Source organism: Ipomoea triloba, chromosome 14, assembly GCF_003576645.1.
Source record: "Ipomoea triloba cultivar NCNSP0323 chromosome 14, ASM357664v1".
Lineage (NCBI taxonomy): Eukaryota > Viridiplantae > Streptophyta > Magnoliopsida > Solanales > Convolvulaceae > Ipomoea > Ipomoea triloba.
In genome coordinates, this window is record NC_044929.1 from 3,740,300 (window position 1) to 3,812,388 (window position 72,089).

The 72,089-nt window shown below is 32.3% G+C and overlaps 4 protein-coding genes across 7 annotated transcripts in view; 2 read left to right on the forward strand and 2 right to left on the reverse strand.

Annotated features, from left to right (window-relative positions):
- Positions 1-10,072: 10,072 nt before the first annotated feature.
- LOC116004522 (serine/threonine-protein phosphatase PP2A catalytic subunit-like) lies at positions 10,073-15,038 on the forward strand. Of its 4 annotated transcripts, none has more exons than XM_031244604.1 (7): positions 10,073-10,281; positions 10,379-10,701; positions 11,934-12,048; positions 13,731-13,839; positions 13,936-14,013; positions 14,415-14,606; positions 14,719-15,038. In XM_031244604.1, exons 2-7 carry the CDS (start codon positions 10,449-10,451, stop codon positions 14,890-14,892), a joined length of 921 nt encoding a protein of 306 aa, XP_031100464.1. In that variant the 5' UTR covers positions 10,073-10,281; positions 10,379-10,448; the 3' UTR covers positions 14,893-15,038. The 4 variants fall into 4 exon arrangements, with proteins under 4 accessions (XP_031100464.1, XP_031100467.1, XP_031100465.1 ...); XM_031244607.1 differs by lacking the exon at positions 10,073-10,281 and adding an exon at positions 11,184-11,394 and having other exon boundaries at positions 10,562-11,078; XM_031244606.1 differs by lacking the exon at positions 10,073-10,281 and adding an exon at positions 10,791-11,394 and having other exon boundaries at positions 10,576-10,701.
- Positions 15,039-15,877: 839 nt separating this feature from the next.
- LOC116004277 lies at positions 15,878-17,880 on the reverse strand. The gene is made up of 3 exons (XM_031244252.1): positions 17,568-17,880; positions 16,677-16,946; positions 15,878-16,162 (listed from the first exon to the last, which is right to left on the reverse strand). The coding sequence occupies exons 1-3, from the start codon at positions 17,760-17,762 to the stop codon at positions 16,046-16,048; spliced, it is 582 nt and encodes a 193-aa protein (XP_031100112.1). The 5' UTR covers positions 17,763-17,880; the 3' UTR covers positions 15,878-16,045.
- A 1,830-nt stretch (positions 17,881-19,710) lies between these two features.
- Positions 19,711-23,544, reverse strand: LOC116004686 (TORTIFOLIA1-like protein 4). Its single transcript, XM_031244837.1, has 4 exons — positions 22,575-23,544; positions 22,113-22,221; positions 21,038-21,654; positions 19,711-20,529 (listed from the first exon to the last, which is right to left on the reverse strand). Exons 1-4 carry the CDS (start codon positions 23,364-23,366, stop codon positions 20,029-20,031), a joined length of 2,019 nt encoding a protein of 672 aa, XP_031100697.1. The 5' UTR covers positions 23,367-23,544; the 3' UTR covers positions 19,711-20,028.
- A 47,984-nt stretch (positions 23,545-71,528) lies between these two features.
- Positions 71,529-72,089, forward strand: part of LOC116004372 (paired amphipathic helix protein Sin3-like 3) — a 10,491-nt gene continuing 9,930 nt past the window's right edge. The window contains exons 1-2 of the mRNA XM_031244398.1: positions 71,529-71,723; positions 71,992-72,089. The exon at positions 71,992-72,089 is cut by the window's right edge and continues 28 nt beyond it. Of these exons, the coding sequence (XP_031100258.1) occupies positions 72,047-72,089 (43 nt within the window). The 5' untranslated portion in view covers positions 71,529-71,723; positions 71,992-72,046. The remainder of the gene's footprint in view (positions 71,724-71,991) is intronic.

The window sequence follows — 72,089 nt, forward strand, 5'->3', positions numbered from 1 at the left end:
TATTAACTCAATAGTCTCTCTCTCTCTCTCACACACACACACACTCTCTCTCTCAAAATTTATAAATGCTTAATATATGTTTATAGTTGAATGAAGAGGTTGCATTGATGAAGCCTAAACAAGACATAATGCCCCAAGAAGTTGCTGTTTCATCTGCAAACAAAGGTGGATCATCATCAAATGCAAGTACCAATGACAAGCCTTCTATCATAGAGCTGGCTACGGCTTCCTCACCCTCTGGACAGGTGAGACTGGTTGTGGATTGTACCAGAGCTATTGAAGAAATACCCAACTACCAAGTGCCTAACCTAGACACAGTGGTGAATTCGCTGATGATGGAGGAGGGTAAATGTCTGAAACAACTCAGAGATGCAAACCCTAATTTTTCTGTGAAAAATTTGATGGAACATTTTTGCCAGTGCTTCTTGAAGATGAATGCTAAGTCTATTTCGCCTACTTGCTCTAGTTCTGAAGGTTCAAATTAATGAAGAGTGAGTAGGGAGGTGCATTGGGGAAACGGTTCGTATATGGCTATTGTGGATTTTTAGTTGGTTTAAACCAAAATTTTATTTATGAAAACTTTGTCGTCAATTAATACTTTGGTTTAATTTAATGTTTAAGTTTTCTTTCAATAATTCATATTAGACATAACATCTTTTATGATGTATTGCTATAAAACAACTTGCGTTATATTCGCCTTTGTTTCTCCAGCACCTACATACTTGCTCACTTTTTCAGTTTTTCTATACTACGAATTAACTTTTATTTCAAATAATAATTTGTTTCTGGACAATTCACGTGTACTCAATTCAATTAGACATCATTTTAAATAATAATATTTTATATATAATTTCATTTTACCTTGTTATAATAATAATAATATTATTATATTAAACTAAGTAATAATTAAATCAAGTAATTATTAGCATCTAGTCTATAATTATTATAAATGTATTGTTTATTTTTATGTCCCATCAAACGTTGAAGCATCTTTTCAACTTATTTTGTATAATTTGTCCCTCATTACATTTTTGTAGTGAAATAAGAACAGACAAAATAAACTACTATCGTTAATGAATACAACAAGCTAATTAAGAACTTTTAATTAGTATATAGCATAAAATTCCACCAATAATATATTGTAAAAACCAAAATTTAATAAGATTGAATTGAAAGAAAAACTTAGAGACGCCGATTGTTCAAACAAAATTCTAATTATATTTAGAATGAATCATATTTTTGCATTACCATAATTCAAGTTTAATTTGGTTCAATTTTCATAAAAATTACGTTATATTAATTTGAATTTGTTTGATTTTGAGTCAAATTTTGATAAGAACTCGCATCATATTTGGATTACACCTTAATGGTATTATGATGCGAGATATTTTCAATGAGTTGGCAAGAAGATAGGTCTACACTAGTGTGCGATTTGACACAAAGATTTGTACCCAATTTTAAGATGTCACTTAGTCACCAACATCTATTGAATTAGAGTGTGCTCCAATCTCATATTGCACTATTAAATAGATACAAGTCTATATACATTAAAAAGAAATTGTGATTTATAAATTAAAACATTAGTAGTAATAATACAGTATCATATTATAGTGGCAAAAATTTTTCACCAAAATCCTTCACCATCTGGTATGGGAATATATGATATGTATTTAATTAATAAATCATATTCCTTTTTAACACAAGATGAGGTAGGCCAATTCATTAATCTATACTATCTATACTATATATAAAAGTAAAATCCTCCTATTTCATTTTTCCGCCCAAACTTTTGTAGTCAATTAATTAAATATTTTATTGGTCAACTAATTAATAAAACTTATTTGGTAAAAACTATAAAATGAAAATTAATTAATATCTATTAATTGGTAATATTGTTTCTATATTCACGTATCAATACTATTAATAAGAAGAAAAATCTCTCCTTTAACTTTCCGCACAAACTAATATTATTAATTAATTGGTGAAAAATTAATTAAGTTTAATTGGTAAAAAAATTTATTTACCAAATTCTGAGAATAATTAAACCATTATAATTGTGAGAATAATGAAAACAAATTATGTGTAATTTTATAAGAAAAAATAATTTATTAATTAATATTTACACCAATAATAATAATAATTCGAATACTTATCTATACTTCTATAGCTATACTATTAATAAAAATAAAATTATCCTTTGTGAAATTCATGTCCAAACAATAGTAAAGATAATATGATGAAAAAGAAAACTGATTTTACTAATTGATTGAAAATATAAAAAGATCCTAATGGAAAAGGAAACGGAAATTAGGCAAATTGAAAAAGGAAAAGGATATTACTAATTGATTGAAAATTATTTAAAAACTTTAAAAGAAAAATTAATTACACTTTCCTTTTGAAAACTTTAAATTATTTAAACTTTAAAAAAAAATAATTAAACATGGGTTGTTAGATTTTTTATAATAATTACAATAATTCATTCAAATATGGACGAAGAAGAAAAAACTAACAGGGCGTTTGGTTGGAGGGAAGGAATTAGGTGGGAAAGGAATTGCAATTCCATGGTAAAAGAATAATGTGGGAATAAAGTGGGAGTTTAAATTCCAGTGTTTGGTTGGAGGGAATAAAATTACTAGGAATTTCAATTCCAATATTTGGTATACATGGGAATTCAAATGGAATAAGTAGTATAAAGTCGAAAATGCCCATTGTTATTGTTATTATTATTATTATTATTATTAAATGACAAGTGCACAAAAAATATGACATATTAAATTCAAATATCACTCATCTACCGTATCTCTTGAACTAGATATATTGTAATTAATTTTCATGCAAATAGTTCATCAAATGTTAATCTTCATAAGTTCAACATACAGCAAAATTAATACAGGAACCAAGATGTACATAATGTGCTTTTCAAAGTTTAGGCAACTCAAAATTTGCTTTCAAAATTTTTGCATATAAAGATTTACACAACTCACGCCCTTTCAAAATTTTTGCATATAAAGATTTACACAACTCACGCCATTCCATCACTATTTTGAACAATTCTGCATATATATTTTGAACATCCATCACTATTTTGAACAATTCTGCATATATATTTTGAACAGATTGACGCACAAACAGAAAATTTTGCTTTTCAAAATTTAGATAAATACGTTATATACACATATCAAATTTAAATATTTAAGAGTGATGAGAAAACAAGATAATACATAATATTAACTAAAAGAGAAGGTCAAACATCAATTTTAGGTTAAAAAAAGAGAAGGGTAATTTTGTCTCAGGAGTATCTTTTTTTATTCCTAAAATCCATGGAATTGAAATCCCAAGGGGGGCATGGGATTCTAATTCCATGAAAATGAGGGAATTGCAATTCCGCGGAATTGCAATTCCCTCCAACCAAACGAAAGAATTTAGTTGCCTTCAGAATTAGGTGGGAATTAAGTGGAATTGAATTTAAATTCCCTCCAACCAAACACCATGTTATGCGATATGGTGAAAATGAATATACTTAAGTTATAAAAGTATGATTGTACATATATTAGTGTAATTGACTAATAATAATTATTATTGTAATTAAGCTAAACATTGGTCGTTGAATATATTTTTTTATTTTTTGAAGGCCATTGAATTTATTTTTATAGTAATTATAATTAAATTATTTCTCATTTTTTCCATATTTATTTTAGTAATAATATAATTATATAAGTCATATTACATATCGATCTTTTTAAGACAATTGTAGACAAACAAGTCATATATTATTCAATTAATTGAGTAATACTTTTGCACTAATCTTATAATCAAATAAATGTAAATGATCAATATTAGAAATTTTTATAATTTCATATTTATTTTTATTATCTAAATATATAATAAAAAATTTATTCATGCATCACAAGGGTAATTGAATAATTATTTGCTATAGTTCAAGCAAAAAAAATATAATTAATCCAACCAATTTCATTAATTGCGCTATATAATAATCGATGTTATAATTATATAATTGTATATCGATCCAAATATTCTTTAAATATTATTTTAAAAAATTCATTCCGTGCAACGCGTGAGCGAAAATACTAGTATCCAATGAATAAAAATAGTTTTTTGCCATATTAGCTGTCAAAGAATTGTGGTGAAAACATTGGTCATTGTAGCATCATTTCCCAATAATATGTGTGCAAAATTGCTACATTTGGAAATTAAATTCTGCTTAATTTCTAACCAAAATGGGTTGTCGTCACATAATCAAAACCTAATTTCTCGTTCTTATCTTACTTTTTTACTTACCATCCTCGCCCCCCTCTCCCCCTCGTTCTTATCTTATTTTTTACTCACCATCCCCAACCCCCCCCCCCTCCCCCCTCTCCCCTCTCTCCCCTTCTTTCCTCACTATAAATGGGGTTCATCTTTTCCAATTGAGGATCAAAATATTAATTTTATCATCTACTAAGAATGACATCTAGTCGTCACAAAAATAACTCTCGCAAAAGACACAAAAGTATCCCTTGTGAGCCTTCCCCATCTCCTCAAAATTATCTTGTAAGTCATTTTAATTTTACGTACTTTCTATTTCATTTTCTTGATCAGTAAGTAATTCAACCTAATTTAATCTATTTTACTTTGTTTAATCCGCTTTGCCTTTTGTGCATTGTAAGATGAGGCAAGCTTATGAGTCAAAATTAAAGAATCTGCAGCAATGGTTCATGTTTCTTGTGATGGTCAACCTATCGATGATGCTGTGACTAATGAGGTATTTGTACACAATAAGATACTTTTTTGTAGTCATGTCACTAGATTTGTATATGCAAAATTAGATCTGATAAATTTATAACATTTCTTTTTTAAAAAATGGTTTGAGGATACAAGAAATTTATTAGATTGGACAAATTTATAAACATTTTAAATAAATAAATAAAATTAGAGGCTTTGTTTGTTATGATTCCTAACAAGTCCCCTGGCCCACAGATGGTATGAATCCTGGTTTTTATCAGGATTTTTGAGATGTGGTTGGGGGAATATTACTAGTTTTTATGCAATGTTTGAATTCTTGTTTCTTTTCTGTTGAATGATACTAATGTGATTCTACCTAATCCCGAAAAGATAATTAAGTCCCTGAAATTACTGTATCTTACCCATTGTTCTTTATGATGTGATCTATAAAATTATTTGATGATACAGGAAATTAGATTAGAAAAATTATTAACACGTTGAAATCAAAACATCATTAATGGATATGAGAAATTACATTTATTATTTTAATTACATTTTAAAAAAAACAAACACTAAATCTTCTATAAAAAAAATTAATTTGAATGAGACTTAGTAGAAAGATTATGAAAATATAAAAATTCTTTAAATAGAATAAAATTATTTGATGATACAGGAAATCAGATTAGAAAAATTAATAACACGTTGAAATCAAAACATCATTTTTGGATATGAGAAATTACATTTATTAATTTTAATTACATTTAAAAAAAACACACTAAATACTCTATAAAAAAAATTAATTTAAATGAGACTTAATTTGTAGAAAGATTATGAAAATATAAAAATTATTTAAATAGAAAAAAAATATAGACAATCTATTCTAGAATTCGATCTGAAGCAACTTTGTTTAAGGACGGTGAATATGACCCCTATTCAAATAATTTTCCTCATTAAATAGTTTATGAGTTAATACCAAATTTAGTTCTCGATGTTTTTTCTCGATTTAGTACTAAATGATATTTTATACTTAATTGGGTCCTGAACTTTTATAAGTTCACCTAATTGAGTCCTCGATTACGATAGCTTGATATATAATTTCCTCTCTATTAATATCCAATTTAGTTATCGATTATAGTGGTTTTATGATTTTATCCAATTTAGTAATACTATAGTAGTTTTTCTCGATTTACATTTATTCTAACAAACAACAGAGGCATGTAGAGAACTCAATTATGTTAAACCATCAAAGCCCATGACCTAATTAAACCCAAAAAGTCATTTACGACTAAATCGAGAAAAAACAACTATAGTCGATAATTAGATTTTGTATTAACTCAATAGTTACACACACACAAACACACTCACACACAATTTCAAAATTTATAAATGCTTAATATATGGTTATACTTGAATGAAGAGGTTGCATTGATGAAGCCTAAACTAGACATAATGCCCCAATATATTCCACCAATAATATATTGTAAAAACTAAAATTTAATAAGATTGAATTGAAAGAAAAACTTAGAGACACCGTTTGTTCAAACAAAATTCTAATTATATTTTATTTTTTTGAAAATAAATTCTAATTATATTTAGAATGAATCATATTTTTGCATTACCATAATTCAAGTTTAATTTGGTTCAATTTTCATACAAATTACGTTGTATTAATTTGAATTTGCTTGATTTTCAAATTTTGATAAGACCTCGTATCCGATTTGGATTACACCTTAGTGGCATTATGATGCGAGATATTTTTAATGAGTTGGCAGGAAGATAGGTGTTGTACACTAGTGTGCGATTTGGAACAAAGATTTGTGCCCAATTTTAAGATGTCATTGAGTCACCAACATCTATTGAATTAGAGTGTGCTCCATTACCTAATTTTTCGTTCTTATCTTACTTTTTTACTCACCATCCTTACCCCGCTCCCCCCTCGTTCTTATCTTACTTTTTTACTCACCATCCCCCCCTCCCCACCCCTCTCCCACTCTCCCCCTCACTAAAAAAGGCCAAATGAGGTTCATCTTTTTCAATTTAGGATCAAAATATTAATTTTATCTTCTAAGAATGGTATCTAGTCGTCGTAAAAATAACTCTCACAAAAGACGCAAAAATATCCCTTGTGGGCCTTCCCCATCTCCTCTAAATTATTTTGTAAGTCGTTTTAATTTTACTTTTACTTTCTATTTCATTTTCTTAATCAGTAACTAATTCAACCTAATTTAATCTATTTTACTTTGTTTAATCCGCTTTTATCTTTTGTGCATTGTAAGATGAGGGAAGTTTACGAGTCAAAAGAATCTGCAGCAATGGTTCATGTTTCTTGTGATGGTCAACCTATCGATGATACTGCAACTAATGAGGTATTTGTACAAAATAAGATACTTTTTTGTAGTCATGTCACTAGATTTGTATATGCAAAATTAGATCTGATAAATTTATAACATTTCTTTTTCAAAAAATGGTTTGAGGATACAAGAAATTCATTAGATCGAAAACATTTATAAACATTTTAAATAAATAAATAAAATTAGAGGCTTTGTTTGTTATGACTCCTAACAAGTCCCTGGCCCACAGATGGTATGAATCCTGATTTTTATCAGGCTTTTTGGGATGTGGTTGGGGGAATATTACTAGTTTTTCTGCGATGTTTGAATTCTTGTTTCTTTTCTGTTGAATGATACTAATGTGATTCTAATCCCAAAAAAATAAGTCTCTGAAATTGTGTTGATCTTAGACCCAGTGTTGTGATCTGATCTATAAAATTATTTGATCATACAGAAAATTAGATTAGAAAAATTAATAACACGTTGAAATCAAAACATCATTTTTGGATTTGAGAAATTACATTTATTATTTTTAATTACATTTTTTTAAAAACGAATAAACACTAAATTTTGTAATAAAAAAATAATGGAAAAAGTGTCAAATAGACCACTAAACTTGTCGCTTTTGTGCAATTGGGCCATTGAATTTAAAAAGTGTGCAATTCAACCATCAAACAAGCAAAATTTGTGCAATTGGACCATTTTTACAAAAAATTTTAATTCAATTTGAGTTAAAAACATTTCAATATTGACTCCCAACTAGTACGGTAGAAGAAAATGCCACTCTTAATACATATATGTTAGTAATATAATTGGATTTTACCATAAAATTTTTATAAAAATGGTCCAATTGCACAAATTTTGCTTGTTTGATGGTTGAATTGCACACTTTTTAAGTTTAATGGTCCAATTGCACAAAAGTGATAAGTTCAATGGCCTATTTGACACTTTTTCCAAAAATAATTTAAATGAGACTTAGTAGAAAGATTATGAAAATATAAAAATTCTTTAAATAGAAAAAAATAATAAAATATAGGCAATCTATTCTAGAATTCGATCTGAAGCAACTTTGTTTAAGGAGGGTGAATATGACCCCTAACATTTCAAAGAATTTTCCATATATTAATTAGTTTATGCATTAATACCAAATTTAGTTCTATATGTTTTTTTCTCGATTTAGTACTAAATGATATTTTATACTTAATTGGGTCCTAAACTTTTATGAATTTACCTAGTCGAGTCCTCGGTTAAGATAGCTTGATATATAATTTCCTCTCTATTAATACCCAATTTAATCATCGATTATAGTTGTTTTATAATTTTATCTAATTCAATAATTCACTTTAGCAGTTTTTCTCTATTTAGTCATTTATTCTAACAATCAACAGAGGCATGTAGAGAACTCAATTATGTTAAACCATCAAAACCCATAACCCAAATAAACCCAAAAACTCATTTAAGACTAAATCGAGAAAAAACAACTATAATCAATAACTAGATTTTGTATTAACTCAATAGTCTCTCTCTCTCTCTCTCACACACACACATTCAAAATTTATAAATGCTTAATATATGTTTATTAGTTGAATGAAGAGGTTGCATCGATGAAGCCTAAACAAGACATAATTCCCCAAGAAGTTGTTTCTTCATCTGCAAACAAAGGTGGATCATCATCAAATGCAAGTACCAATGACAAGCCTTCTATCATAGAGCTGGCTATGGCTTCCTCACCCTCTGGACAGGTGAGACTGGTTGTGGACTGTACCAGAGCTATTGAAGAAATACCCAACTACCAAGTGCCTAGCCTAGACACAGTGGTGAATTCGCTGATGATGGAGGAGGGTAAATGTCTGAAACAGCTCAAAGATGCGAACCCTAATTTTTCTGTGAAAGATTTGATGGAACATATTTGCCAGTGCTTCTTGGAGATGAATGCTAAGTCTACTTCGCCTACTTGCTCTAGTTCTGAAGGTTCAAATTAATGAAGAGTGAGTAGGGAGGTGCATTGGGGAAACGGTTCGTATATGGCTATTGTGGATTTTTGGTTGGTTTAAACCAAAATTTTAGTTATGAAAACTTTGTCGTCAATTAAGACTTTGGTTTAATGTTTAAGTTTTCTTTCAATAATTCATATTAGACATAACATCTTTTATGATGTATTGCTATAAAACAACTTTGCGGTATATTCGCCTCTGTTTCTCCAGCACTTACATACTTGCTCACTTTTACAGTTTTTCTATACTCCCAATTAACTTTTATTTCAAATAATAATTTGTTTTTGGAAAATTTACTTGTACTCAAGTTAATTAGATATATTATGTACTTGTCACAGACCTTGTGGTCTAGTGACACTCAATTGCATCCCTACATGGGAGGGGTTGAATTCAAGTCTCAGCCAGGAGCTAATATTGGCTCTTGAAAATGTCTCAAATTAATTCCATTTTTTATCATTAGGTGACGGTCTATTTTTAGTCATTTTTTATCAAAACATCCACATTTGGTCTTAGTACTATTGTGACATGACCATTTTTAGTCATTCATCAATAAAATCGTTAAATACAAAGACATTTCAAGCATTTTTATACAAAGTTAGTTGGCTCCGTTATAGTCAAAGATCTTGTGGTCTAGTGGCACCCGGTGTCCCGATTAACACTCCCACATGGATGATGGTAGTGGATTCGAGCCTCAGTGGAGATAACTTTTGGCTAAAAAAGGTTGGTTCTGTTATATTTTTATGTTTATTTTTTTGAAAAAATTCGTAATTAAAACTGTTTTATTGATGAATGACCAAATGGTCATACTACAATAATACATAGACAAATTTAAAAGTGGACTGACACCTATCAATTGGAATTACCTCAATTTCTTTTATAAAAAATTATTTATCATTTTTGTTCTATTTCAATTTTTTTAATCAAAATTTTAATTTCTTGATTTTCATGTTCTCACCCACCCCCCAGCAGTCGCACACATGCACAAAGTCAGTCAGGCGCACACGGCAGACGGCACATCGCTCTCTCTCTCTCTCTCTCTTTTCTATTTTTGAAATATATAATGACGTAGGAATGCGTTTAGAAAAGGTTTGCTGCATTTTCTAGAGAGAGAAAGAAATTGAGAATGGAAAATCTCAAGAATATGGAATGATTGGGTGAGCGAAACCCTAAAGTTCCGCAACTTTCTGATTCAGATTAGGTTTTTATTGTATTTTCTGCTGAAATTTCAGTCTCTGGTACGTGAGAGCTCATTGATTTGTTTGTTTATTCAAATTATTATCTGCTCCAGCTGATCGTTTTGAATTGTTATTCGATTGCGGTGAAAATTTTCAGATCGGCGGTGGAGGGAGAGGTGTTGACGGGAATTACTGGAAAAAGAAATAGTATATAAAAATAATAAGAAATGCCTTCGCACGCGGATCTAGATCGGCAGATCGAGCAGTTGATGGAGTGCAAGCCGCTGACGGAGGCGGAGGTGAAGACGCTGTGTGATCAGGCCAGGGCGATTCTGGTGGAGGAGTGGAATGTCCAGCCGGTGAAATGTCCGGTCACCGTCTGCGGAGATATTCATGGGCAGTTCTACGATCTGATCGAGCTTTTTAGGATAGGCGGCAAATCTCCTGATACCAACTACCTTTTCATGGGAGATTACGTTGGTGAGTTTCGGATATCCTATCTCGGATTTTCAAGATTTTGACGGTTGTATTTAGTAGGGTACTAAATGTTGGAGCTGTGTACATAATAGGTAAGAGAACTGTGTGCAGTGGTTTGGATTTGCTGAGTTCATATGAGAAATGATCCCTTGGATTGATGTGAATATATTCATCTTTGTAATGTAAAGTTGATAGTGTGAAAGAAGATGACAACTTAGAAAATAAGAACTTCTGAAAGTTTCAGAAGTGTAATTTTCCAGAATTGGAATGTGATAACTTTTTTTATTCCATGTACATCTATGCTGTGAGTGGGAGCTCCTATGAGGATGCAAGCATGTTATGGCTAAAAGTTGAGGATGCTTTAGACGGACTACCACTGAGTATCCTGCTATTATTCTACATTTCCACTTCTGGACACGATTATAAGTAAAACTCTATGTCTGCAGTCTGCCTAACATGTCAATCTCCGTTTTTGTGCTTCGAAGGATAACATACAGTGTTTGGATGATGGCCTGGTACTGTGACTTATGGCAGGATGTTTACACCGTGGATGAGTTGAATGATGTATCTTCATAAACAAGGCACTAATTTTACTCTGAGCAGGCAATGTTTGACCAAGAAACATGATTGTTAAATATTTTGCTATGATTCCATCATTTGGTTGTGTACTGCTGACCTTGATGTGTATGTCTCAAGGTCAATATGAAATAGATACAGTTTTACTAAATATTTTCTAGAATCTGGCTCCATGCAAATTGGTTGTGGACTTGTTATTTGTTAAAACATCCTTGTGATACTTGGACAATGTTTTTCATGGCACAGAGTCTGGTCAAAGAATCATTGAGATGCTTAACAAAAAGGTGTTAACAACTTTTTTTTTTTATTATTAGATTTAGGATGTATCCATGTATTTCACTTAAGCTCATTGATATGTTTAGTCTACTCTACTCTAGGTGCTTACTCAAGAAGGAGCCCTTGGGAATGCGTATTCTTTTCCTTGTGTCTGAAATATCCATGAACAAAAGCTCAAATCATCTCATACTGATATTAGTGCAGAACCTACCCTTATCTTTTGAAAGTTTGTGTACTCTATAAAATCTTGGACAAGTTTGGCTGTTTGGGTAATTATAAACATTGTGTCTATGATTGGTTAACTGTGTTTACTTTTGAGTTCTTTGTTTGAACGTTGTTATATATCTAGCGTCCTATTAGTAATATTTGTTTGGTAACTGCAGACCGTGGATACTATTCAGTGGAGACTGTTACACTTTTAGTTGCTCTGAAAGTACGCTACAGAGATAGGATTACTATTCTTAGGGGAAATCATGAAAGCCGGCAAATCACCCAAGTGTAAGTCTTTTATTGGCTCAAAAGTGCTTAAAGCTATTTTATACGGAGTAATAAATAACAGAACGTTAGTCCTGAGTGAAAGACATGTTCTAGATATAGTGAGATGATTGGAAACATTAATTGGATTGGTTGTTGTGTATATGCACGTGGACCTATTTCTACTCTTATTTATTGTTTTCCTTTCAATACATGTTCACATCAAAATAGCAATGAAATAATTTTGGAAGCAGTTTTGTACAATGCTAAAACACGTTTCTATTATTTGTTTTTCTTATCTTGAGGTTTTAGGGTCTTGATTACTGGTGTCTTATTTTGGCATTTCCATAATTAAGAATCTACTTTCGTATTCCAGTTTTTACATGGTTAATAATGTCATTATGTCATAGATTGATTGCATCCTTTATGGAAGTGGATTTCATAACCATGATCTTGGATAGACAGATTGTGAATGAGTTTGAGTTACTGTCCCCACCAAATCAATTTGAACATTTATAGATACTCCACCCTATTCTACCAAATTATTTCCAGAATATCTCATTTTTCTTCTCTTTCCTTAAACAGAAGATGTGAAACCACTCAATTTAAACATATGTTGCTTCATTCTTACTCAAGTTGTACTGTGCTAATAGGGAATAGGTATAATTATGTAGCATTAGCACCATATCCTCAAGTTTATTTGTTTCTTCCAGATGGTGTGTATTCTTTAATCCACTTTTGGTTTTTGTGGGGTTACACTAGTGTTAATAATTTTGTCAAATTAATGGATTTATACACCATTAATGAGGAAAAAATTGGAAGTCACAGATTAAGTAAGATGTCTAGAGGCCATACTGATATATTTGTAATAGTAGAAAGCAAGGCAAAAAGGAAATGAATGGTTATTTATATTATTGTGCATTAAAGTACCTTTAGGTAATTAGGTAAAAACATTACACGTAACAACTAGGGAGCTCTAAATTTACCATTTTTCTGGTCTTGTCTCCTTAGTATGAGTTGTAAAAGAATTTATTCCACTTTTTGCCCTTTGGCTATAGTTGCATTTCTATCTATGGTTTTTTTACTTTGATTTTATCCATTTGTAGTGTTTGACTTTTTCAAACATTCAATTTCTAGTCCAAAATGCTCTTACGTGCAGTAGGATGAAGTCTGGTGAAATTTTCTCAGAGTGAAGACATTTCAAATTTTGGACTAAAGTGGAATAGTATTTAAAGTCTGACCAAAAGTGGAATGTTTTATGAAGTCAAACACTATGTGGGAATGCTAATATATATAGTTGAAGGAAAAAAGTGAATAAATTCAGTTGTAAATATATGATGCAATAGATGCTTCAACCTTTGATAGACCATTGGGCTAATACCTTTGATCGTTAGGTAATGAGCTAGTGCCATGAAGGCCTATTTTCAGCTTGGTGAAAAGTAGTAAGGTTGCATTGGTCTTCCCTTAACTAGGCGGTGTGATGCGAGAGCATTTCACATTGATTCTGACCCTTTGCTTCAAAACATCTAGATTTACATGTTCAAAACTCTATTGATGTAACCAGTTCTAGATTCCTACATCTTGATTACTTTCAGGGAGTTGTCTTCCCCCGTATTGTTAAATTTCTGTTTCTTATTTGTGGAATACTGCAGTTATTCTTTTTGGGTTCAGTTGAAAAATTATTCATGTATCTCATTTCTTGCCAGTTATGGTTTCTATGATGAATGCTTGAGGAAGTACGGAAATGCAAACGTATGGAAGTTTTTCACTGATCTCTTTGATTATCTACCTCTGACAGCACTTATTGAGAGTCAGGTTTGGACTGTTACTGTACAATGTACATTGTACAAACATTTCATCCATATAATCTCATGACAGCACTGTGCTCACTCAACTTTTGTGAAATTGTAGATATTCTGTTTGCATGGAGGACTTTCACCATCTCTGGATACCCTTGATAATATCCGAGCTCTGGATCGTATACAAGAGGTACAACTTGTAGGCATAAAGCTTGTGCTGTATATGTTTTTTAACTGTTATAGCAAATGGCTTCTCCCTCTCAACAGTCAACTTCAATGATTGTGCCTATTTTTGCTCAACCAAAGCTGTACAGTAGTATCAGCAAGGGTTTGTCTGGGGTTCAACTCTATATATGCTTTATGATTATGTGTTAAATGAAAATTGTTCATAGGAGTTGTGTGGTTCACTTCTCTGCTCTTGAAATATATGAAGCCTCTGCATTAGAAGATCCATTCAGCCAGGGCTATTGATTAGTATTCATCTATAAAGGCCTATTTACTAGTAGTTGTTCCTATGCTTTATTGGTTTTAGGTATGTTTTTTTAAGTTGGTGTTTTCTGTAATTCACTCAGTTCATTTTGAGGGTTATAGGTCCCCCATGAAGGTCCAATGTGTGATCTGTTATGGTCAGACCCGGATGATCGGTGTGGCTGGGGAATATCTCCCAGAGGAGCTGGCTACACCTTCGGACAAGATATAGCTTCTCAGTTCAACCACACCAATGGGCTCACACTCATTTCAAGAGCTCATCAGCTTGTTATGGAGGGTTATAACTGGTGTCAGGTTCGTGTACCTGACCTAATCACCAGCCTCCCGTCTTTTATTCCCCGTTTGCAGAACATCATAACTTGGAGGATATCTTTCCTTTCAGCTAATTTTTTATACTTGGGTGCAGGATAAGAATGTGGTGACGGTATTTAGCGCTCCAAACTATTGTTACCGGTGTGGCAACATGGCTGCCATTCTAGAAGTCGGGGAAAACATGGAACAAAATTTCCTTCAGTTTGATCCTGCTCCTCGGCAGATTGAGCCGGACACTACAAGGAAGACTCCAGATTATTTTTTGTGATTATCATCTTTGTTAGTCCTTGCCGTGTCATTGTTTGTAGTTTTCAGTGTTAATGCCAACTTGTAGAGCTAGCTATTTACAAGTTTTCCTTGAGTTCTGTTAATTCTCATACCCATATAAACTCCTTGTTGTTGTTGTTTTGCTTTTTGTTTGTTTTTATTTTTTATTTTTTAGTTTTTGCTTTGGCGGGGGATAGGGGTTGGATATTCAAGCACCATTATAAGTGAAGATTGAATGAGGGGCGAAATATATGCACGAATAACGAGTTGCACCGATTTTGCTTTTCCACTTTTTTTTTTAATTGTTTATTTACATTTTTGGGGGTTTTATTGAGCTTCCAAAGAGTATTGTTTTTACAATTTCAGCATGGTTTTATTACGTGACCTCATCCAAAAAAATTGTTTGAAATCTGTAAAATAATGCAACAATTATATCCTAAATTCATTTGATAAATACACCAATATAATCACAATATTTAATTATAAAAATTATAATTAAATAAAATTAATTACTTCTATCCTATTTTGCTTGTTTGGTTTTTACTATTTATTAATCAAATTAACTATTTCTTCATTTTTTTTATTTTTTAGTACTGTAATTTTAATTATTTTTAAATTTAATTTTTTACGTTCAATAATATTTTAATATAATTTTTAAATATATAAATTTTATATACTAATAATAAACTTAATATTATGAAAAGCTGAATTAAAATAATTTCAATTAAGCTTTGTAAATCGAATCAGAAACAGACAAAAGAATTAAAATAATTTCAATCAAGCTTTGTAAATCGAATCAGAACCAGACAAATAAATCGGACGGGGGGAGTATTTTATTACGGAGTATTAGAATTTTTTGAGCTAATTGATAATTTATTTTTTTTAACGTAATCTGCTGAATATACACTACTTTTTTGGGACCAGGTAACACTGTAACAGTACTTGTAGCAGACTAGCAGTTGAAAGAATTAAATATTCGCAGCCTCTTTAAAAGTGCAATTCAATCAAATTTGATACATTCAGAAAAAAGGCTTCTATTTGTGGTTCATTAGTATCAAAATTACAGCATCACTAAGACAAAACCTTCTTTACAAGTTCCAATCATTCCATGAGCTAAAGAATTCCTAACCTTAAAAATGCAGACTACGTTTGATTCAAAATCGAGAACTGTTAGGAACCCTTACAGGCGCACCACCAGGTACTGCATTGGCTCGCTTTCTTTTGACATATATAGCTGAACCACTAATCATTAGCAAGCCCATCATTATTCCCTGAGACACAATTTGAAGCACGATCAGAACGAAGAAGATATATCCACGGACCAGAGGTAGTTGTTGCTAGAATGATATGCGATGAACAGAAATTGATTGATTGCATATAATCTAGTCTTATAGCCATGAACCAGGTGCAAGTGGGAATTTACGAAAGTAAATCGTAGCATATGGTGTGCAATAAAAGATTTCAAGTTCAGAATCTTGTCCTGAGAGTATTAGCTAGCAGCCTATCATTTTAAAGAACAAAGCCTGTGAAGTGTGACAACTAGTGAACCTTCGGCTCTGATTAGCTTCAAAGTGTTGAGCATATATAATACATAGACATAAATGTGCAATCTAACTATCAGCTTAGGTTAGCTTAGGTTTTTAGTTGAGATAGAAGTATAGAACACATGCTTCAATTTAGTATCACAGCCAAAGGTCATGGGTTCAAATCTCTGCGTCAAAATTTTAGTACATCCCCCTGTAAATAATTACTCTTTTAAGAGATGTAGCAAATGTATGTACATACCTCAAAACCAAGTACTGACAGCCTCTCTTCACTAACTGGTGTAATACAGCTCCTGTAAGTTATGTAAGCCTGTAAACCATTCTCTGAAGTGGACGAATCTTCCAACAAACTTCTTTGCCTTATTGGATAACTGGGATAACTGTGAGCTTCTAATGTAGATCGAGTCTTTTGCATTTTCTTGCTCTCTGCTTCCTTAGAACTATCTTTAATTTCTTCACATTTGAAAGGAATGCGATAACCGGTTTCGCTACAGCGATATTTTTCATCACTCTACAGGAAACAAAAGGCGAGTGTTAATACACACTGTCAAAAGTCACAAATTTCCTGGTCCCCAAACCTCATCAAGAAAAACAGCATTTAATTAATGTATTGCACTGAGGTTTGGTTCAGCTTGATTTTATATATATATATATATATATATATATATATATATATATATATATTGGATTACTGCCTGAAATTATTATAGTAGCTTGCTTTTGTTTATAAACATCACATACTTGAGCAAGACATGGCTGACCTTATTATAAAAAATTATTCCAAAAGACATTAAAATTGCTTTCAATCTTATACCAGGAAACAACTATTCCTTTAAAGAAACCAACAAATACATGAAATTTCATAAGCATAAGCTTCGGCAAACTCCAGTTTCCAAACGCATAAACTTTTCCAGTATCCAGTTCAAACCAGGAATCAATGCATACCAGTCAGATGATCACTAAACAATTAAGCAAACTACTCAGATCAATTAACAGAAACTAACAACATACTCGAAATTGAAACCGTTGCACTTAAAAATCAATTATCCACCAGTATATGAAATTCAATGATCAAATTGAAAATACAACTTGAAAATACAAATTGAAATATGCCAGAGAGAGAGAGAGAGACCTTTTCGGAGTAGGCACAGGGAACGCAGGGACCAGAAGGAGAGCAGTCGAAGGTGACGTTTCCTCCATTAGGAGTCTCCTTGAAGCTCATCATCATTCGGCGCACATCTCCAGAGCTTTCTACAAGAGAGGGAGATGAAAATACGGAGATAACAATAAAAAAGAGAAGAATCGCCGACGAGCCGTAAAACTTCATGTGATTTGCTTTTCGCCGACGAACGTCTACCGCGACTGTCACTTCTGTCTGCCGGTAGCGGGGATGGTGAATGGATCCTTCCTCAGATCTCCGGGAACTTCGTCTAAATGTATGAATGTATCCCCCACTATTTTTGTTTATTCCAACTTGCCTCAAGGGTTTTTTATAATTCCACTTTTCACCCCGTGCTTACAATTTTATTTTTTTTTTTAAATTTTTGGGATAAGGGAATAGACCCTCACACTATACCTCATTGTGCAGTTAGACCCTTTAACTTCAAAAAGTTCCAATTAGATCCTCATACTGTTATTTTGGAGCAAATAAATCCTCAAACTTATTTATGACATATAATAACAAGTCAAAAAATCAACCACTGGCGCGGGTCGTATACGCCGGCACCTGCGGGAAATGACTCTTCGCATTATGGAATTAATATGATTAATTCCAAATCATTATTTATTTCTTGATTAATGGACTGTTAGTGGGTGTTAATATTTTGCTAGTGGGTGGAGCCGTGGAGGTCACAAACGGAATTAAATGCTATGATTTAATGCTATTATCCCTACCCTTTCCTCTGCTATATATTTCCAGGTTGAGCAATTGATTTAAACACAACAAGCTACAGCTCACAACACACAACGAAATACACTTATTTTCTCCCTCAAAACTCTGCACATCCTTCGTTCTAGCCACCTGCAATTCATCCCACATTCTTGTTCACCAGGTTTCAAGTTTGTGTGCTCAAACACAGGAACCGTAGTACATCTTATCCTGGGAAACCTAGACTGCAATGCTCCAGCACCCGGGGAGGTGGTAAATAAGGTTTTAAAGATAGAGACAACTCGACTCGTGCTTCCAACCAACCCGAGTTCGTCCAGTTTCGTCCCCGTGATGTTTCCAGGTTTATGTAACCTTTTGTAAGGTTTATTTTCCTTGTCATATTCTGTATTTTTTCATTTTCTTTGTGATTTTTGAGAATATATTCGAACATAATATACTCAAATCAAGCAGAGGAAAAGTCGGGTATGATTGGTAAGGTTGGAGGCTATTTATAATGCCCTGTCCGAATATCTGAACTTATGATATTCGTGTAATAGATTTGTCCATATGGCGTTTTGGGTTTCACACACACACACACATGAGAACAATGTCATTTTGTAAAAAGTGATGACAGATCTCAGTTGTCTATCATGGTTCATAAATGGTTGAATGTTTAAAAAAAAATATATGTGGTTAATTTTATAATTATTGAAAACTTTTACGAGCGATGTTCATTTTATAATTATTGCAAACTTGAAAGTTTTGTAATTGTAAGATCTTAACTTTTGTTTTCTCAAGATGGGGGATGTAGATGTGTCCACACTTTTTACAGGGAGATGTGTTCTCACTTGAACTCAATGGGCTTCCTATTCCTAATGTAACAAAGACTCAATATGAGGTAGTATTGAAGTTTAATCCTTTATAGAAGGGCTCTAGGTCCAAACTTGTATAAATAGGCCTCCAGGCACGGGGTAAGAAGAAGCACGAAACAATATAATTTCTATTACTAAAGAATTAAGCTATAGTTGAATTACAACTATAGCCTACCAAACAGGCCATTAGACATCAGTGTGTTTTCCTCAATTAAATTTTTAGGAAAGTACGAAGTACGAAATGTATAGGAAATATGTTTATTAGAAATAACTGTGTTAAGAAAATTAGTATACATGTTTAGTGTTATTCGAAAAATATAATTAAATATTATTTTAAGCATTTGGTTGATTTTAAGTTTTAACTTTCCTAGTGAGAGCTTCAGGCAGGGAAAAGAAGAATGTAACAACCCATAGTTTGGATTTTTTTATTTTGATCAACCACATTTCCTGTGGACCAAAACTTTTTTAGCTCAAAGTCTACACTAAAATAACTTTCTTGACTACCATGTGATATCTTCAAAATTTTGCCTACGAGAGACCAAAAAGTAGCATTTATTATTCAACTGTTTAAGAATCCAAGGGGATAAATCTTCAGTAGTATTTGAATGGCATCTTCACATGATCACCGAGTAAAGGGAAAAAGAATTGGCAGAATCATGAAAGAACTTCATACATATGTTTTCTGCATTAAGACTTAAAAGGAGAAGGCTACTGGCTCAAGAAATAAACAGGAAACAAATGGGAGTAATCTAAAGTAAACTAACTATGCATCGATTGCGAATCTGTTCGTGATGAAATGTAGGAACATGTACAACAACAACATAGATAAGGCTGACCATAATTTTAATCCATGCTTAGGTCTCCTGCTTTATGCAATTTGTAAGTGACGCTGCTGCGTTTAGCCTACCAGCAAGGCAACCTCGGGCGCTCTCAGCATCTCGGATGACCCTCTCCCATTTCCTCGTTGAAGATGACTCCAATGTTTCCCTGGGCTCCCGGAGCTGATCCCCGGTGCCATGCATGCTCGGATGGCGATTTCTGGAGCTGTTTTCAATTAGTGTTTGTGCAATGTCATCTTCATCTGGCATCATGTGCATGGTGTTCTCTGACTGGCTTCTACTAGAGAGCGAGAAACTTGTGGTGTTGTAGCTTTGTCCTTCTTGTTTTCTCCAGAACTTGGGACTAAAAAACTCAGCTCGGGGTAGCATACAACATGTATTTCCTGTATAATCGGTGGTTGGAATCCTTCTCCCAGAAAACCCCAAACACTGCTGCATTTCATCCAATACCTTCTCCAGTCCATTCACGCGTTTCTCTAATGAGTTCATCCCGTTCTGGGAACTGCCGATGAATCTCTGAAATAAAAGAAATCGAAGCATCTTCTCAGCATATGGTTCCCAGTAAATCAGCATCAGCAATCACTAAATAGAGGATATAGTGGGAAAAACAGCAAACACTAATGCTTTTTATTTAGTTGTTTTTGGGAGGTTTAATATTTTTCTTTTTGGTGGGCATGGAAGGTGCAAGAATGCAAGATGGAAGTGAGAAGCAATCTTTGCACACGAGAATATTGCGAAACCATTTAGAATGGACAATCAGAAAATATAAGAGCAAGTACGGGTTATATAAACATAAAGATACAGATACGAAACTTTCGTTATTGGGTTAGCCATACATAGCAGAAAAAGAAATGCTAAGAAGAACATGGAAATTCATAAAAGCATTAAAAGTTTCTTTAACAAGTTTGAGGTAAGTTTCGGCTTTATGCTTGTTCTTTTAAGAAGTCTCACATTATAATTCAATGGTGTGTGTGTGTGTGTTGGGGGGTGGGGGATGGGGGATAAAGCGGAGAGATAGACAAACCTCAAGCAGGTCCATTAAGCTGGATTGTTGATTCTCAATCTGTCGAAGCTGTTTATATATCAAAAACATATCCTCATACTCTTCCTTACTTTCAGTGGCATCGTCCACGGCATTTGCAGCAGGTACGTTCAAACTGCAAGTTTCCGTTTCATAAACAGGGACAATACGGGCTCCAAATCTTGAATTACCAAACTTGAATTGCTTTTCACCAGAAGCCATATTTGGAAGGGCTGGATTGGCTTCAAAACTTGAATTCTTGCAACTTTTACTCTCTGTTGAATCAGAAACATTGAGATCTCGACTCTCACCATCATCACATGCCAACAACTCTAACGAAGAAGTCTGCTTTTCTGGGACTTCTGTTTTCAATTCAGAGGATCTTCGAGTATCCACTTTACAGGACTTCGTGACACTCGGTTCGGAGGATCTTCCATTTGACTTCACACGACCAATCTTCTTCGTAGGACTATTCTTTTGTGTGGTGATAGTAGACGAGTATGAGCTAGTGGATGCGAGAGACTTGCTCCTGGAGAAAGAACGCTTCTGCTGTGGAGTCTCGGAGCCAATTTCACTAGGGCTTTTCGATGGAGTTGGGGAAGATCCACCACTGCAATAATCTGGACGCACACAAGCCATAAGAACATAAGAACTTGTCCTCCTTTCTTCATTCAAATACATTCTATAATAAGAACCCAAAGTTCAAACTAGAATTATAAAGAATATGCCAGAATTATTTTCTTCCTAGGATGCTCGTTCATCTATGATCGTTATAGACTATATTAGTAACAGTTGAAAATGACCAATAATTAGCACTAGAGAGTGAACCACACTAAAAGATCACTCAACAGTATCAAGAAAGCAACAAAATGGTCAGCAAAAATAGTCATGTAGGACAATACATTCAACATATCCAACTGTCTTGCACCAAGAGTCACCTTTCTCCTAGCAAACTACCTTACTTTAATAGAAAAATAAATTACTTTATCTAAACATCATATTCCAACTGGCCTGTACCATCTTCCACAAATTCAATATCAACACACATTGGAAAAGATATGTCTGCATTTCCTTTTACCTTTTGGCGACGACTTCGCTTGTAGCTGAGGCGAAACTTCATCTGAAGTTCCCGGAACCTCCTTCCACCAATCCAATGCTCGGTTCATTGTCTCCCTCACCGCCTTCACCTGTACCATTCACACATATCTTATTCACCCATGTTTTTAATTTTTTTATTTTTCAGCTTAGGCTAAACTAATCCCAAGCCCCCGAGAGTTGCTGGAGGAGGTAAATCGCGAGTCTAACCTAACATTCACCTATGTTTTTAATTTTCGATACATTAGGTTTTCCAGCTTCCGCTAGACTAGACTAATCCTATGCCCCAGGAGTCGATCGAAGAGGTAAATCGCGAGTGCCTCAAACATTCACCCATGTTTATGTCATTAATGTTCTATGGATTGATTGATTGATCAAAACCTAGTCTAGGAAGAATTTGAACAATTTAAATTATTATGAAGTGATAATAATTGGGAATGAATACCTTGTCGAATCTTCTGGTATCTAAAGAGGCTATGCAAGAGGATTTGAATTCAGCGAGTAAATCTCTCTCCGCAACCGCCAATCTCCCCAGGGTCTCGGCCGCCGCCTTCCTCGCCGCCCAATCTTCGCTGCTTAGGAATTCAACGAGTGTGGAGACTAAGCCGTTGAGCACGGTTCTATTGGCGGCACCGCCAACACTCACGATGCTACCGGTTAGAGAGAGCAGCGATGGCTTCGCTTTGAAGCAATCATTCTTCACCAGTTTGTAAAGCTTCGGAAGCAGCTTCCTCAGCTCGGCCGGGTCAGGGTCCGGCGTGGCCTCAATCGCGGCGGCGAGGCAAAGCGAGGCGCCGATCTGGGAGTTGTGGTCCTGCTCGTGGAAAATGGAGTCGACGAAGGGCTTGACGATGGAGGAGAACGGAGGCTTAGTGATCTGCGCGGCAATGGACGAAACGGCCTCGACGCAGGCGGCGCGGACGGCGGAGTCGGGGTCGCGGAGGCGGCGGAGGACGGCGGAGAGCATCTTGGAGAGGTGCGGAGACAGCGCGTCGCCGTGAGCGGCGGAAAGGACGCCAATGAGGCGGACGGAGTGGCGGCGAACAGGGGACTTGTCGGAGGAATCGGTGGATGACAGGCAGGTGAGGAAAGGGGCAAATCCGTCATTCTGCAGGCCCCGCGCAATGGCCTCGAGCTCGGCCGTGGCCGCCGCGAGTGTGTCCCGGTCCGACAGCCGGTTCAGGCACGTGATCACCCGGTTCTTGAAATCAACACTCAATTGTCTAGACAGCGCCATTTTTTATGTTCAAAGTCGTCAATACGCTTGGTGGCTTGCGTATGATACTACCTAGACGGCGGTGGTGGAGGGAGGTGTAGCCGCCGGAGATGGTGGCGGAGGTGGCATCGAACTGTGTCCCTTGTGGAAGGAGAGAGAGAGAGAGAGAGAAGGAACGTGGCAAGGTCTTGAATGAGTGTGAGTGGGGGCATTAAATTTAGGAGTTGTAGGAAGGTGAATTTTAAGTCATTAACAAACAAATATTTAATATCTTTTTTTTATTATTATTATTTATATATCACGTTTTCAACTTATACTAGACTAATTTTAGATCTTAGAATCACGACTCAAGAGTGAGTCATTTCCATTTTTGATCCTACTGTTATTGGGGCATTGCCAATTTTAGTCCACTTCATTAATTTTTACCACATTGCGGCCAGTCTTATTTAGTCCTTGCCACTTTTAATCCACCGTTAAAATTTTCGTCAAGTAACCGTCCAAAACAAGGGTATTTTGATCTTTTCACGCTTTGATCATCTTCTTTACCCTTTGTAGTGGTTTTTCTTACATATTTTCATCCAATGAAGAGGTCTGGTGAAAGCCATGACTTTGTAATGTGGCTCACATGACTTTCGCCGGACCTCTTCAATGGATCAAAAATGTGTAAGGAAAACCACTGCAAATGGTCAAGGAGATGACCAAAGCATGAAAAAATAAAAAATGCCCCTATTTTGGACGGCAATTTGACGAAAATTTTAACGGTGGACTAAAAGTGGCAAGGACTAAATAAGATTGGTCGCAATGTGACAAAAATTAATGAAGTGGACTAAAATTGGCAATGCCCCAATAACAGTAGGACCAAAAATGAAAATGACTCTTCAAGAGTGCTAGAGGAGATAAATCGTGAGTGATATGAGATAAATCGCGAGTTGTTCGATCAACTCTACCCTACTGATGAAGCAAGATTTTCAGGGTGACACTTGAACTATTGAGCTAAATCCTACCAGAAATAAATATTTAATATCTTGTAGATGCAGTATTAGTATATGGTCAATGAATTCTTTTATTATGGAAAATGATGCTTCCATTCTTTTATTTGTTTATTTATTTTTAGTAAAATCATGTTATACTCCACCACTACAATTATTAATTAATACTCACTATCAAGTTACGATTAGATACAAAATTCTATATTTTTTATACAGAAATTAAAAGATAGAAGTTTTTTTTGGGTAATTCCACTTCATATGCGATCCTATTCTAGAGTCTTATAGAGGAAGTAAATCACAGGATGTGTAACACAAATCGAATTGAATTCGTGACTTCACAAGGGCACCGCCATCAGCAGGCTCGCCCTTTGTCACTGCGCCATATGCCTCGGGTACAGTGATCGTGGTAAAAGAAAATAGCATTAGTCTTGTTCTTAGCAGAGTATCTATTGACCTTTTTGATTTGAGATGATCGATTATGAACAATCTAGACTGGGGGACATGTTAACTTCTTGATTTGAGCTGATTTACCTCCTTGTAAATTTTTACTAGTTAAAGTCACAAAAGCGGGATATACACAATACACACCTAGTGGCTATGAGTTTTCATTGTCACTCAAAAAAAACATTATTCTTATTATTACATAATAATGTGACAAGATAAAATTAGTTGTAATAATCTTACATCTTTACGTTTTATGGGGTAATAAGTTTTAGATTTCTTTTATTGTATTTATCCAATAAATATTAATTGATGATGAAATATTACATTGTATAAAATCCGTTGATTTTAGCTTGGTGAGCATCCTTATCAATGGAGTTTTTTCACAGTTTTTTAGGAGTTTTTGTAAGTGTGATTAGGAAAGAGAAAATGGGTAGATGAAAAAAACAAAAAACAAAACTGATTTAACAAAAATAGAATGATAACTGTTGTCAAGCACGCCCGACGCGCCCGTATGGTCGCTGCTGTGCGCGAGCTCTCTCCTTTTCTTCGGTTTCAAGGCATCCAATTACTGTTCTAGTATTTTGTTTTTGCAGAACAACCTTTTTCATTCTCTCTCTTCCTCTCTCCAGCCAACATGGCATTTGCACTGACATTATCACCAAAATAATTGTTGATGTAGATGCTCTGAACATTAATGTTATTGTTCATTACTTCATTATATTGAATTAAATATAGAGTATTTAGTTACTCAAAAAAATATAGAGTATTTAGTAATGTACTTACTAAAAGGGAAATTACCTTAAATAGATCAGACATGACACAATTTAATGTTTCATGTCTAATTTTTCAATGCTGTCTATAATTTTGATAATTGTATTTCTAGTGGAAATTATTGCAAAGTTGACTAGATTTTAGAATTCATCTCTTGATTGTTTTTTTTTTTTTTTTGTTATATATATATTTACTTTTTTACTTGTACATTTAAAAATTAGTTATGTTGTGCCATTATTTTAAGTACTCATAAAAGGTTATAGTTCACGTCCTAGCAATTTGGGGTAGTAAGTAACTGGATGGCTTGTGTAACTACAAAGAATATTATAACTGGCGCATTTTAAATAGTGTAGATGAAATATGGTTGATTTTAAAAGAAACAATAAAAATAGAATAAACATAACAATTGATTGATTAAAGCTAAAATAATTAAACACTTTGGTAAAAGTTCATATACGTGCATAAGAATGAATATATTGGTTTTGCATTGTTTTAGGTTACAAGAAATTTTATTTTCCCTTCTTATAATATACTCTGTAACATGTAATAGTGGTTAAGAATTGTATATTTTAGTATTAAAGTTTGCATAGTAAAGTCGGTGATAATTACAAAAGGACAACCGTATTTTTTAAAAATATTTTATCTGATCTATTCAAATTTTCCAGATGTAAGGCTGAACCCGATCTAACACACATAGACACATAATCATGGAATGATCTTATCCATTCATCTGGAATGATTTGAGGGATAAGGTTGAAAATATAGGAAAAATACAGTGACATTTTCATAAATATTGTGAACTTGTGTTGTGCATTGAAAAAAACTTAAAAAGTATATCTGCGAATATTTGAGAGTGTACTATAAGGTGCACTGATATGTTAACTTGAGTGCATTATTAGTAGGTATTTAGTGCACTACCAACTATCAGTCAATGTACACTAGAGTTTTGTCATATGCACATTCAAAGTTTATAATAATTACAAAAGTGTTATCACATTCTTCCTAGATTACTTTTAGCCTTGTTCGATCACCAGAGATGGATGATTGAGATTAGTCCACATATTTTTATAGGAAGATTTGTTCTCACTTAAACATGTTCCCTTGTGTGTATGTGAGTGTATAGTCATTAGACTAAGGAGAGCACTCTTACCACCTGGGCTGTCCTTACGGACTGCAATGTTAAATGTTGACTCTTGTAAAAGGTGTGTTATGTTAAAGAGTACTAAGCTAAACTTTTCCTCAGTATGAGTTAGACTTTGCCGATCCAACCTTGATATTTGATAATGTCATTATGTCAAATTATTATTTTAATTTAATTATTGTATGAATACTTTATTAATTTTTATTGAGCTAGGTTAATTAATTAAAGATAGGTGTTGGAAATAAAATAACTTATTTTAAGTGAAAATATAACGTGAAAGTGAATAATATAGTGTGATTTTAATAAGAGTTAATACCACAAATGGTCCTCTGACTATTGGGCTAGTACTCCTTTTAGTCCTCGACTTTTAATTCGACCACAAATGGTCCTCTGACTTTTATTTTTTTACCACAAATAGTCCTTTATTAAAATTTTTGTTAAGTAGGTGTTAAATTTAAGGGTATTATCGTCAAATTGATATATAATGGTGTTAAAATAAAAATGTTTAGAATTTATCACCAACAAGCATAATTGAAACAATTAACAAATATAAATACTCCTAAATAAAAAGCCAATACACCTTATTCTCGTAATTATGCATACAAAATGAAGATTTAATATTAGAGCTATCTGTTTTTAATTTAACCAACAGATTAAAATTGAAGAAATTTTTTTCAAAATCCTTGCTCCAATCATTTTCATGTTTGTTCATACATGGCCGATTAATAGTTTTCACTCTTTATTAATCGATCAAACATTTTGTTTGGGACACAACTGAAGGCTGCCACCTTTGAATTAATTAATATAATTAATCAAGTACAAATTACAAACATTAATCATGAATTTTTATTTAATTTATTCATTTATGTGATTTGTCACGTCCATTTTTTGAAAAAAAAAAATTTTGTCACGTCCATTTTGTTTTTATATTTATTAACTTAATGTTTATTAATGTTTGAAATTAATTATGTTGTCATATAATTCTCAAAAAGAAGTAATCATAATAATATTAATCAATTTGACGATATTATTCCTGGATTTAACACCTATTTAACAGAAATTTTAACAGAGGACTATTTGTGGTTAAAAATGAAAGTCAGAGGATCATTTGTGATCGAATTGAAAGTCGAGGACTAAAAAGAGTACTAGCTCAATAGTCAGAGGACCATTTGTGGTATTAACTCTTTTAATAAGAAATAAATAACACTTCTCTTTAGATAATCATGTTAAATAAACCCATCATATTTTTAACACGGTAAGGTACAGTACGTTAAAACTCATTAAACATTCACTTTTCATAGTGCAAGGTGAGAGAGGTGAGTATGGTAACACTAATGCTTTGGTTCTCAATGATCTAGGGAATATTACATTATTAATTAACCGATAAAATGTACTTTTACTTTGTTGTACTTGTACTCCGTATATTTTTGTTGGTCAACAAAAAACACTTACATGTACACACTATCACACTATTCATTAATAGTACGAATTGACCATTTGAAAAGTATGTTTGGTGTGAAATTGTATTATGGGATGCATGTAATATTTGATGACAAAATCAGCTAAAAATTAGTATTTGAAGTGGTTATTTTAATGTATAATTTTGAGTAGGGTCTACTTTTAATTTGGATAGTCGTCAAAGTAAATTTGAGTTCTCCTAATTGACAAGATGAATTTGATATATTATACGTTCAAAATTCAAAATAAATAATGGGTGAATGTGAAATTAATTGTATCAATTTGAGTAAAGAATAATTTTAAGTAAGTTTTGTCCCACATTTACACTAATATATATACAATTCAACTTTTTTTAGTAGTTTGAATTGTGCAGCATAAAGTCTCTTTCTTGCCAGCATGAGGGGTGGTGCAAATCATGGACTAGGGTATTTGCAAATCAAATCCGAAAATGAGTCCTAAAAGCTCGAGGTTCAAATCCCTTTAGAAATTTCTCAAATTTACTCTTCAAAATAAAAATCCTATTATACAATGGGAACATACAATAGCATGGAAAGTCAATAAGTCAACGATACTATTCAACGGTGCAATAGACACATTGAACAAACTGTGAGTAGCAGCAAGGATGATGATGAACAATGGGACTGTCGGTTTTGGTCGGTTATAACTAAATTTTTAGTCGATTTCGGTCGGTTATGAAGCCTTTAAAAATTCCGTCGATTATCGGTCGATTATTAACCGAAACTGACCGATGCTCACCCGGTCACCCCTAGCTACAATCAGTCCTTTAAAATTTTTGTCATTCCATAATTTAATAAAAATGAGTAACATATAATTTCATCATTTAATTAAAAGAGTTTAAAACAGAGGGAGAAAATTTACATATTTGAGCTATAGGGTTGAATGATAAAATTATATGTTAGTCATCATCTTTATTAAACGGTGGAATGACAAAAATTTAAACCGAAGACTAATTTTAGCTAGCAAATAAAAGTTTAGGATGTAATTAGGAAAAAATTAAAAGAATATTACTAAATGTGATAATGTTTTAATAGTCAGTGATGAAAAATAGAATTTGTTCGTGTTGAATTTATAAGTGGTTCAAATTATTAATTATGAAAAAGGGGAATAAATACTAAATTCTCTGCCAACTACTATGTAGTATGATAACGCATCTGTAACAATTATGAATGTGTGGTCACATAATCGAACCCTTGTGGTGGGAGATTGCATTGTAAAGAATCAGGAGTCTTGTTAACATTTCTCGATAAGCCATGCCTAATTTGTATTATTTGCATTTTCAAAATTAAATGAACAAAAAATTAAAATTTGGTGAAATTAAATTGATAGACAAAATATTAAGACAATTTAATATTTGAGCAACATTTATCATTTAATTAATGCACACTCTTAAATACGGACTAGTAACATGATTTATTCAATGCACACTCTTAAATACTGACTATACATTTTTCTCGTCATCCAGAAAAAGAATAAACAATAACATTTATTGCAAGAAATTAATATGCACTCTATTTGTGTTCTGTAGACCATGTGATTGCGATTCAACTACCGTGAGTCGGTTGCTTCAGAAATTTTCAAAGTCTAAGCTAGGAAGCATCTTGCCCACCTTATTCTAGCAATACACAAAGAATTCTATTTTTTAAAAAATAAATAAAATTCTTTTACTATAGTGATATTTTCATTTTCGATCATTGATAGTGATGTCAATTTGACCCGTTCCTTGCATAAATTCTCGATCCCGCCCCGATGGGATGAGGATTAGAAAATTTTCGGGAAACGAGAACGTGAATGGGGATACCCCTCCCTGCCTCGCCCCGTCCCCGAATAATTAATATAATTAAAAAATTATATATATATATTAATACTTAGATTTTAGTTTTTAAAATTAAAAAGTACACTAATTTAAGATTTTAATTAAGAGTCGATCGGGGACAAGGATATGGACTATTTTCGATTCCCCGACGGAGATGAGAACAGGAATGGGGACGAGTATAGGCCAGGGAGTATACTTCCCGATCCCGCTCCCGCCCCGTCCTGTTGTCATCCCTAATCATTGAGTATTAATTTAACCACTTTTAACCGCAGCTCCTGACCTTTCAAAAAATCAAATTAAGTTCAAATGTTTTAACTATCTATAAATTATAATGCGATATGATACAACTACAGCTTTGTTCTCACCAAAAAANAAAAAAAAAAAAAAAAAAAAAAAAAACAGAACAACAATAACATTACAACAACACAAAGAGATCGAGACAGATTTTTATTTTTATTTATTTATTCCTTTTTTTGGGTAAAGGGTCAATCGTCTCACCCTTTTTTTCTTTTTGCCAGAAATCAGAAACAAAACTATTAATATGTAGACATCAAAACAAATACTAAGCAACTAGGAAGAATTGACTTTAAGGATGCACATACAACTGTTTTGTTTTGAGCTCTTTGGGGCTTTTTTTTTTTATCTTACATTTGCATATTATTTGTCGGTTTATGTTTTATTGGGGACGACTTCGTTCCATTGTTCAACGTTTGGTGAGTGGATCTTTTACATGAATAGATCGAGATATTGAATTTTAATATGATTTAATTTACCATCTTAAAATATTTTGTTTGATTTAGAAAAAGAAAATTAAATGTGTAGAATATAATCTTTGAAACGTCATAAAATCATCATATATATCCTTCACAAAATCACATCAACTTAGATATTTCATTGTACTGTTTGATGATATACTTTAGTTTGGTTCACCTGAAGATTCTTTCTTGACTTTTGTTTCCCCAAGGATCCTTGCTTTTAATCCCCTATTCATTGCATATCAAAGATTCATCTGTTGAAGCAAGAAATCCTGTTTCTTGGATATAGCTTATGCTCATCTGACCAAAACGAATATTCGTCATCAGTGCCGCACTTGTTTACACTCTGTCAAATGAAATTATATATATATATATATATAATCCTGTGACTTGGCTTTCCCGTGTGGTCGGTGCGATTCGTACCACTATATATACAAATATACACCACTCAATATTAGAAAATGCACCACAATGAAAATATACAAAAACACTAAAAAACACGCCACACATTCAAAATAATGCACCATAACTCCGGCCCCTAATGGTGCATTCCTAACATTGTGTGGTGTATATTTGCATACCAAGTGGTGTGTTTTTTGGTAATGCGTACCTAATGGTGCATATTTGTGTGGTGTATTTTCTAATATGGTGTGTATTTGTATACATAGTGGTGCGGCCGTACTGACCGCACGTTAAGGCGCGCCCACACTTGATCATGACCCTATATATATATATATATATATATATATATATATATATATATATATATATATATATATGTGTGTGTGTGTGTGTGGGGGGGGGGGGGGGGGGAAGGGGGGTGTTACTTCAAATGAGAACAACTCTCTCTTGTTAAAAAGAAAAAAGAAAAAAAAAAGACGAATCTCAAATGTCTATCAGGTTATCAATGATGAATGATTTTAGTAAAAATATACGAGGTTAATTTTAAAATCATTACAAACTTTAAAATTTGTAATATTTATAAAATTAACCGTGTCATTTTTTTTTCTTATTTTTAGTAACTCTTAACCGTTGATATACCAAAATGAATGTATCAAATCAGTCTTCACTTTTTACATGAGATCATGTTCTCACCTGAATCCTCCTATATATACACACTATTGGGTTTTGATCTCGATGAATTGTGAGTCATGTGCTGAGCAAATTCAATGTGCTCGTTGAGTAATGAGTAATTCAATGTGCTCAATGAGTATTATTATTTAAATCTAAATATAAAAATCTAATTAAAAACATCATATATGCCAATTTATAGTTTATCTACACTAATAAAGGAATACATTATATTTCAAATGTTGTACATTGAATTGTTATTAGAAAAAAAAAATCTTTACTTATTTTATTAGACATAATTACCTTTATTATAACGTTATAACTCTATTATTATCTATAGAATTATAACATTGATGACTAAATAAATAAATACAAATTATAATGCCCTCTAATTATTACCATATATAGTGTAAAGAGCATAAATTAACTTTATAATTATTAATTTAAAAAAAAAATCTTTGATGAAGTGTTGATCTTATCCTGGGCGAGCAAAAAAGAATGATGACGAAGACCCAGATCTTTGATGAAACTTTAAGCTCCCTGAAGGAACATAGCTTCATAGTTATGAAACAGTTTGCGATTCAAGTTTTCTATAGCATAGTTAGAAAAGTTGTTTCTATGTCTGACTGTAAGGAATGGTTTACCATTTCATTGATCATTGTAAACGTTTTATGTTATGAATTAATGGAATAGCTACGTTTACCTTAAAAAAAAAAAAACTTAAAAAAAAATTACATCAATTGTCTTTATAACTTTGTACATTATATGTAACTCAAAATTCTTTAATTAAGTTTTTTTTTTCAATATAAATACAATTATCTCAATATAAATAGAAATATTATGATAATAATTAATCATTTTAATATAATATGGATCCAATAACTTGTGGTGTTTATAATAATAATAATAATAATAATAATAATTATTATTATTATTATTATTATTATTATTTCTTAAATTATTTAAATATAATCATAATTTTGACATTGAGTAATAATGTTTAATACTTTCACACATTGCGAGTAAATGACTAGTTATTATTATATGTATAATCTCAAGTTCATTGTTTGTGTGCGTACGAAATACTTACTTTAATTTCTTATTTACGTATGAAGACTCGAATTAAAAATATATATCCTATACTATAGGAGTCCAGATGTAAGGTTATAATAATATTAAAATTATATTTAGTGGTTTCATTTTGATTGCCAACCTAACAACACAATATATAAGTGATTTAATTAATTAAGGACAAGAAAATAATTATATAAATGTTTTTCTCCACTTCCTGAAGAACAGAATTCCAATCTGTTTGTCTCATGATTGGAGTATTTGGATTTGTGTACTTTTCTCTTAGCTTAAACAAGTGGATGTATTATAGGTTTGGTCATGGCCAACTCAGTTTTTAGCATATAAAATTAACGGCCCCTAATTATTTGAAATTATTCCAATACCACTTAATGATATGCAAAATTATCTCCATGTGATTTACATGTGTGGATTGGATGGTTTAACATGATAATTAGTTACAACTTTATTTTTATAGCTATAAGGCGTCTCTAGAATAAGGACGACAATTCAATCCAATCCTAATGTAGTGGGGATGAGGACGACATCCCCACCCCAAACCTCAACTCATGTCCTGATCCCAATCCTCTGAATTATATATATAGTGTTTATTTATTTTTCATATCAACCGATCGAAAGAGCATTTGTGTGTTAAATATATTCTTCAAACTACTTTATGTGTATATAACTTTCATATATTAAGGTTAAATAGCATATTAGTTTTATTTTGATAAGGATGTTTAAATATATCTTCTTACAAACTAAGTATATAATTAAAATTATATCTATTCTTTTACACTACCCAAAAATCGTGGCGGAGAATTCCCATCTCCAAAAAAATTCCTGCGGGGATAGGGATGAGGTGTAATTTCCTATCCCCGATAGGGAACATGGTGGAAACGGAGAATGGGGATTGAATTCGGGAATGGGGGCGGGGACCCCATTCTCCGCCCTCGCCCAAATTTCTACCTGAGGATGCATTACAAGTTTTTTTTTAGCTGATGTCGCTATGCCCAAATTTCTTTTACTTGTTTTAATTTTTTTATTTCTTTTTTTGGGTATGAAAATAAATGAGATTTACCGTATCATTTGACACACGTATGCATCTAAATACTTGCATGTATGCATACATACATATATTTATACACACATGAGGCTAAGCTATACCCTGGCCAGGTAAACTCACATGATATGATTGCACAGGGCTTTCATATATACTCCGTAGTATTCATAGACTTAATTAGCTAACGTTTAAAAGAGAAATAGTTAGAAAGAAAGTTAGGCACATGAGATCGATGGCAACAAAACTAGCAATTTCCTAATTAAAACTTACATTCACAATTATAGAGTATGTGCTATTTTCTGGCCTTGATGTTTCTGATTTTGAAAAGTTTTCCTACCACTTTCCTTGGCAACTATCTTTATTGAGCCCTAGTGGAATGAGCACAACAAATAAGTGAAGTGAAAAAGATTATTCGGACAAAAAAATTAAATCCGACAAAGTGATAAAGACTAAGAATATAAAGTGCTCATTTTTTTGTTTTATAAGTAATTTGTGCCACAACTATGAGTGTTTGGAGAAAAGAAGATAGGGATTTTTATAGTACTAGGTAGCTAGTACTAATTAGGGGGGTCTTGTGTTCTTAATTCACAATAGTACATGAGAACTGCAACAAGTTTAAGGAGATCGATATTACTTGATTGTGTAAGATTTCAATATATGTGTATGTATGGTATGTAGTCTTATTTACGAGACAACAATCTATTAATTGTGCGATCAAGTTGGTTAAGATTGCCCCTCATTTATGTGTATGCACTTAATTTTGATGATAGTGAATCTGACTATGTCTTAAATGTATGCATCGTACGAGTATTTTCTTAGAATGGTGTAAATGTAAGTTTTCTACTTGTTACCGTCTGAAACTTTTTCAAAATTAGTGATAGCATAAAGTGTAAAAATAATACTAACACAAAAAACTATAAACCAAATAACATTACTACCTACCTTTAACTTTACTTAAGGGGCGTTTAGTTCACGAAATGTAAGATTATATTGGGGAATAAGATTATATTTTCTAAATAATGTGAAATTATAAGAATGTAAGATTACTTTGTGTGTTTGGTTGGAATTGTAGAAATATAACACTAAAATATTTAGTTGAGGTTATATATTAAGTTACACCGCAAATGACTTCTGATCCTTACAAACAAGTAAATAAATAAATATTGGAAAGAAAGTAATTAAATAAATAATATATATATAAAAGATCATGTGAAAGATAGCAGCCCCATGAGATTGCACAAACTAATTTCATCCATCCATCTAGCCCTGCCGGCATCAGCAAAAAAGAGTCCAAACATGTCCTCTCGTGATTCCTCTAAAAACCGTGGTACCCTAATTCTTGGTGAGACTAAGGTTGACAAGAAAATCAGCACATTTGTTTTCTTCTGACTGAGTCGACTGAAAGGAGAGGTATGGTACCAGAATCGAATCGCATTACTGTAATGACAGCATGAAAGTCACATCTTCAAACTCAGAGGCTAAATATTTACAATCAGTAAGGAGCGATGATAAAATCACCGTAGGTTACTAGCTATGGTCAATAACGTAAGTGGGTGAATTTCATTTCATCAGCCACGTTAGATCGGAGAAAATCACGTTGCTAACCTGACAAAAGTGTATTTCTTTTTTGGCCATGGAAGCAACTAGCATCGTCTTTTGCAGGGAAATGAATAGAAAAAAACATAGTAAAAGCAGGAAGGCTATTTATGCCATCTTCATATCATTGCCATTATTATATATACAATGATGATATATAAGCCACTACCTACATATAGGGTATTAGAGTGTACTTAGCAGTGCTTGCATGTGAGGGGGATATGGGGAGGCACAACTTCTTATATATGCTCTCCAATCACGTGGCGTTGCTTCTTTGCCACAGGTATGTACGTTCATTGAACTAGATAACATAATTCATCGTGTTTTCATCAGCAAACAACGTTGGATTGCATACTATATCATGGGTTTTAACGTTACAAGAAGTTGGCCATTACCAACAAACTATACTTATTTGTAATTTCGAGTTAATAACATTTGAGATTCTGAGTCCTTCGATCGAGTATAGTGATTTTGTCATAATTTCGATAGAGTATAGTGAATTTCGAAATTTGAGATTCTGAGTCCTTCGATTGAGTGTAGCGATTTTGTCATATTTAGTTCGAGTATAGTGATTTTGTCATAATTTCGATATTTAGTTCGGGTATAGTGATTTTGTCATAATTTCGAGTTAATAACATTTGAGATTCTGAGTCCTTCGATCGAGTATAGCGATTTTGTCATATTTAGTTTTAAATTTTTAAATTGATCATCCATGGTTTTGTCATATTTAGTTCTAAATTTTTAAATTGATCATCCATGGTCCTGGAGGGTGGTTAGCTTGAGTATTCACTACACTGAATTGATACTAGTACATGAGTTTTGGGATTTGATTAGAACCCGCAACTTGCACGCGAGAGAGAGCCTAAATAGTAGTGCAAACCCACTTCCCAAATCAATGTGGGGCAAAAGCTTACAGCTTTTCCCTCAATTTTTTCAACTAAAATGGTCAACTTTGAGAACCAATTTCTCATTCGCCCAGTATCCGTTTTGTGCGTACTATTTATCAATCTCTTTGTCTAACTACGAAGAACCCGAATCCACTTTGACCTGACTTAAATCAGAAGTGGACCCCACAAATATTTGTATCACAAAATACCTACTAAAATTATCATTTTATGCTATTTTTCCCCCACACACACTCACAGAATCTACTCCCATACATATAAATAATATGTGAATCACATAATATATTAACAGTAAATATATTATCTAGACCGTGTTCACAATGCATACATATAGTAGATCATGGTCTACGGTTTACATATATATAGAGTGCGCTGCTCAACTGTTTAACTTTTGGGTGAAAAGAAGACATGGCCCCGTGACCCATTAATGCTACAACAATAGCAATTAATAAAGAAAAAAAAGATATATATTTGAAGAAAATTTAAGGTAATTGAGGAAAATTATATTATTTGATGTTGTGTATATATATATATATATATATATATATATATATATATATATATATATATTTTTCTAAATAAAAAGAAGCATAAAATATTTATAATTTAACAAAAAATTGTATGTGTAGGTGGGTGAACATATAAGGTCTATTAATTATATTTTAAAAAATTGTTGAAATATTGTATTTAATTATTATATTGAGAAGAAAAAAAAAACAAGAGAAAAGCGAAGGACAAAAAAAATATGATAAAGAAACGGAAGGTTTGAGATGAGGAAAAGAGATGAAATGCAAAAAATACATATCACTTTATAGAGAGGAAAAAAATAGATGGCGACAATTGATATGGGATTGAATGCATGTGAAACTTTGAGGTGTGATAGGAACATTTCATTTTGGCACATTACCTATGAATTGTTATTATCATATAGCTAGGGGTAGAATTAATAGTATGGTTGTATCCTCAAATTACACAAGTATTTCTTCTTCTTTTTTTTTTGGTTTTAATCTTATTTGGCAACAATTTTCTGTCAGAGCCAAGTAAAAATAGAGTCCGGTAAAGACCTAAATTTATGATTTTCTTTTCAAAAAATTTATACTTTTCTACTAGAATCTAGTATATATTTATATTCTTGTTAAATGGAATATGGATTTTCGCCTTCTTGGCAAAAAGTTGTAGCCCATAGTAGTTGTCAAATAAGGGAAACATATATGCTAGCAACTTAATCGGACAAGTCCTCCAACGGCCATTTGTTTGTGGTCAATGTTATATGCCACTTTCAATGATAGTTAGTAGTAGTGACGAAGTATTTTTCAAATACCAAAAGTGCTTGAATAGATCATATTCGAAAATCTTAAATTTTTTACCCCTTTCTAGTAGTTGAAAGTTTTGAATTTTCTGAAACTGAAATATAACTATTATACTTGTCTCTCTCTTTATTATGTCATTACCCTATAATTAAAGAGCTTAAATCATTCTAGCATTAGAGGCAATCTAAATCCATTAAATCCTCCATAATTAATGGCCATCATACCACAAATCACACCATTAGCAATCAATAATAGTACAGTCTTCATCCTATCATTACCATACCATAAAGGTCCTGTTTGGTAAATGACTGTTAGCTGATTGGGTTGGCTGTTTGGGTTAGAAGGTATGATTTGTTGATAACATTGGCTGATTGTAGAAAGTTGTTTGATAAATTAGCTGTTAGCTGATGGCTGTTTGGTATAATTTCTTTTCTCAAAAAGCTAATTGAAAATGCTACTTTGAGTAGCCTTTTGAATTTTAGCATTTTGAAGTTACAAAAAACTTATTATTTACCAACTAATAGTGGTCAAATAAGCCAAAATTGACTGATAGGCTGATTATTTACCAAACAGAACCAAAGAGTTTCTAATTCAATTCTGCTATAAAAAGAAATGGTCAAGGTTTAACAAAAACATCTTCATCCAATGGTTCAATAAAAGTACTCTAAGCGCTCTCTACTTCTTATAGTGACTAAAGAATGGTGATGAGGTTATTTTTGGGCCGGAGAAAAGAGAAGATAGTTGAGATTTGAGAAGAAGAAGACATTAAATGACAGAAATATCCTTTATTTAAATAATCAACATACGATAAAAGGCTAATTAAGAAGAAGAATACATGAAACAATGATAAGAATGCCCTTCATTTTGATAGTAAACTGACAGAAAATTAGACGGAGGACCAAAAGTGACACTCTCACAATAAGAATGGTCGCAATGTGACAAAATTAATTATAGTATACTAAAAGTGAAAATGTCCTAATAAATGTAAGATCAAAAAAAGGAATTAACTCTATATATACACACACAAATAAAGAAGCTAAAATGTGTACATAATTCGTGCATGCATATGAAATATAATTACGTAAGAATTTCATGCATGCATACACATCAGCAAAGTGAATTTCATTTTGCATGTATACACATCCGCAGAGTGAATTTCACTTTGCACACATACATATCCGCAAACTGAAAGTACTTTGCGAAATTCTCTTTGCATGTGAAGCTGAAGAGTGAATTCTCTTTGCAAAGTTAATTCAAAAGATTCTTCTCCCTCAAAATCTTCAGCAGAGTTTAATTTTTAGTTTTTATTTCCCAAATAAAATTAAATACATTTCTACCAAATTTAAAATAATATTTATAACACCGCATTACCTTAAATATTGTTTAAGTTTTTAATGGTAACATCTAAAACATTATATAACGATTATATATAATAGGAAAAAAAATTAACACTATAAAGATTAACAATAGAGAGTGCATTTCTAGATAACTTTTAAAATATCAACGGAAAAACTAAATTTTAAACCTAAAACGCAAATGCTAAACCCTATAAAGCAAAACACGAACCCCTAAACCAAATAAAACTAGAAAGTTGAATCATGAACTCTAAAATCCAAACACTAACTGCATTGCACTTTTTCATTTTGCAAGTGCAATTTTTAAATACTATAGAATGCACTTTTCAATACTATGTACTTTACCGTGCACTTTTTAAGAACATAACGTGTATTTTTCAGAGAAGTGCACTACAGTGTTAAAAGTTAGCAATAATTATGAAAATGCCACCACATTTAAAAAAAATATTCTAAACATAAGTCTGAAATTGATTCTTAATTTTCTTTTAGGAGGTGTGTTCTTATATGATCCTTTAATCCCCGCGCACACACATATATACTGTGCAATATACTTTAAGGGTGTGTTTGGTAACCCGGAAAATGATTTTCGGAAACCATTTTCCGGGCTCTTGGTGTTTGGGAACATCCGGAAAATGTGGTCACCATGGAAAATGAGCACATTTTTTCGGAAAATGGCATCCTTCCCCAGTCCGCCGACTTTGATTTCCAACGCGGCCGGAAACCAAAGCAGCGTCCTTGTATTTTTTTTAATATTTATAATAAATATTATTAGTTTATATATTTTTATATTTTAAATAAAATAATAAAAACATATAATTATACATTTTACTCATTTTCCGGAAAATGAACTAAACACACAAAAACAGTTTTTCAGAATACATTCAAACACGAAAAATGAACTCATTTTTTTGAAAAATAACTCATTTCCAGAAAACATTTTCAAGAAGTTATTTTATTACTTTCCATTACTTTCCAAAGACAACCTAAGTTTAAAACATTTATATAAAATGTCACTGCATTTATTCCCTTACTAACGGCTAGAATTGGTATGTAGTTTTTATGTAAGACTTGATCCCCAATTGATTCTAGCATAATCTCATTTTAAGTAATGAATTTGAATATTAATATATTTCTATCAAGAGTTTTTTTTTTTCCTTCAATAAGTCTTGTTTTAAAAGTTTCTTCATAAAATTTTGCAGATATTCTCTTCCTGGCTGGCAAAATTCAGAAATTATAGATAACACATGTCATTATTGACTAATGATCATGTTACCAAACATGTGACATACCCCTAATTAATTCTAACATTCATTATTAACAAAATTACAGCAAAAGAAATTGAATAAAACAAGAAACAATGATAAGATTAGATGCTAATAATAATTTATGGATGCTTGATTCGAATTTATGGTTGGATAACAACACATATTTAATTTCTTATAGTATTACTATACTTATGAATATTACAATTATTTTTTCAGACCACGAGGTGTCCTGAATAGGTCTTAATTATAGGAGACATATTTAAGGGTGCGTTTGGTTCGCACATGGGAATCGGAATCGGAATGGGTATCAAATACTTGGTAATGGTAATGGGTTTTGGTGAAAGTATTTAACATGTTTGGTAATTGGGTGGAATGAGAATGATTATTAATAGTGAGGAAGAAAGGAGGAAGGGAGATGAAACCCTTATGTAATAAGGGTATGGGTTTTGTCATTAATGGGGTATTCCAAACCCATAGTAGCATTCACAAAACCTATCAACCAAACACAAACAATCACTTTCATACCCATTCCTTATGCCTAAACCCACCAACCAACACACCCTAAGATCGGACCATACTCGAACTAATTCCGGTTTGCACAAGGTCAACCCAATTAAGGGATAAAGGGATGGTCATATTGATTTTTCCATACGATTACGACACTCAGACTAATTCCCATTTGCACCGTACCGGACTAACCCACTTAAGGGACAAAGGACAAAGGACTGGCCATATTGATTTTTTTTATATGAGAGGAGATTTGAACCCGATCTCTTTTAAGAGATAAGAGTGCATGACCACTCACGTCAACTAAGCTAGTTATAAATATTAAAAATATTAAAGCTTTTTATGAATGGCCACTCTAAATACAAACTTTAATGCATCGTTAATAATAAATAATAACTAATTATAAGTGGATCAAAATAAATAATAGATATAAAATATAATCTCTTTAATAAATGGGACCAAAAAAATATCACACAAAAGCAGTCCTACTGAATTTGAAAGGTCAATTCTCTTTTTAGACCAAATGGTCATTGTCGAAAACAACACACATTTATTTTTGTCTTTTTTTGTTACAACATTTCTATGTACTGCGCATTCACCGAATATACATCCTTTCTCAATTTGTGCGTCACCCTCACCGTGTATACATGCATGTCTATCCATGTGCCCCGCATGGGCATGCAGCTCATTAGTCACACAAGTAAGTTTGAAAATAATGATTCAGGATTAAATCTCACCAACAGCAGTGTGAGATTATCCTCTCAAAGTGAGAAGTTCATTATGCATAATAAGTTTAATCTTTATATTCAATTAAGTTATCATAATTTACATTTTCATAAATGCTCTGTTGAGAGTCAAGACGGGACGTAGGACCTTTGGGATTAAATTTAAAAATAATGAATCGAGATTAAATTTCACTAATAATAGTGTGAGAGCAATCTTTCAAAGTGAGGAGTTCCTTGTGTGCAGTAAACAAAAATCTAGCCTCTATATTTAATTGAGTTACTATAATTTACATTCTCCTATATGCTTTGTCGGGACGGGACGTGGGGCCTTTGAAGTTGGGGATTCAACATTTTAAAAACGATGTCTATCCAACTTCGGCTTCCACCGCCGGCCTCCGGCCGGAGCTCTAATGGAGCTTTGAGCCGGCGGTTTTGGTCACCTTCTACGTTTACTCTCGCTCTTCTTCCGCTCCGACCACCGTCGCAGCTCCGTCCGCCTCCGACCACCGCTACAGATCTTCTTCTTCCGTTTTCTTTCCCTTTGAATAAAATAATAGTAGGTAGGTATTGGGGTTTGTGTTGGTAGTCTTGAACTCCCAACCCTACTTTGCCTTTACCACTTTTTATTTTCTCTATTATTGTGTTTTCCTCTCGTTACTTTCACGGGCTTTTTCCTCTCGTTACTTTCACGAGCTTTTCATTATCATTAGCATAAATCGTTTAGTTTGGTTTCGGCAAGTGTTGATCTTATCCTGGGCGAGCAAAAAAGAATGATGATGAAGACCCAGATCTTTGATAAAGCTTTAAGCTCCTTGAAGGAACATAGCTTCCTAGTTATGAAACAGTCTGCGATTCAAGTTTTCTATAGCATAGTTAGAAAAGTTGTTTCTATGTCTGACTGTAAGGAATGGTTTACCATTTCATTGATCGTTGATGTAAACGTTTTATGTTATGAATTAATGGAATAGCTATGTTTATCTTCAAAAAACGATGTCTATCCATGTCATTGTATTTACAAAAACATTAAATCGAGACTTAACTCAAAATAATTAATTTTCATTTAAAAAAAAAAACAACTTTGGAAACTGAGCGTTTGTTTATTTTTAATATTTCTGAACTTGTCACATTTAGTCACTTTAACATTTAATTTAAGAGTTGATATTCAATTCTCGACTATAGTGAGTTTTCTCAATTTAGTCTTAAACGTATTTTTGTGTTTAATTAGAGTTAATACCCAATTTGATCGCCCGACTATTACGATTTCACTACTTTGATCATCGACTTCCAAATTTACTCAATTTCGTCTTCAACTATGCAATTTTTACTTAAAATAGTCCCTCGACTATTTAGATTTCACCACTTTGATGTTTTTTTTTTTCATGCAATTCTTTAGAAATTGGAGAATGTGAACAATTGGTTGTCAAATTCATGTTTATCACACCAAACCTAATTTAATTTCTTCCGTGAAAAAGAAAAAGAAAAATGATACTTAGCTTGCTCATTACTCATGATTACGATGGGTAAACCGAATCCAAGTAGTAGCTAGCTAGCTAGGTGGATTCTAGGTATTGATGTTGCCCTTCTATCATCAACCAAATGTCTGTTGACTTAGAGACAGCCTAGCTCATTCAATACCTTTGTCCTTTAATTTGATGAAAATAAAATAACAAATAATTAAAATGTTATGCATAATTGATATGTATATGTTGAATGGAGACCCGTGAAAAAACAAGTCTAATAATTGGTAATCAAGGCAATTGTTGGGTGGATGTAAGTGAAAAATTAAGTCTACCATTCTACCTCTCGAAAATATAATGACATCAGTATGTCAAATAGTGTAAAGAAAAAAATTAGAATTAAGTGCAGTTCGTATTATTCTTTTTTATCATTGTCTTTTAATGACTTTTATTGTAAAGAAAAAAAACTTAACAAAAAATACAACTTTATTTGAAATTTACAGATCATATATGCACTACAGAAAACAACTAAAGATAAAAATCAATATTCAATAATAACTTAAAGACTACCCAAAAACATGATTGTCCCTTTTTATGTGCTTTAATTTGATCATAAATTTATAATATGTCGCAATTGTCGGATTTTCAAATAAGTGACCCGTTCAACGCGGGTGAAAGATTGGGACATTAATTAGCATGGCCATACATACATTTGACAGGAAATAAATTAGGTGTAGAAAGCACATGGAAAGTACAGAAGAAAATAGACCAAAGCAATACTTCTTGCCTGACTTAAATGTTATGATGGGAGGCGTCACAAATTATATTTGTGGATCATGGTTCACAATGCATTGTCGATCATGAATGGTCCACAATGTATTGTCGATCATGGATTCATGGATGGTCCACAATGCATTGTCGATCATGGATTCATGGATGGTCCACAATGTATTGTGGACCATGGTTATGGCTGATACTGCAGTTATGTTGAATTGATATTGTAATTATGTTGAACAGATATTGTAGTTGTGTTGAAAGAAAACTGCAGTTGTGCGGAACAGAGGTCGTTCGTCCGTTCAACACAATTGTGCAGTTCCAAACAGATGAAACGACATCTGTTTCGCGCAACTGTAGTTCCAGACAGATGAAATGACGTCTGTTTCGCGCAACTGTAGTTCCCTTTCAACACAACTGCAGTATAGCCACGATCATTGTGGACCATGGTCCACAGTATAACGACTAGGGAGGCGTAGAGTTTTGAATCCCACTCTGGAAGCATGTACAAGAAAAAAGTCTAAGAATGTGAAGGCCTGAATTAGATCCCTTGTGCGCATATGAACTAGAATCTGACTACTAAATTGATTGCACTTAGGATTAATCAAGCAAAACTGAAATCATCTCAGTTAAAAAAAAAAATGAATAATCCATTGGCACATGTTTTTCTCAGTTGTCGACACTTTCACATGATGTTCTTCAACCTGGGTCGGCGATAAGCCAAGACAGAGTATAGTATGGGCAACAATTGAAGCAAGGCTACAAAAGACATTCCCCTTGTCACATGGCTCTATCTCTCTCTCTTTAATTTTTTTTTTTTTTCTTCAATTCAATCAAGACTTGTGATCCATCTGTCCTTTTTTGTAAACCTTATCGTCTTTGCAGAGTTTTGATGAGGCCTCTAAATCATATTTCTAATGGCTTCAACATATTGTGTGTCCCCTCCATTGTCACAACTCTCATCATTTTCCCATGTTAGCTCATTGTTACAAGTATGAATAAAACTATATATATAATTAAGTTCCCATGCATCTAAATTGGGTTTGATTATCTTTTTATTTGTTTTCGTTTTTTCCTGCATTCCTTATCTTCGATCTTAGCTTCAATCTTAAAATGTACTCTTAACTTGATTAGTGTTTAGATTAACCAAATTGATATATAGTGCCATACAATTGTGAATAGTCTTTATTTAAGAAGACTATATGATGTGTCAATGATGAAATGACAGTATGTCTTGTGGAACTTAGCTCAATGCTCCAAGAGTCACTCTGAAAGTCCACCTTTAAGAGCAAGGTGGAAGGTCAAAGATAAAAATTGACATGGGAGTCATTGGAAGATTCAAAATTAAAAACTGACATAGGGTCATTAGGAGACCCACAACTAGAAATTGTGGATTGATTGGGCGACTGGCAATAGCTTGGAAGCCTAAGATTAGTCCAATTGTTATACTATGAACCATGATTCATATATTGCATTGTGAACTGATACAAAAATTATGTACTTTAATACATTATGTACCTACAGTTAACAGTGTCTTTATATGTAAACAAATAACTTAATAATTGCTGACACATAATATGATAGCTACAAGTATAAAAACGATCAACTGCAGATATAAAATGTGTCAACTACATATACAGAATTTGAAAGATATTTTTTGTCCAAGGTTTACAATGGAAGATAGACCTTGGTTCATAATATATAATTTGTCAGATTGATCTAGTATAAGTTGGAAACCTAATGCATAAACAATGATAAGATAAATAAGAATATAAAATTCAACACTATTTCTATTTAGGGATGACAATTGTCCTTGATTATGAAACTTGATTCTCCACCCCATGGGGATGGGGCCAAATTTTAGAAATGTAGGGATAGGAGAGAAAGTTAGGGCTGGCCCGGCTGGGATTCCATATTATTTCCCTACATGGTTGTCATCACTATAACACTATTCCCATTTAATTTGGAAGAAAAAAAAATCTATGTTTATGAGTATCATAAGGCTTTATTTATATATCTTTGCAATACTTTTCTACTATACTTTAAAAAATGTGTCTATCGCCATTTTATTATACTTACAATTTACTCAGAATTTTCTCTATATTTCAAAAATTTCAAATCACCCCTAAAATAATAATAATAATAATAATAATAATAATAATAATAATAATAATAAACTTAATTAAAAAATAATAATTAGACACAGTCTGTTACATTTGGCTGGTGAGGCTTGAATTTTGTTCCGCTTGCAAGCTATTGATAGTTAAAATTAAAAAAAAATAAAAAAATATTTAAAAAATAAAAAAGAAAAAGAAAGAAGAAAAAGAAGAAGAAGAGGTGTCATGTCATCTTACAAGGTCACACATTGCAATTATAAGCAAATATCTAATAGCACTGGTTAAAAAAAGTATTAAATGCTTACATTGGGGAGAAATGGTGATATTGTCAAATAAACTCCATTACAAGTAATTTCGAGGTATAGTGGATTTAACTGGACAACTAATTTAAAATAAGATTATAAATTTTTACTTTCTTAGTAGTCATAGGCCGCTTGGTTCAAATCTTACCAAAATTTTTTCTTTTTAAAAGAACATGTACGCTAGTTAAAGCAAATCTGTAATTTCAAAGTTGAAGTAATAAATGAAGATGACTTCTCAATTACCAAAAGAAAAGAAAAAATAATCTTTTTTGAATCTAAATGAAAACATACTACAAGAATCCTGAATCCTTATTTATAGAATCAACCCCACTTTTTTTTGTCTTATTTTTCAATAATTTATCACATTTTATCTATATCTATCTAAATGGATGGATCATATTAGTTCTCATTTTTTACATGAGATCATATTCTCCGGTGAATTTGCGACGATAATTTGACCGGAGTGACTGAAATTGAGAAAAATTGAATACTTAAAGTACTAAATTGACAATTTTAAAACTCGTGAACTACAATTAACAAGATCACAATAGTCATAGGACCAAAAGTGAAATTATATATATATATATATATATATATATATATATATATATATATATATATATATATATAGCTTAGTAGTCCACTGTTGAGTATCATACGACGAGTGCAACCTAAATATAAAATTATAATTTAATTTTAAATTTCCTACACTTGGCCAAGATTTTAGGTCTCTCTTTCTCAATTATCGTTTCTAATTTTTCGCCTTCTTCACTCTTCAAGTGTTGTTCTTCACATCGTCACAATCACAAACAGAATAAACATTGTGTTGAAGATGAATGAAGATTTGTAATTTAAATTAATTATTTACATTTAAAAAAATTGATTTTTTTAATGGGATACTTGAAATTTTGTGATTTTGATTTTTGAATGCTTGAAATCTTGTATTATAACATCTTTTTTTTTTAACTTAAAATTCGTCATCTTATATGCATTCAATCCATCATTAGTGGATCGAATTGAATTGGATATACGAATGTGGACGAAAATTTCAAATCTACCTCTACGATGTAGTTTTGAATTTTAATTTTGGCAGCGACTGTTTGTTGTTCAGTTCATGTTACAGGATTTTTTTTTACCTGTAAAGTATGTGTATGTGTCTTGTGTTATACGCTCTGTGTCTCATGTTATGCAATTATGTACCTGAAATAAAGTAAATATAAAATGCGTTTTTGTATCTTGTGTTATGTGTTTTTTGTGTCTTATGTTATGCAATTCTGTACCTTTAAATAATGATTATGTAGCTGAACTAAAATAAATATAAGGCATGTGCATGTGTCTTGTGTTATGCGTTTGTGTCTCATGTTATTCAGTTTTTTACCTAGCATATAAATTCTATATCTGAAATAGATTTCGTTTTCATCGTCACCTAAAATCATGTGGTATCAAGTGATGCCAAGATGATTAGTGAGATGTGTAAAAATGATTTTATTTAAATAAATCCTATCAGCCATGATTTATTTGGCACAGGAAGATATGTATCCCTCTACTGTAGGGTGTAAGGTTTTAGCGCATCAAAGACCAGAAGAGATGGATTATGAAAGCAATACAAGTTATAGGATGTGATCGATACAATACTTTCATTTGTTTCGACTTCAACATAAATGTAAGTTTTGTTTTATTTACTATTTATGTTTTGTATCATGTCTAGAAGATATGTATGAAATTTTGAAAGAAAACGGTGATAGATATTAGGGCAATTGGGTAGACAAACTTGATGATACTTTGTAGTCATTTTAGACTACTTACAATGTTTCTATTGTTACCACTTTACGGGTTTAGTCTATGAAAAAATCTCACTATCTTAACGTGAAAATTGAGCATAAGATATTCAAATTCATTATATCAATTTATCTATAGTTTTATAACAATATGATTATGATTTTTTTTAGTAATTTCTATTGGTTATTGAAAAAATCATATTAGCTAAACGTTATTATGAGTAGTAGTATTATTATGTGATTATTATTACTTTTTTATATTATTTCGTATTAATAATTTTTTATACTTAAAAAGTAAGTTTTCATAAATAAAAAAATAAGTATTATTTTATTTATTTAATATTAAGTTTTATACAATAAGTGATTGATACAATATTTTAGACAAAGTATTGAGACTCAAATGTAAATTAATAAAAAATAACATAACTTTTAATTAAATTAAACATATTTAACATGCGTATATATATAGTCTCAACCTTATTAGTGAACAAGTGGATTTGTTTGATACAGGATAATAGATTTAGATTTGTAAAATATTTTAAGAGGGCTCATAATGGTCTAGAATGCTCTACAATCTACATCAATAAAAATCTTCTAAAATATTTTTTTTTTTTTACACAAAGAAATCCTCCATGATTGATAAGTGATAACTTATAAAATACGCATACTTGGTCACATAATTATTATTTAAATCTATTTTCCTAATTATTTTTGCACTAAAATGATTTGATTTATTACATTTTAAATGATTAATTGTCTAAGATTTATTTGAATGATTTTAATACTTTAGAAAACATATTTAGGTCATCTCGAAATGAAAGAATAATTCAAGGATGACGATCAAGTAAAGTCGGGGATAAAAGAATAATTCAAGCAGGTTGATGATCAAGTAAAGTCAGGGATTTACACAAAATATCAATATTAAACACTAAATTTCAATAGTTAATATTAATAATTTGTGTTCTTAAAAATAGAAATTTAATTTGAGTTTTTTATACATAGATAGTATAATATAACAAGGAGTTGAGTAAAATATGTAAGTCAACAGACTTGTTAATTTTAAATGTAATAAATATCATGTACTAAGATCTAATAAACAAAGCATCAAATTTTATTGAAATATTGCTGGGAGCTACACTAGTTTCATAATTAATAATAAACATTTAACTAGCTTAGTCTAATTGCAAAGTGATACTCATTACTCAAGTACATTTATAATTAATTTTTGTAATTAAATAAATTTATTATGAATATTATATTATAACTACTGTAAAAAAAAAAAAGAAAAAAAAAGTACAATTGTAAGTATGATCTTCATGACCCTTTAGGATTAATTCAATAAAATGGCGCCCCTTAAAGACAACGTTCTTCAAGCATATACATTCTAATATAGTAAAATTCTCTTTGAAAAAGTAAATGTATGAAGGAATTTTGTGAACAAATATACTAGATTGTCATGAGAGTGAACTTTCTATATAGTAATAATTATGCGATATTCCTAGAGCTCATGATTTTGCAAAATTTCTTTAATGTACACATTTCTCATTTGTGTAACACAAGTTTCATTGTCCTCATATAGGATAGTGGGGTAATACATATGTGCATACAAATAGGTATTATCTAAGTAGCCAACCAAAATCATATATTGGCTCATTGCATAAATGCGCCTCAAAGATACTAAATGATACAATAAAAGAAAAAATGAATGTTTCATTGTAGAAGAACTACTTTGCTAGCAAGTTCATCGTAAATAATATAATATTAGGTCTGATGTAATTATGGTATTTCTGGTCCTAAAGCAATGCTCAAACGATAATGAATTGATGAATTTTTATCCCAAAATTTTCTCATTATCATTTTCAAGTCTAAATGATGCTTATCTACTTCAAGAGACTAGACAACCATTTATGTGTTAAATAAACGATACTTATCCATATAAACCACCTTTAAGACATGTTTCCAATAGTTATATCATGAACTAGGGTACATGTAGTAACATGCACCCAAACGCATCCATATTTTTTTTCTCCTTATACATTTTTTTCAACTTAACTTTAGTTTTATCATTTTTCTTTTGTACAAAAAAATAATAATAATTCCAGCGGAATTCCCTTGTCTTTTGTGCAATGGCAATTTCAAATTTAATCTCAAACTATCGTTTTTGTCATTTAACACCTCAGACCATCATATTTTGGACACATTTAATCATTCTAGTAACTCTTTTGGCGAATTAAACTTCGTTGTATGGACACTTTTGGTCATTCTAGTGACTTTTCGACGAAACTTCGTTTTAGACAAAGGTAGTTTCGTCTCATTACTTTTAAAAAAAAAAATGATTTACTTCATCTCGGGTTGGTTTCTTCATCATATTTTGCTTCATGGGTCTCCCTCCATCTTCATGGTTGGCATGGCATGTCAATTGATGCAGGCAGTCGCACCCTCCTTTGAAAACCCAGCAAACCTTCGATTGTTGTGCCTTTTTCATTTTTTTTCTTTTTTCTTTTTGAAATAAAGGTCAAATAGGCTATCTAATTATACATCACACTGCGATCGAGCCATCAAATTAAAAAAAAAAATTACAATTAAGTTCTCAAACAATATAAATTCATACAATTCAACCTAAAAAATTATATATGATCCTTTTTTTGAGAAAGAAACTGAAAGAAATTTGAAATGCCTGCTGCACAAAAGAGCTTCAACTTCAAGAAGCTCTTTAGGCCTCCTTCGCTAGCCTATAGAAGAAAAATATTTATATAAAGAAATAAAGTTTCAGAGTTTATTTAACCATTTTTCTGGAATTTTATAAAATATTGTTTAAACCTTTTTTCTTTAGGATTTTCACCAATGGTTTGGGTTTAATGATTCAGATGTAGTTTTACAGTGAACAACACTTTTCACTAAGCCCCACACAATAGTTGCTCATGGACCAAGGCCTAATCCAATAGTATCCCATTTGTATCAGACTGCTCTCCTAGTTATTTAAAGGAATTTATTCTACTTTTTTTTTTTAATAATAATAACATTTTATCTATGATGTTTGACTTTATTTTTTTTTTTTTTTTAGTACTCGATTTATACTTTTTGTCTTTTAAGTTTAAACGTTGTTCTATATTTAATCTAAAATGTCTGAAATATTTTATTTTGTGATAATTTTACCAAATTTCGTCATATTACTTGTGAGGGTAATTTGAAACATTCTAGACTCTTTTTCTTTTTCTTTTTCTTTTTTAAACCAAAATGATGCTATAATTAAGATTCAATTAAAGAAAGAATACATGAAGGGGGACCATCTTTGTCCCAAAATCTATGATCAGGTTGCGCGCTAGGGTGCGAGTTACTTGGTTTGCTGATCGACTAATGTAGCATAGGGACTTTGTAGACCGGTGCAGTTGTGAATGATTGATCCCATGTTTGTGAGATATGTCCTTTTTGTGTTGACACCTTGAACGACTGGTAGGAAATCATATTCCACTTTTATATTGAAAAGACAATGTTCTTTATCCAGTTTAAAGCTTCTTTGCATTCTAGTGCTTCGGCCATGTAGGGATCCCGTATTGCTTCCAAGTTTTTACTAACTGCTGAACACTCTAGACTAAGAATTGAGATTTTGAAAAAATAGAGTGAAAGACGAAGAAGAAGAAGAAAAGCCCAACACCATAAATAGAGGAATAATGCCCGATTGACAACAAATTTAACCAAAATGTTTCACAAAATACTAATTGCAATTAACTTACTAAAGAAGTATTAATCTTGAATTAACTAATAAGTAATATAATAATTATAACAAAAAACCATAATAATTCTAACAAAAAATTTAGGAGTGAGAGTTTGGTTCAAATTGTCTCACATCATTTCAGAAATATATGAATATTGGTAGTATCACATTCTTTTATTTGGTTTTAAGGGAATGTGATGTTATTGTAGGGAATGCAAAATTTTCAAATTTTATTTTTAATTATTTTATGTAACATTCATAAAATCACATGTCAGTTACATTCTTAGATTATATGAGATTCCTAAATATATTATGTTACCTCAAAGCATCATTGAACCAAACACCTTTAAGTAATAACAAGGAAATAATGTACAAATTAGCTCCTGAATGTAACCTGAAAATGCAATTAGGCCACTGAATCAAAAAATGCAATTATACTACTGAACACTCCAAATGGTTACAATTTCACCTAATAGCAGGTCACCATCCATTTCATCAGGTTGTCTGCTTAGCTGGATGGTGAGTATGCATTTTCAAATACTTTTTAATAATAAACTATTAAAATAAAAAATTTAAAAAAAAAAAAAAAAACACCGTTGGTCTGCCGGCCACCCCCTCTCCTCCTTGTCTCCGCCGGAGACAAAGGATCTGTCTTCGTCTTCGGCGGAGACAAAGACAGGTTTTTCGTCTCTGGTTGGAGACGAAGGAGGATGGGGGGAAGGGGTGGCCGCCTTTTTTTTTTTTTAATTTTTAATTTATATTTTTAAAATTTATTGCTAAAATTATTTTAAAATGCCAACTCACCGTCCACGTAAGCAGGTAATCTGATTGAAATAGATGGTAACTTGCTATCATGTGAAATTGCATACATTTGGAGTGTTCAGTAGGCTAATTGTACTTTTTTTGAGTTCAATAGCTTAATTGCACTTTCAAGTTACGTTCAAAGGCCAATTTGAACATTATTCCTAATAACAATACACCATATCATCATCTAAAGGGATTAGGAATTCAAAACCCCTCTCGTATGAAAAACTCAATACGGTTAACACTTTGTTCCTTAATTGGGTCGACCCAATGAAAATGGAGATTAGTGTGAGTATGATCGTGTTCTAACACACACACACACATATCGTGGACCATGGTCCACTAGCATTGTGAATTATGGGTCAAAACGACGTCGTTTTGATCTTTAAATTTTAACGAATTCTCAATTTTCTTGTTTTCATGTTTCTACACAGCTGATAATATATTCCAAGTACAAAATTTATACTCTTAAAGTATAAAATTTCATAACACAAGACACAAAAATTCACAACACATGTTATATATTTACTTTATTTTTCAAATCTGATTTAGGTAGGTAATTTATGTTATATAGGCACATAATTTCACAACACAAGACATAAATTCATAACATTCTAAAAAAAAAAGGACATAAATTCGTAACATAAGAAACACAATTGTGTGTTACACAACTAGTACTAATCTATTATAGGTACACAATTCATACTCTTATTAATGTACAGAAATTCATAATGCAAGACACAAAAATTCACAACACAAGATACATACACATGTTATATATTTATTTATTTTTTAATTCTGATTTAGGTAGAGAATATATCTTAATTAGGCACATAATTTCACAATACAAGATATAAAGTCATAACATAAGACATCACAATATGTTGTCATTGTTGTGTATTGCACAACTATTAATTTGCTATAGGTATGAAATTAATATTCTTAAAGCACAAAATTTTAATACAGGACACAAAAACTCACAACACAATAGATATGTGCGTATAAGATCACGGTTCACGGTATAACGTCCGTATGACATCATTTGGTAAAATTTTATCCAAAACCATGGATTCATCTACAAAAAATCCAAGATAGAAATATCACCTAAATGGGCTAGCATGTGTTTACCAATGTGGACCAGTGAACAACATTTAAAAAACTCATGTACGCATAACCTAAATTACATTTTGAGTTTTGACCATAACCGTACCCTAATTTCCAATTCGGTCATAATAAATTTCCAAATCAATACATCGCTTCCGGTCAAAGTACAAACACACTAATTTTATTAAACGCGTATATATATATATATATATATATATATATATATATATATATATATATATATATATATAGTTTAGGTGCAGCTGCGCCTTAACGTGAGGTCAGTATGACTGCACCAATAGTTATGAACATAAGCATTAACTGGAGGATTGGTTGGAGGGAAGGAATTAAGTGATAAATGAATTGTAATTTCATGGGTAAAGAATAATGTGAGAATAATGTGGGAGTTTAAATTCCAGTGTTTGGTTTGCAGGAATGAAATTACTGAAAATTTCAATTCCAATGTTTGATATACATGGGAATTGAAATGGAATAAGTAGTATAATATGCTTATTGTTTTTCTTATTGTTAATCATCTTATATGACAAATATCTATGGACCCATTTACATATTCAAACACCCGAAAAATATAACGTATTAAATTCAAAAATTTGTTCTTCAAAAGGTCTAGAATGATTATTGCTCAGGAACGAAGTTCTATATTGACAGTAGTCGAAAAATAATACACGCTATTATCTAAAATGGAAGGTTAGACATTAATTTTATGTTAAAAAAAAAGGGAGGGGTAGTACTCAAAAAAAAAATGGAGGGTAATTTTGTCTTAGGACTCTCCTTTTTTCTTCATAAAATTCATGGAATTAAAATCTAAAGGGGGGCATGCGATTCTAATTTCATGAAAATAAGGGTATTTCAATTTCATGGAATTGCAATTCCCTTCAATCAAACTAAGAAATTTAGTTGCCTGCGCGCATGTGCATATGAAACGTTATGTTGTGTGCATATTAAGCATGTGCTCTGTGTGCATATCTTATATTGCACACAACACATGCTTAATATGGACACATCATAACGCTACATATGCACATGTTTAATATATATATATATATATATATATATATATATATATATATATATATATATATATATATATATATATATTCTTTTTCCTTTCATTTTTTATTGCAAAATCAAGTAATTTTATTTAATTTGGACTAATTAAGAGATTTTTTAGGCTAAGGACTTTGTGGTCCAGTGGCATTTTATACGGGAGATGGTGGGCTCGAGCCTCGGTGGGGGCAATACTGACTCTTGTGCTTCAATAGGTTGAGAAAGTAGTTATGAACAGATACTGCATTGTAATAGAGTTAGTAGTATTCAAAAAAAAAAAGAGAGATTTTTTAGAAGACCGAATACATATATATTTGCTCCATCCAATTTCATAACAATAAATATTTGATTTCATTACTTTTTTCAATATGTTTTTATTTATAGGAGAGCTGCTAGTTGTTGGGTGAAATAATTTGCTTTGTGACCCTAAGTTGTTAGTAATTAATTGATTCAAATCAATAAGACTAATAATTTTTTTAATGTGAAATCAAATTTGAAATTTTGTAATCATATATCAACTATACGTAGGGATGGCAATTTGCCCCGTCCCCGACGGGGATTCCCGATCCCCGCCCCGATGGGGACGGGGATGGGGAAAATTTTCGGGGAACGGAGACGGGGACAGGGAATGTAAATAATTCCCCGTCGGGGACGGGGACGGGGATACCCCTCCCCGCCCCGCCCCGCCCCGTCCCCGAATAATTATTATAATTAATAATAATAAATAAATAAATAAATAAATAAATAAATAAAAATATATATATATATATATATTTTTTTTTTTTTTAAAAAACTAAAATCTTAATTTTTAAAATTAAAATTACACTAATTTAAAATTTTGACTAAAAATTGACCGGGGAATGGGGATTCCCCGTCCCCGCCTAATTCCGCGCGGGGACGGGGATGGGGACTAGTTTCAATTCCCCGCCGGGAATGGAGATGGGGACGGGGATGGGGTCGGGGTTTCGGGGACGGGGACGGGGAGTGTACTCCCCGCCCCCGCCCCGCCCCGTTGCCATCCCTAACTATACGTCCAATTCAACCAACTCAGTTGCATTGACGCATTTATTCATTCACTATGCTAATAATGAGTATTAATGTTTGGCTTCCCCAAATAAAGTATCATTGAAAAAGGTTGAATTCAAAAAGAATAATTATTCATAAAATTCATAAAATCCATTAATTTGTTCAATCCAATTACCCTAATCGCAAACAAATTACCACAATTATCTACTTTTTTCCAATTCAGTCCCTTGTTTTTCACCAATATTACAAATTTACAACCAAATCCCAAATCCCCATAGTCGTCTATTTCCAATTCGGCCCTTCATTTCTCATTAATATTACAAACGAACCCCAAGCAACCGGCACGTAGGCACGAGCTCACTGTCTATAGCCGGTTCCCGGTTTTGTAACGCAAGCAAAAGACTTCCAACTCCTTCCTCTCTTCCTCGGCAGTGTGCTATAGTGATTTCCCCTCATAGATACATACAGGTAAGGCGATACATACATGTATACACACAATCTCTCTCTCCTCTCTCTCTCTTTATGTCCGCAAATTATATCGTAGACCGTGGTCCACAATGCATTGTGAGCCGCGCATCAAAACGACTTCGTTTTGATTAATGAAAACAAACGGATGAATTCGCGCCACTCACTTTCAGTTCATATACACTGCAGTTACATTTCAACACAACTTCAGTTACATTTCAACACAACTGCAGTTACATTTCAACACAACTACAGTTACATTTTGATATAACTACAGTTTCATTCGATAATATAAAAACACAAATGTTAAACTGTTATTCAGTATCTGTTCATATACACTGCAGTTACATTTCAACACAACTACAGTTACATTTCGATATAACTACAGTTTCATTCGATAATATAAAACACAAATGTGAAACTGTTATTCAGTATCAGTTCATATATACACTGCAGTTACATTTCAACACAACTACAGTTACATTTCGTTATAACTACAGTCATGGTTGAAAAAATCACTAGGCGCTCCTCGGGCGGTCGGAGAGCGCCTAGCGCCTGTGACGCTTAGCCGGGGATTAATCGGCGCCTAGGCGCCCGCGTATTTTTTATTTTTTAAAATTTTTTAACGTATTTTTAATTTTTTAAAGACTAATAATTAGAAATTATATAATACTTTGATAGTTAATGCTAAACTATTAAATATTAACCTAAAAGTTATATAGAGTTTGTACAATTTAGGGTTAGTTTGCTCAAAACGATGTTGTTTTTAGTGAAATAACACATTAAAAAAAAAGAACAATTGTTAATCGGCCGACTAGGCGGCCTAGTCAGTGCCTAGGAGGTCTAGTCGGCGCCTAGGAAGCCTAGGCGGTGCTTAGGCGGTCTAGGCGGAGCTTAGGCGGTCGCTAGTCGGCCAGTCGCCTAGAGCACCATTTAAGGTGATACGCTGCGGTCCACTAGCCCCTAGCGCCTAGGCGGGGATTAATCGGCGTTTAGGCGGGATTTTTGCAATACTGACTACAGTTTCATTTGATAATAGCAAAACAAATGTATGGCAGTATCTTTTGAGATGAACTGTAGTTTCAATTGCGAGCTCCGTCTCCCACTTACTCAAACGACGTCATTTTGGGACCGCGGTCCACAATGGGTCCACGATATAAGGACTGCTTTATGTCTGCTCCACAGAGAATAGCTTACCATATATATGTAAGGACATTAATGAAAAGGACAAAAGGGTGGGTTTACTAAATCTATCCGCACCTTTAATTAGGGATCCACTAACTTCATTATTGCCTTGAATTAGGGATCCATTGTCTCCCCATTATCTGTCATTATTATCCTTATCCAGAAAGTGGTGCAAATAATTAAAGAAGGAAATTTCAGGATTAGTGCATTGATGGAATGCAACTATATAAAGCCATCTTATCCCCTCACTGCTTGACATTAAGTCTCATACACCATCTGAGGGAGTTGAGTCAAGTGAGAGAAAAATAATCAGGAAGCTCAAGCATCTGGAGCAGTTCAGGCAATCATCAAACAAATAACTATGGCTGGAGGTTAGATCCTATATATTTCATATACTTCAGTTTAATTCTTACAGTTGGTATCAGAGCAAAAATATAATCTCTGCCTAGTTATTTGTTTGAGTATGTATGCAGTTGAATATTATTATTCTGTTAAATGCATACATATATTTATGCTTTGCGATTTTTCCGTATGTACATATATATCTGGATTTCATATGTGTATATACATAAATGAAAATTTATTCGAAATATTTTTAGAAAATATTGTTATGTGTTTTTCGAAATATGAATGAACCAATTTCGAAATAAATGTTATAAAATAAACCTACTGCCTTTGGATGGAATCGACGCCGGCAACCTTCGGTGGACGGCGACGGCGGAGTGACGGCGGCGCAACGCGACGGCGGTGGAGTACACCAGTGTTGGTGGTCGCGGACGATGGCACTGACGCGGCTGCGATTGCGATGCCGCTGCTTTCCTCTTCCCCTTCATGCGACACTGGCTTGGCTAAGGACGGCGACGGACGATGGGCGGCAACGGATGGTGACGATGAGGCTTGGTGGTGGCGTTGACTGCGTTTCTCTCCTGATCGCCTCTATCTCACTTTCTCTATTTTTGTCTGGCTACGGATGAAATAATGATGAAGCTGTTAGGGTTCATGGCTTATTAATTAACTAAAGATCTTGACTACTTAAGGATTTCTTTTGGTTGGGCCTAATGGTTGAATGGATTAAAGAATAAGCATTGATGATGGATTATAATTGTGTGAACCTGAAATTTGTTAAAGAGAATTATGGGCTTCCTTTTATAATTTTATGGGCCTATTTGGACTATTTATGCTTGTTGTAAATATTGGGCCCATCTAATTTGAGGATTGGATTAATTTTCCAATTTCTTGGACGAACCCAATTTCTGAAATTCTCATTATAATTGGGCTCATTTAGATTGTTTAAGTCATTTGGACATGCTTTAACTTTTGGACTCATTATAATTATATATGGGCTTTCTTTAGTGTTTTACTTCCATCATATTTGAGCTTCTTCTCTCCTTAATTATTCAAGATTAATTCCTTTTTAATTTATTATTAAATTATATTCAATTTTGAGCAAATATTAAGTTTACATTTGCGATGTGAATTTTAATTTAATATTGAGAGTTATATTAAATTGCTTTCAGTATTGCAATTTAATTATGAAGTATGAGTTGATAATATGCATAATCTGAGCATGCTATATGTATATTTGTTGCAATAATTATTTGACTGTTATAATTATTCCTTTAGAAAAGCATATTCTTTAAGGATGAATTTAGAGCCTTCTAGGTCTGAATTAAATGTTTATTATGCATGAGATAGTGCCTTTAAGGATAGATTAAGCATATTATTACTCTTCAGTTGTGTCTATTTAAGGGCACATTAAAGAACCAAAGATAGTTCACCCTTTNATGGACAAACACCTGGTCCTTTTGCTAAGTTTCTTCAAGAACATGGGATTGTCGCCCAATACACCATGCCTGGTTCTCCGGACCAAAATGGTGTTGCTGAAAGAAGAAACCGAACACTTCTTGACATGGTCAGAAGTATGCTTAGCAACTCAAAACTTCCTAAGTTCTTGTGGTTTGAAGCACTGAAAACGGCTACGTATATATTAAACCGTGTTCCAACTAAGGCTGTCCCAAAGACACCTTTTGAATTGTTTAAAGGTTGGAAACCGAGTTTGCAACATATGCGTGTTTGGGGATGTCCGTCTGAAGTGCGTATATATAACCCACAAGAAAAGAAGTTGGACCCGAGAACTATAAGTGGTTTCTTTGTTGGATACGCACAGTCCTCGAAGGGTTACAGATTTTACTGTCCATCTCATTCTACTAGGTTTGTGGAATCAAGAAATGCCAAATTTCTTGAAGATGATTTGATTAGTGGGAGGGATCGGTTCAAGGATTTAATTCCTACTCAAGAACATAATGAACTCCATCCTTCTACATCATTAGATAGGTTGATACTAGATCAAAATACCCCTCAGGATCACACGGGTATTGAACAACCTATTGATGAAATTCCACAAAATGCTGAGATTATTCCAGTAGATCAACCAATTCAGGAAATTCCTGAAGAGGAAGTTGAACCATCAACTCTTCAAAGAGAAGGTAGTCCAGCATTAAGAAGATCTACTCGAATTAGAAAATCGGCAATTCCTAGTGATTATATAGTGTATTTACAAGAAAGCAATGTTGGAGAAACAAATGATCCTGAAACCTTTTCACAAGCCATAAGTTGTAAGGAATCTGATTTATGGTATGAAGCCATGAAAGATGAAATGAGTTCCATGCGGAGCAATGATGTTTGGGACCTTGTAGAGTTGCCTAATGATGCCAAGGCTATTGGCTGTAAATGGGTCTATAAAACCAAAAGAGACTCATTAGGCAACATTGAAAGATACAAGGCTAGACTTGTTGCTAAAGGATTCACTCAGCAAGAAGGAATCGATTACACAGAGACATTTTCTCCTGTGTCAAAGAAAGATTCACTTCGTATCATTTTGGCTTTAGTTGCACACTTCAATTTTGAACTGCAACAAATGGATGTGAAAACAGCATTCCTTAACGGTGATCTAGAAGAGGAGGTTTATATGAAACAACCTGAAGGTTTCTCTTCTAGTAAAGGTGAGCATTTGGTTTGCAAGCTCAAGAAGTCCATTTACGGATTAAAACAAGCCTCCCGCCAATGGTATATAAAATTTGATGGGATTATTTCTTCATATGGTTTTGTTGAAAGTCCAATAGATAATTGTATATACCAAAAGGTAAGTGGGAGTAAAATATGTTTTCTTGTTTTATATGTGGACGACATTTTACTTGCAACAAATGATAAAGGGATGCTACATGAGGTAAAGCAATTTCTTTCTAATAATTTTGATATGAAGGATATGGGCGAGGCATCTTATGTCATTGGCATAAAGATCCATAGAGATAGATCACGTGGTGTTTTGGGTCTATCACAAGAAGCCTATATTAACAAAATTTTAGAAAGATTTCGGATGAAGGATTGCTCACCAAGTGTTGCTCCTATTGCGAAGGAAGATAAGTTGAGTTTGGATCAATGTCCAAAGAATGATTTTGAAAGAGAATCCATGAAGGATATTCCATATGCTTCAGTTGTTGGTAGTCTTGGTTATGTCCAAGTCTGTACCAGACCGGACATTGCCTTTGCTGTGGGAATGCTAGGTCGATATCAAAGTAATCCGGGTTTAGACCACTAGAGAGCTGCAAAAAAGGTTATGCGGTATCTTAAGGGTACCAAAGATCATATGCTCGTGTTTAAGCAGACGGATCTATTGGACGTCATTGGGTATTCTGATTCAGACTTTGCCGGTTGTGTTGATTCACGAAAATCAACATCAGGGTACATCTTTATCATGGCCGGTGGGGCTATATCATGGAGAAGTGTTAAACAAACTTTAATTGCCACTTCTACCATGGAAGCCGAGTTTGTTTCATGCTTTGAGGCAACTTCACAAGGTGTATGGCTAAAGAATTTCATCTCTGGGCTTAGAATCATGGATTCTATATCTAAGCCGTTAAAAGTTTACTGTGATAACTCAGCTGCTGTCTTCCTAGCTAAAAATAATAAAAGTGGAAGTCGAAGTAAACACATCGACATTAAGTTTTTAGCTATCAGGGAGCGCATTAAAGAGAAAGTTGTGGTCATTCAGCATATTAGTACTGAGTTGATGCTAGCAGATCCTTTGACTAAAGGCATGCCTCCATTTAAATTCAAGGATCTTGTTGAAAAAATGGGACTTTCGTCCACTTTGTAATTTGTATATATATACATTCAGTTTTAATGAAATTCTTTTGCATATGGAAATTTTCTCAAATGTGTACACTTTAATTTGTTGAGAAATACTTCAGTTGGATTAGAAATAAACATATGGTTTATTTCATGAAGTTTTATTTCCTAATTAAGTGTTTGAAGGCAATTTACATTTGATCATAATGGATACTACTCGCACTAATGAGGACATATCATTATGGTTAGTGTTATCTTGTACTTTGAGTTTGATATTTGCACCAAGTGGGAGAATGTAAGGACATTAATGAAAAGGACAAAAGGGTGGGTTTACTAAACCTATCCGCACCTTTAATTAGGGATCCACTAACTTCATTATTGCCTTGAATTAGGGATCCATTGTCTCCCCATTATCTGTCATTATTATCCTTATCCAGAAAGTGGTGCAAATAATTAAAGAAGGAAATTTCAGGATTAGTGCATTGATGGAATGCAACTATATAAAGCCATCTTATCCCCTCACTGCTTAACATTAAGTCTCATACACCATCTGAGGGAGTTGAGTCAAGTGAGAGAAAAATAATCAGGAAGCTCAAGCATCTGGAGCAGTTCAGGCAATCATCAAACAAATAACTATGGCTGGAGGTTAGATCCTATATATTTCATATACTTCAGTTTTAATTCTTACAATATATACATGAAAGCAAATTAATAAATTGAATAAAACGAAAATTCTTTACGTACAGATACTGTTTTCGAAGTTCGAAGCTGTATGTTTGTTCGCTCCAGAATTCGAAGCTTCTCGGTGCATTAGTAGAATTTTCAATTTTAATGATCTGAGTAGAGATTATTGGTAGTGTTGATTACGTGCGTTAATTGCGTGTTTGTGCGGTGTGTTAGATCTCTGTTGCTGATTTTGGATGAATGAGTGAGTGTATGAATTTTTTTTGCTGGATTGCTTTGCTGTTAATTCGAGTATTTTTTTGGTTATGCTGTTAATTCGAGTATTTTTTTTATTAGAGTGAAATAAAAGCATGATTTTGTGAGGAGTAACGGAGTTAATTAACGGAGAAGAATGAAGAGGTCTAGAGATGAACTGTACATGAGCCCTCCTAAACGCCCTATTAACTCCTCTCGTGCCGAACTGTAAGTCTTATCCCTCCCTCTGCCTCCCTTCTTCCCTCCACTCTTTATGTGTACTCAATCTTCAAGTTAATTTGTTGAAATGAAAATTTTGAATTTTTTTTTGGTGAACTTTGAGTTTATCATGGCTAAATATTTAGAAATGATTTTCTTTTACCATTGAGATCAGTTTTTTTTGCCTGAAAGTAATGTTTTTTGTGGACCATCAAATTGTTTTACTAAGGGAGATCTTGTATAATTCATTTGCCAGCACATAAAAGTACTTTACTATATGAAAGTTGAAACCTTTGAATATTTTTACTGTTCTTTATTTTTATTTTCATTGTGGTGCGTTTTATAACATTGAGTAATGCATTTTCTAAGTGCAAATCGCACTGACCGCAAGGAAAGGCGCTGACACATTTGAACAGATTTATATATATATATATATATATATATATATATATATATATATATATATATATATATATATATATATATATATATATATATATATATATATATATNTATATATATATATATATATATATATATATATATATATATATTTCCTTTCATTTTTATTGCAAAAGCAAGTAATTTTATTTAATTTGGACTAATTAAGAGGTTTTGTAGGGATTTCTTCGAATATATATTTGCTCCATCCAATTTCATAACAATAAATATTTGATTTCATTACTTTTTTCAATATGTTTTTATTTATAGGAGAATCGGTAATTGTTGGGTGAAATAATCTGCTTTGTGGCCCTAGGCTAGTTGCTATTAGTTAATCGACTCAAATCAATAAGACTAATAAATTTTTTTTTACGTAAAATCAAACTTAAAATTTTGTAATTACTATATTAAGTATATGTCCAATTCAACCAACTCGGTTGCGTTGACGCATTTATTCATTCACTATGCTAATATTGAATAATGAGTATTAATGTATGGCTTCCCCAAATAAAGTATCATAGAAAAAGGTTGAATTCGAAAAGAATAATTGACTTCTACCTCCTTCCTCTTTTCCTCGGCAGTGTGTTTTATAGCGATTTCCCCTCACATAGATATATAATAAGTGATTGATACAATATTTTAGACAAAGTATTAGGACTTAAATGTAAATTAATTAAAAAACAACCTAACTTCTAATTAAATTAAACATATTTAACATGATTGTAAATATAGTATCAACCTTATTAGTGAACAAGTGGGATTTGTTTGATACAATATAATAGATTTAGATTTGAAAAATATTTTAAGAGGGTTTAGGATGGTCTAGAATGCTCTACATCGGTAAAAATCTTCTAAAATATTTTTTTACTCAAAGAAATCCTCCATGATTGATAACTTATAAAATACACATACTTAATTATTATTTAAATCTAGTTTCTTAATTATTTTTGCACTAAAATGATTTGATTTATTACATTTTAAATGATTAATTGTCTAAGATTTATTTGAATGATTTTAATACTTTAGAAAACATTTTTAGGTCATCTCAAAATGAAAGAATAATTCAAGGAAGATGATCAAGTAAAGTCGGGGATAGAAGAATAATTCAATGTTGATGATCAAGTAAAGTCAAGAATTTACACAAAATATCAATATTAAAAACTAAATTTCAATAGTTAATAATTTGTGATCTTGTTTTTTTAGTACTATGACTCTGTTACAATACAGTATCTGTTCAGAATTACTCTCTCAACCTACTGAAGTACAAAAAGTTAATATTATGTACAACCAAGTGCCACTAAACCACAAGGTCTAGCAATAATTTGTGTTCTTAAAAATAGAAATTTGAGTTTATTATACGTAGTACTGTATAAAATAACAAGGAGTTGAGTAAAATATGTAAATCAACAGACTGTTAATTTTAAATGTAATAAATATCATGTACTAAGATTTAGTAAACATAGCATCAAATATTATTGATATATTGCTTGGAGCTACACTAGTTTCATAATAATAAACATTTAACTCTAATTGCAAAGTGATACTCAAGTACATTTACAATTAATTTTTGTAATTAAATAAATTTATTATGAATATATATTATATTATAACTACTGTAAAAAAAAAAAATTATAATTGTTAGTCTTCGTAACCCTTTAGATTAATTCAAGAAAATGTCACCCCTTAAAAGACAACAACCTTCAAGCCTATATTAGAAATAAAATTCTCTTTGAAAAGTAAATGTATGAAGGAATCTTATTAACAAATATACTAGATTGTACTCATTTCTCATTAGTGCAACACAAGTTTCATTGTCAATAAATAAATAAATAAATATATATATATATATATATATATATATATATATATATATATATATATATATATTTATAGGGTCATAATCAAGTGTGGTCGTCCCTTAACGTACGGTCAGTGCGGCCGCACCACTATGTATACATATATACACCACTCAATATTAGAAAATACACCACACAAATATGCATCATTAGGTACGCATCACAAAAAAACACACAACTAGGTATGCAAATATACACCACACAGTGTTAGCAAATGCACCATTAGGGGCAGGGGGAGTTATGGTGCATTATTTTGGGTGTGTGGTGTGCTTTTGTGTATTTTCATTGTGGTGCGTTTTCTAACATTGAGTGGTATGAACCGCACTGACTGCACAGGAAGGCGCGGCCACATTTGAATAGATTTCTATATATATGTGTGTGTGTGATCTAGCGTTGTGAAGATCATAAAAATATGTAGTATTTAAGTAGCCAACGAAAAGCATATCTTGACTCCTTGCATAAGCGCACCTCAAAGATACTAAATGATACGGAGTACACTAAAAGAAAAAATGAAGTAATGAATTTTTTTTGTTCCAAATATTCTCATTATCATTTTCAAGTCTAAATAGTGCTTATCTACTTCAAGAGAATAGACAACCATTAATGTGTTAAATAATCGATACTTAACCATATAAACCATCTTTAGGACATCTTTTCAATAGTTATATATGAACTAAGGTACATGCATATAGTAACATGCACTCAACCACATCCCTATTTTGTTCTACTTATACATTTTTTTCAACTTAACTTTAGTTTTATCCTTTTCTTTTGTACCAAAAAAAAAAAAAAAAAAAAACTAAGAGTTAATTTCAGCACTCAAAATTATCATATTTTGGTTACTTTTGATCCTTTCAGTGACTTTTTTGGCGAAATTTCGTTTTAGGCAAGGGTAGTTTCGTCTCATCATTTTTTTTTAAAAAAAAATTATGATTTTCTTCATCTCTTTCAATCGCGGGTTGGTTTCTTCTTAATATTTTGCTTCATGGGTCTCCCTTCATCTTCATGCATGGTTGTCATGGCATGTCAAATGATGAGGTAGTTGTACCCTCTTTTGAAAACCCAGCAAACTTTCGACTGATGCATTTTTTTTCTCTCTCTCTCTCTTTTTTTTTTGTGAAATAAAGATCAAATGGACTATCTAACTACACAGCAAACTGCAATTGAGTCATCGAACTCAAAAAAACTACAATTAGATCCCAAACAAAATAAATTCATACAATTTAACCTAAAAAAAATATGATCCTTTTTCAAGAAAAGAAAATCTGAAGAAATTTCAAATGCCCACTGCGCAGAAGAGCTTCAACTCCAGGAAGCTCTTCAAGCCTCCTTCGCTAGCCTATAGAAGAAAAATATTTTTTAAAAATAGTTTCATAGTTTATTTAACCATTTTCTGAAATTTTATAAAGGAATAAGGTTCAAAAATTGACTACTGAACGAAACGTGAAAGTATAATTTGGCCATTGAACGAAAAAAAAAAAAACAAAAAGTGCAATTGAGCTACTCAATACTCCAAATGTATGAAGTTTCACCTGATAGAAGGTAAACACATCATATAGCATGTTGCATATTGAGATGGAAAATGACTTGGATGATGACTTGGCATTTTTTTTAATTTCCTTTTCATTTATTCTTCTTCTTCTTCTTTTTTGTTTTATTTGAAAACCTTTTTCTTGCATAAAATTTGCTGCAGTACACACCTAGTCCTTTCATTTCTTTCTTCTATCATGTACTAGGCAAATTAGGTAAACTAAGCTTCAATCATTCTTTAAAAAAAAAAAAAAAACACTTCAATCATAAATCCTCAAATCAATTGTGAAATTCTCAAATCACATCTGAAATCCCTATTTGGTTTGATGTTGCTTTGGGATTTCACCAAATTGAAGTTTATCAATTCATAGCTTCATTAATTTGCAGTTTCAATTTCTTACGTACAGCCCGTTTGGTTCGCTGAAAAATATTTGAATGGTGTATATGTTCATACAAAAGAACTAGGTACTGCAACATATTTTTTGCAGATTGTAATGATGGGAAGTGTACTGTGAAGAGTGATTTTAGCACCAAAGTAGTGTTTGGTCCACTTTTTACTTAATTTAGCTCCAAAGTAGTGCACTGCCAATGGGGTCATGTTTCATTCTATTTATTACCATCTTAATTATTATATAAAATTATAAATTGAATATATATCTTTAAAAAAAAAACTGAATATATACTGCAGCAGATTTTATGCTAGAAAATAGTTCTCAAAAATAAAAGGAAGAAATGAAAAGACAATTTTAAAAAAAAAATTGTCAAGTCATCGTCTACGTCAACATACAATTTGCTAGATAGGGTGTTAACCTGCTATCAGATGAAATTGCATACATTTGGAGTGTTGAGTGGCCTAATTGCATATTTTCGTTCAGTGACCAAATTACACTTTAACGTTTCGTTCAATGGTCAATTTAAACCTTAATCATTTATTCATTTTATAAAATATTGTTTAAACCTTTTTTTCTTTAGGATCTTCACCAATGGATCAGTATGTAGTTTTACAGTGAACATCACTTTTCACTAAGCCCAACACAATAGTTGCTCATGGACCAAGGCCTAATCCAATAGCATCCCATTTGTATAATTGTATCAGACTTCTCTCGTAGCTATTTAAAGGAATTTATTCTATTTTTTTTTAATAAGGCTAAAGTGTCATTCCGCATTGGCTATGATGTTTGACTTTAATTTTTTTTATTTTTAGTACTCAATTTATACTTTTTGACCCAATTTGGTAAATAATTAACTTATAAACTAATTTTATCTTATTTGACCATTATTAATTGTTTGATTTGATTAAAAAAATCAATATAAATGTTTGGTTAATAAGCTTTTTGTAACTCCAAAATGTTAAAATTCAAAATGCTATTAAAAATAACTTTTTCAATTAGCATTTTGAGGAAAAGAAATTATACCAAACAGTTATAAGCTAACAGTTAATTTACCAAACACCTTTCTACAATCCGCTAGTGTTATCAAATATCAACTAAGCATACATTTTAACCAATCAGCTAACAGCTATCAGTTAACAACTGTTTACCAAGCAGAGCTTGTCTTTTAAGTTTAAAAGTTGTTCTACATTTAATCTAAAATGTCTGAAATATTTTATTTTGCGATAAGTTTACCAAATTTTGTCATATTACTTGTGAGGGTAATTTCAAACATTTAGATTTTTATTTTTTATTTTTTGAAAAGCAAAATGATGCTCTAGGCAGATAATTTCACAACATAAGATATAAATTCATAACATAAGACACACAATTGTGTGTTACACAACTAGTACTAATCTACTATAGGTACAAAATTCATACTTTAAGGTACAGAAATTCATAACACAAGACACAAAATTCACAACACAAGATACATATACATGTTATATAATTATTTATTTTTAATTCTGATTTAGGTAGAGAATATATCTTATAAACACATAATTTCACAATACAAGATATAAAAATTCATAACATAAGATATACAATATGTTGTCATTGTTGTGTGTTACACAACTATTAATTTGTTGCAGGTACAAAATTGATATTCTTAAAGTACAGAATTTTAACACAAGATACATAAACTCACAATACAATACATATATGCGTATAAGATCACGGTCCACGGTATAACGTTGGTATCACACTATCACATCATTTGGTAAAATTTTATCCAAAACCATGGATTCATCTACAAAAAATCCAAGATAGAAATATCACCTAAATGGGCTAGCATGTGTTTACCAATGTGGACCAGTGAACAAAATTTAAAAAACTCATGTACGCATAACCTAAATTACATTTTGAGTTTTGACCATAACCGTACCCTAATTTCCAATTCGGTCATAATAAATTTCCAAATCAATACATCGCTTCCGGTCAAAGTACAAACACACTAATCTTTTTTTGTAAATTTACAGGGTCGTTCTCTCCGTCCGTGGTCCCACGTTCACTCCGGGAGGCACGGGAGCTGGCCCAAGGGAAATCGTCACTTGTGGAAATTGAACCCGGGTCCTCCCAAAATTCCTCCCCACAAACAGAGCTCACTTGCCACTTGAGCTACCCCATTAGGTTAATTTTATTAGACGTATTATACCTAGTAAATATACCTATTAATATATTATATATACTAATATTTTCACCCTTGTGATGCACTGAATGAATTTGTTATAAACTTATAATATATTAATAATATTTGGATCGATATATAATTATATAAATTATAACATCAAATATTATATAGTGCAATTGAATATTTGTTTTGGATCGATTATGTTTTTTTGATGTTATCCTTGTTTGAATTCGAGCAAATAATTGTTTAATTAATAGCTAATGTATAGATGTACGCATGCAGTGCTGGAACTTTAGATATTTTATATATCATTGTTTAGGATTTTTATAAAGTGGGCAATAATATGCTCGTTCTCTAGTAACTCAGTTATAAGATTCAATTGCTATTCTAATTCATATGTATGGAAGATATATTTTTGTGTAGATACATAGTAATTTTGCCATCTTGGAAAAAACTCAATATCACCAGTTGTATTTACATATTATTGAAAACCTCTTTGTAGACGACATTAGTAGTAGCAACACAATATTGTCTATCCTCGTCTAAAACTGACACTTTCAAGCCATCAAGATGGGTGACTCTGAAGAAAGCCACGTACAATTGACTGTGATTAAAGACTGGTTTTTCAGCAATAACCCAACGTGAGTTAGTGTTCGGTCCTGGCTTTTATTGTCATGGCATATGCAAGCATCAATAAGAATTATTTATGCTGGAACTTGAAGGTCAATCTCGTATCAAAAGAAGTGAGAGACATTCTAGGAATAAGAACTTTGATTTTTTCATGTATCCCATTAACTACTCTTACTTCAACAATGTGATCTGTCAATCTTGTGATAATGAGCCACGTACCGTTATAAAGACCAAGAGAATGGTCTATCTTCTGCAATAACATAACAGGTGCACCGACTTTTTATGTCAATGAATGATTAAGAAAATCATACAATCTCAAACTATTTAAGAATTTATGAGTGTACGTGTACTTTTAATAGATTTTCACCGTCTGATTCTGCCTTACTCAAAGAGTTACAACTTAAATATGTCCGTCCTTTTGCAATATTCATGTCACACATGTACTGATTAATTTGATCAACGACATCTAAAGCCGGCGAGCGAATCACCTACCTTCCAGTTGTGACTCATCAAACGTGTCATATATTGAGCTTGAAATTTAAAAAAAAAATCACTTTGAATGATATATATATATATATATAGTCTAGTTCAGGTGCGCCTGCGCCTTAACGTGCGGTCGATATGGTCACACCAATAGTTATGAACATATGCACTAATAGTGTAAGGAAAAGCACAATAAAAATACACCAAAAAATGCACCATTAGGTGCGTATCACCAAAACAACTCCCCCAGTAAGATCATGAGAATTAATATAGTGTATTAAAAAAGACAGATCTATGGGTGAGATTAATTGAGAGAATTAAAAACGCATGTGTGCATATAGAGCATTATGTTGTGTGCATATTAAGCATGTGTTGTGTGTGCATATCCTATGTTGCACACAACACATGCTTAATATGCACACATCATAACGCTACATATGCACACACTTAATATATATAGGCCTTGTTTGGTAAATAATTAGCACATTAGACAATTTTGGATTATTTGACCACTATTAGGTGTTTGACTTGATTAAAAAATCAATATAAATGTTTGGTTAATAAGTTTTCTGTAACTCCAAAATATTAAAAAAGAGCTAATATTCTTTTTCTCTACAATGTAGTATTGTACTTTTCAACCAAATGAAACACACAAAGAGTGAATATAATATCCACTAAGACTCGAACCCACCTCTCTAATGTGAGGGTGCAACCGGGTGCCACTAGACCAAAAGGAGAGTCGATAATTATTGGGTGAAATAATCTGCTTTGTGACCCTAAGTTGTTACTAATTAATTGACTCAAATGAATAAGACAATAATTTTTTTTTATGTGAAATCAAATTTAAAATTTTGTAATCACTATATCAACTATACGTCCAATTCAACCAACTCAGTTGCGTTGACGCATTTATTCATTTACTATGATAATAATGAGTATTAATGTTTGGCTTCCCCAAATAAAGTATCATTGGAAAATGTTGAATTCAAAAGATTAATTATTCATAAAAAATTCATAAAATCCCTTAATTTCTTCAATACAATTACCCTAATCACAAACAAATTACCACAATTGCCTACTTTTTTACAATTCAGTCCCTTGTTTTTCACCAATATTACAAATTTACAACCAAATCCCAAATCCCCATAGTCGTCTATTTCCAATTCGGCCCTTCATTTCTCATTAATATTACAAACGAACCCCAAGCCACCGGCACGTAAGCACGAACTCACTGTCTATAGCCGGTTTCCGGTTATGTAACGCAAGCAAAAGACTTCCACCTCCTTCCTCTCTTCCTCGGCAGTGTGCTATAGCGATTTCCCCTCATAGATACATACAGCTAAGGCGATACATACATGTATACACACAATCTCTCTCTCCTCTCTCTCTTTCTGTCTGCTCCACAGAGAATAGCTTACCATACATATACATGAAAGCAAATTAATAAATTGAATAAAACGAAAATTCTTTACGTACAGATACTGTTTTCGAAGTTCGAAGCTGTGCGTTTGTTCGCTCCAGAATTCGAAGCTTCTCGGTGCATTGGAAGATCTCTCTCGGTAAGTTTCTCACCGCTGTTTGCACCATTTCTAGCGTGTTCCTTGAGATTGGAGTTGGCGTGATTTTTTAGTAGAATTTTCGATTTTAATGATCTGAGTAGAGATTATTGTTAGTGTTGATTACGTGCGTTAATTGCGTGTTTGTGCGGCGTGTTAGATCTCTGTTGCTGATTTTGGATGAATGAGTGAGTGTATGAATTTTTTTTTGCTGGATTGCTTTGCTCTCAGGATTTTGATTATGCTGTTAATTCGAGTATTTTTTTATTAGAGTGAAATAAAAGCATGATTTTGTGAGGAGTAACGGAGTTAATTAACGGAGAAGGATGAAGAGGTCTAGAGATGAACTGTACATGAGCCCTCCTAAAC

Bases quoted from the DNA above. Each gene is read 5' to 3' on its own strand.
- LOC116004522 (XM_031244604.1), top strand. From the start codon at position 10,449: ATGCCTTCGCACGCGGATCTAGATCGGCAGATCGAGCAGTTGATGGAG. The intron at 10,702-11,933 runs GTGAGTTTCGGA...TGGTAACTGCAG, and splicing joins TTTCATGGGAGATTACGTTG to ACCGTGGATACTATTCAGTG. The intron at 14,607-14,718 runs GTTCGTGTACCT...ACTTGGGTGCAG, and splicing joins AGGGTTATAACTGGTGTCAG to GATAAGAATGTGGTGACGGT.
- LOC116004277 (XM_031244252.1), bottom strand. From the start codon at position 17,762: ATGAAGTTTTACGGCTCGTCGGCGATTCTTCTCTTTTTTATTGTTATC. The intron at 16,947-17,567 runs GTCTCTCTCTCT...TGTTTCCTGTAG, and splicing joins CCTGTGCCTACTCCGAAAAG to AGTGATGAAAAATATCGCTG. The intron at 16,163-16,676 runs GTATGTACATAC...ATTGTGTCTCAG, and splicing joins TGTCAGTACTTGGTTTTGAG to GGAATAATGATGGGCTTGCT.
- LOC116004686 (XM_031244837.1), bottom strand. From the start codon at position 23,366: ATGGCGCTGTCTAGACAATTGAGTGTTGATTTCAAGAACCGGGTGATC. The intron at 22,222-22,574 runs GTATTCATTCCC...TGAATGGTACAG, and splicing joins ATACCAGAAGATTCGACAAG to GTGAAGGCGGTGAGGGAGAC. The intron at 20,530-21,037 runs GTTTGTCTATCT...CTTTTATTTCAG, and splicing joins GCTTAATGGACCTGCTTGAG to AGATTCATCGGCAGTTCCCA.